At 37.8% G+C, this 72089-nt stretch overlaps 1 protein-coding gene across 1 annotated transcript; it reads right to left on the reverse strand.

Moving 5' to 3' along the window:
• Window positions 1–15198: 15198 nt before the first annotated feature.
• On the reverse strand, window positions 15199–41300 carry mc5r.L (melanocortin 5 receptor L homeolog). The gene is made up of 2 exons (XM_018267856.2): window positions 40922–41300; window positions 15199–16264 (listed from the first exon to the last, which is right to left on the reverse strand). The coding sequence occupies exon 2, from the start codon at window positions 16191–16193 to the stop codon at window positions 15216–15218; it is 978 nt and encodes a 325-aa protein (XP_018123345.1). The 5' UTR covers window positions 16194–16264; window positions 40922–41300; the 3' UTR covers window positions 15199–15215.
• Between the last annotated feature and the right edge of the window lie 30789 nt (window positions 41301–72089).

Consider the following 72089-nt stretch of genomic DNA (forward strand, 5'->3'; position numbering starts at 1 on the left):
AGTGATATTAAATATGCATGAGAGCTGATTTTTCTGTGACACTCTAACATGAGGTATATGTGAACATTATAAAGGTTACAATGGGAGATACTCTCCCCAATGCTAACTGATATTGCATGTACCTTGACCAAGGGGCATGACTATATTTAAGCAATGGTATACACAATTATCACAGATTAAAATATGGAAAATGGATATGTGACCATCTGTTAGCATTGAGAGTTGTTCAAAGTGGAATCGTTAAAATGGTCACATATACCTCTGCCATATTTACATATGCACTTATGATTGGGCATCTAATTGGACATGCAAAAAAATATGCACAGGCACAGCCAATCGAATTAAGCTGATGCAGATAGTTCACCATAAGTACATTAAACCTAAGTTTTTCTAAAATTAGAGTGAAGATGGAGACTCAGCTATTCCTTCTGAAGAAGCATGGCAGTCCATGTGAAAAACATTAAGGTTTTAATTTTCCAACGTTCTCAATTTTCTATTATTTTGTGAGTATACCCAGTTGTGGGGCAAATTATTTATAAATAAATACGTTTGCACTATTATATGCTTTTTACTTTCATGAATATTGCGTGAATACTAGAAGACACCATGAACTCAGCATGAGGAATTGTTCAGTATAAAAATAAAAACTGTGCAAAATAAAAAAATGTTTCCATTGTAGTTAGTTAGCCAAAAATGTAATGTATAAATGGTGAAGTTACTGGATGTCTCACATAATGATAAAGGGGCGTGACCCCGAAATTTTGCACTCCGCATTAAAACATGCAAGGCAGTTTTGCTTGCATCAATCCTGTGTGCTATTGGATTTTTTTCTATGGAACTGTTCTTGTGAGGCAGCCGAACCTCTACCTTTTGACACCAGGTACCTTTACCATTCATATCGTTAGGGTGTGCAAGAGCCGAATCTGTTTGCAGCTTTCTGGGTTTCCACTGATTGGATACTGCCTGGTAAACAATCAGTGACTTAAGGGGATGCAACAATGGGTCATAACTGTTTGCTTTTGAATCTGAGCTGATCAATTGTTAGAGAGCTGCAAAGCAGGAAGTAGTGTTCTGTTCTGTAATGTTAGACATCTGCTCACTCCAGCTTTATAAATGACATTTTTGGCTAACTATATTAGAAACATTTTTTATTTTGCACAACCTATCTATTATTTTTACACTGAACTGTTCCTTTAAAGTTTGGTGAGTAGCCAATTTTACTATAAGGTGGCAGACTAATCCTTGGCATAACCTACCTGAAGGTTCTACAGTACTTTTCTAAACAAGTTTTACAAAATTAACATAGCACATTGGGTTGCTCTTGGCACTGTATTATAATTAAGCAAGTGTACTGCACCATAGTATCCATTTTGCGTTTCCCTACAGAGATTTATTTTGGCAAACATGGGACTTCTCAGTATAGGGTAGGGCAGTGATCCCCAACCAGTGGCTCTTGAGCAGCGTGTTGCTCACACATACCTTTGGCAGTGGTCTCAAATCAGATGCTTACTTTTGAATTCCTGACTTAAAGGTAAGCTTCAGTTGCATAAAAAAACAAGTGTACTGCCAAACAGAGTCTCCTGTAGGTTGCCAGTCAACATAGGGGCTACGAACAGTTAATTGCAGCCCATACTTTGCCCATACATTTGAATGTAGCTAAAGGGTAAAAATGTTTTGGATCCCAGGGCTAGGATATTAGTATAGCTTAGTGCCTCTATCTGTTTTGTACACCCAGTCTACAAAAATTGTAGAAATAGCCCAGGCTGAAATCAGGTTTGATACTATGGGGCACATTTACTTAGGGTCGAATATCGAGGGTTAATTAACCCTCGATATTCAACCGTCGAAGTAATTTACCGCTATTCGTTCGTTCAAACGATCGTAGGAAAAATCATTTGATCGAAGGATTTTAATCTGTCGATCGAACGATCAGAAATTTGTTAGAAAGCCTATGGGGACCTTCCCCATAGGCTAACATTGATGCTTGGTAGGTTTTAGGTGGCGAAGTAGTTGGTCGAAGTTTTTTTTAAAGAGTCGTAGTCAAAGGTCGAAGTAGCCAATTCGATGGTCGAAGTAGCCAAAAAAAACATTCGAAATTCGAAGTATTTTTTATTCTATTCCTCCACTCAAACTAAGTAAATGTGCCCCTACATGTAATAAAAGAATGGACTTGCTCTATTAGATTTAATGGCACCTTGAGTGGGCCCAAGGAAGCTGTTTTCAGTAAAGGAAGTATCAGAATTGAGAGGCAGAAATGGGCATCATTTTAACAGCCCCAAAAGGGGCAGTAAGTGAGAGGAGACAACTTCGAGTAGAATGGGGTACTAACTGTAGGAGTCAGTATTATGGCACATTACCATGCATGGATGTGGGCATAAGGTAGGATTCACAGACAAAAGCTCTTTATTATGGATCTACTGTATTGTTGCAAGTTTCCCAAAGTTTCTAAGGTATTTGTAATTCAAGGGTTAAACACTGCTACTGCTGGTCAATGGAATATATGGGTACAGCTATGATGGTTACAGCTCGCCAGTCTCTCTGATCTTCCATTTGTATCATAAGACTAACAATATAGGATTCTTAACAGCCAACTTTGTAAGCCAGAAAGGGAACAGCCCCTGTCATAAATGCAGAACAGGGTGCGATTCTTTCTGCCAACCACAAAGGCAGCTTCCAGAAGGGACCAATCACATGACATACCAGGTGGGCCATAAAAGGAACCAATTCAACACTGAATCATGATAGTGCCAATCACAGCTAATACTGCTGGACCAATTGGTTTGACCAATTAGTCTTGAATTAGTCCTGAATTTGTTTGCCCTAACAATGGGGGTCAATCAACTTGGAATGGCTATACTTAACATTAAACAGTATTGGGAGACATATAAACAATAACATAATAGTTGACACTTTTCCCTGCATATTAAAAGTTGTTTTATGACAGTCAGATTGAATAAAGCAATAACTTTTGAAGTATGCATATATCAGATACAGAAAAAATCCACATTTTAAGCAACAATTCATGAAATATTTTGTGTTCATTTAGTAACTGGACATACATAAATTAATGGGATGATAGCTGTTTGTGGGTAGTACATTGCTGTTAAGCACTTTGATTAATTAATATCCAGCGTTTGCTTTATAATTACCTAATTTAAGGCTGACAAAATCAGGACTGAAAAATGAACTGTGTGTTCTTTCAGTTCTCTGGCATACTTATATAAAGATGAAACTAGCTAGCTGGTTATAACATAAAGGTTTATCTTTTTTTGTTCTGGGTTATTTACTTGTGTCCAGTTGGCTTTTTTTGTCTCTTTGTATCTCCTTCTCTTGGTGGTTGCGCTCATGTATCATTTATATGTCCTGTTCCAATATTTTGACTTTGAAAAATCCTTAGACACTTAAATATGGATTTGATACCAAAAGGCTGTTTGGAATAATAAAAAAAGTAACAGGAAATTTGTAAAAGATTAGAAAGCCTGGGATTAAGGTAGGGTGGCCTTCAGTCACTGTTTGCAGTTCAGGCTTTCAATGGTGAATAGGCACAGAGGAGCAATTAAATAGGATACAGATGAGCACAAAAGAATATAAATTACATATACTACATATCAGGCTCCCTATGGACTCTTGATAGGCTAATCAACACCAAAAATAGCATCCATATCATTAAAAAAGAACCTTATAAGAAAGCCCAGCTGGTTTCTCTCAGTATGCCTATGTGAAATAAAATGTTTTTCCTACTCCAACTAACATCCATCTCTTGTAAATAATCAGAACAGATAGTGAGAGAACCGGCAAACATATTGCCATATTCAGGTAACAGTTAAGTAGAACTAACAAAGCATACAATCCACACATTGATAAGAGAAATCCTAATCATAGCTTTGGCTGGAGAAAATAATGATCTCAGGCTGCTGTGTTGACAAGAAATGTTCTCTCGTCTTCTAGACAAGTTTCCTTGTAGGTCTTAAAGGAACAGTTCAGTGTAAAACTAAACACTGGGTAAATAGGCTGTGCAAAAATGTTTTTAATATAGTTTGTTAGCCAAAATTTTATCTTCAAAGCCTGGAGTGACTGAATGTCTAACATAATAGCCAGCACTTACTATTTGCTTTTCAGCTCTCTTATGTTGAGTTATGGTAACAAATTAGAGAGCTGCAAAGCAGGAAGTAGTGTTCTGGCTATTATGTTAGACATCCAGTTACTCCAGCCTTTATACATTACATTTTTGCCTAACTATATTTCTTTGCACAGCCTATCTATTTATCCTTTAAACACTCTCATAATTAACCAGCAATCAAACATTCAACAGAAATTACTCAGTACTATATGGTTTCAGCACATCATTACATCATGGCCTTAAATGGGATGTTCACCTTGAGACAATAGTCTAAATTTGAACAGCTCCTGTCAGAAAAAAGAAAGTTCACATTAAACTGGTTCATTGGTCCGATTGGCTGAATCTTGCCAGCCAATTGTATCAAATATATGCATAAGTAAACATCTCCATTAACACTTCCCTGACTTGCAATATACAGTACTATTCTGCCTGACTCACTAATGGAGCAACAGCAGTTCATTTTATCTGCTCTGACTGCTTTACACTGCTACAGTGTGCTGCATAGGTTACACCTGTCCCATCAAACACACTTACCTGGAGTTCCGGTTGTTGGGTGTCTTCATTTGAGATGGTCTTCCATTTCCAGATACTGTAATTCTTAGCTTTCTTTCTCTCTTTCTCTCTGGTTAAACCTGGTAATTATAACCTGCAATTATTATTTTTTTTTTAAATCTGTTGGGAAACACCTATGATATATATGCCATATTGTGTTTTGGTTCAAACAAGGAAGGAAATAATAAATAATAATAATAATACATCTTTCTGTAATATGTTTATGTGATATATCTCATTTTGTAACTGAAACCTGATGTGTGTGCATTTTATTGTTTATTTTTCTCTGGAGCAAATAAAATCAGTAATTTATTTGCAGTGCAAATAACTACTTGCCTGGAGCTCTGGCTGTTGAGTTTCTTCATTTAAGCTGGTCTCCATTGTGGTTCATCCATTTCAAGAGAATTCTTAGCTCCCTTGCTCTCTCTCTGGTTGAACCTGGTAATTACAACCTGCAATCTACTCTTTTTACCTAGTAGTAAAACTAAACTTTACCCCCAAAATAACTGGGCCTGGAATCCTAAGTAGAGGAAAGGCATAGTTAAGGCCAATAGTATAGGATAAATGCGTAGTTGCTCTTGAAATTCAACCTGAAGGCCAAACACGTTGGTTATACTGGATTTTTTTTTGTATGTCAATATTTTAGTGACATTTAGGGGTCTATTTATGAAGCCTCAATTTTTTCTGCTACAGAGCTGCTAAAAATCTAAATCCGAAAATACTCCAGCTAGAACCTGTCGAAGTCAGTATAAGTCAATGGCAGATGTCCCTTTTTACAATTTTAAGATGTTTCTTGCCTTCATGATATCTGAGGGTTTCAGGATGGTTTTCAAGTTTTTCGGACGTGAAATCGAAAAAGTTCTACAATTTGAAAAAGTCACATGATTTGATTTGATGCATGAAGTTAGGTTGACTTTATTTTAATAAAAAATGGAAAAATGTGAGTCTTCGGAAACTATGGTAGAATGTATGTAAAAGAAAAGGTAATAAAAGTACCCTTAGTGTATCTTATATATTAGAGTTCCCTAATAAGATTACAGTATGTCAGTTTACAGTATCTACAGTAAGGTGTTTTCTTTCTGTGAAAATGGCTCTATAGCCCCATACAGTTTTCAGCACATGTTATGACCAAAATTGTACCCTAGGAGATTCAGAGTTTTGGAGTAGGCAGTCTCTTCAGTTCTAGTCTATGAAATTCCTAATTAGAGTAGGTTATGTTATTGGCTGCTCTAGGAGCATCATTTTTTAGGTAGAATTGGATACCCTTTTTCCCAAAATGATTTACAGTTTATAAGTTGAGCTGTATAATACACTGATAGTATATACAGTACACTATGGGGCAGATTTATCAAGGGTCGAAGTGAAAATTCGAAGAAAATGCGAAGTAAAAAAAATTATCGAATAGGCCAAAATTCAATTCAAATTTGAAAAAAATTTGACTATTCAAATATCAAATTTATCATGTACGGTCTCTTTAAAACTTCGACTTCGACCATTCGCCATCAAAAACCTGCTGAATTGCTGTTATAGCCTATGGGGGATCTCCTAGAACCTATCTAGAGTCATTTGGTGGACTTTGAAAAACCACAGTTTTTTGGGGCAAATAATTAGATCGAATGTGCTAAAACTTTGATTCGAATGATTCGAATACAGCCTATTCATCAGACGTTAAAAACGTAAATATTTTTAATAAATTGTGATTGGCCTTTTTTTATTTGAATGTTGAAGTTACGTGAGTCCAAAAAACTCCCATTACACAAAATTCGACCCTTGATTAATCTGCTCCTCACATAAGCAGTGAGTCCAGTATCAGTGATCACAAGGATCAGACTCCATTGCCCTAAACGCTGGAGAGCTCTTGTGAGCAAACAAAATAGATCAAATCCATTCTAAATGAAGGTTATTTTTTTTAATCTGGTAGGAAACACCTGTAATTTCCATATTGTGCTTATTTTGATTCAAAAGGGAAGGAAATAAATCACTAAATAATAATAAAAACCTTGCTGTAATATGTTTATGCTATCTATCTCATTTTGTAACCGAAACATGATGTGTGTGCATTTTATTTTTCTCTGGAGAAAATAAGACCAGTAATAAAAGAATCCTAAATGTGCCGGAGTAGCAAAGCACTGAACAAGGTTTGTCATAGCCATCAATTCAGTGTTGATACAGATAAAATAATATTATAAGCACATTGTTATGTAAACTCTCTAAATCATTTCATATAATTATAAAAGGCCAGCGAAGCAACCTAGTGGAGAATCAGGTATCATGGCTATAGTGAATGTAATGAAATTTTCCAAGCAAACAGTTATTGTTATCAATATAAAGGCCCAGGTTTAGTTTTGATGAGAAAATGTATCTCATGGTTTATCTAATGAAAACTCAAAAATAATCTATAGGGAAATTTGAAATTGAGTTACAAGAGATTTGCGGCAAATTGAATCTTGCCTTATACTATACTGTATATTCTTGCATCTACTGTACATGTATAAACATCCAAGCATACAATATTATAACCTATGCACTGTGATTGAAAAATAATGTGATCGTAATTTTGAGAAAATAACACACTAGCTAGGAAACCATTCTTAAGTAGATGTATATCCTGCTTTGTTAATTGCTAAAAGAGCAGAAGTTGGGCTTAATGCAGTTTGGGTACCTTCTAAAACCACTACATCACAAGATCAGGACTGTAAACAGATGATCAGTGTTAAATCGTGGATTATGTAATTACATCACCTAGCATAACATTTTTAAATACCTTATAGAAGCCACACACATTCAGTTGCTATGTGTGAATTAAAATTTGTAGTATCAACAAGTTGCAATGTCTGTTTTTCTGAGGATGTTTCAATGTATTGCTTGTATTCAATGCATTGTTTCAAGGAATTGCAAAATTGGGCCAAATTCTTGATAACGCACACTAGGTTAGGCTCATGAGCGGTCTCTGTGTTACCATTCCCTGGATGTTCTGTTGATTACATCCTTTAAATATATCCTGACATAAAAAAGCTTTATAATAAAAGAACTTTTCAAATTAAGTATGAAACCCAAATTCTTTTTTTTATTAAAAAATCCATACCCATTTTAAACTCATTGAAAAATCTCAGCTGTTAATCATTTATTGCCTGACCCTCCTCTATTGCAGAGGCATAGAGGTGGAGCAGGCAATTACTTTCACTTTCCATTCTGCATTTCCTTGATATCACTGCACTCCTCACATTCTTCACCATCTAATTGGTTAGCCAGTGCAAGGACATGGACATGAGGGGGCAAATTTATCAAAGGTCGAGGTGAATTTTCAAATTAAAAATTTGAATTTCGAGCTATTTTTTGTGAACTTCGACTAGGGAATAGTCCAAATTCGATTTGAATTCTAAAACAAATTTGAATATCAAATTTATCATGTAGACTTTGACCATACGCCATCTAAAACCTGCCGAATTGCTGTTTTAGCATATGGGGGACCTCCTAGAATGTATATGTGCATTTGTCCATTTTCTATATAGGTCCAAAAAAAATCAATTTTTTCGGAACTATAGTTTAGTGAAAATTCCAAATTAAAATCATTTAAATTTAATTTACAAATTTCAATAGCTCTGTTCCCCCTTTATCCTAAATTATAAGGACATCATCAATGTACCGTTTCCATAGCAACAGGGCCTGTTGCTATGGAAATTTGTAAATAAACTAAATTTAAATGATTTTAATTTGGAATTTTCACTAAACTATAGTTCTGAAAAAATAGATTTTTTGGACCTACAAATCTATGTAGAATATGGACAAATGCACACATGCACTTATTTTAAAACTGTTGATACCAATAATAACCACAACCCCCAGTGGATAAAAAACATACCACAAGGAAGATTAGGAAAAATTGTAGCAAAAAAGAGAAGTATGATGCACAGTCTGATCTTGTAAAAACAGATTTTTAGAAAGAGGCTATAAAGAGATGGATATACAAAGAATAAGAAATACAGTGAGAGGGGAAAATAGAGAAAAAATTCTAGAATATAAAAAAGAAATTTCACAAAATGAAAAAGAAGCGGAAAATTTGAATATTTGTTTTGTTACTCAGTACAATTCTAAAGCAGGAGCTATTAGAAAAATAGTTGAAAAACATTGGAACGTGCTTAGCTCAGATAGGGAATTAGAGTCTATCCTTCCAGCCAAAACAAAAAACAACTTCCAGAAAGCACCCAATCTAAAACAAAAATTGGTTCATACACATAGAAACAAAACACCAAATAAAGATATTTTTCAAGACCATTTCCCCTGTAGTCTATGTAAAGCTTGTAGATTTGGGGTTAAATTTAAGACATTTAACAGTTATGTAACTGGAGAAGAGTTCCAAATCCAAGACCTAATTAGATGTGACATGGCAAATGTTATCTATGTTTTGGAGTGCCCGTGTGGCCTCCAATATGTTGGTAAAACGAGCAGAAAGCTAAAAAAACGAATTGGCGAACATATGTAAATAACATAACGAAGGGAAACTTAAAACAATCGGTTTCAAGACACTTTTGTGAAAAACATAATAAATGCCCAGTGAGTTTAAGATGGTTTGGGATTAAGAGGGTTAAGGCACATTGGAGGGGAGGAGATTTAGTAACCAGCCCATTACAAAGGGAGAGTTGGTGGATCCATAAATTAAAATCATTATCTCCCTCTGGTTTAAATGTAGATTTTAACTCGAGGGCTTTTCAACCTGATCTTTTTTAACTGTTACAAATTGTTGCAAAAGTGTTTTTAAGATAGTATTTTGTATCATATTGGGCGATAAGCTGATTAAGTAGGCTGTACAGACACTTTGTTTCAAAGGACTTACATGAATAAAGTTACAATGCTTCAAACGGATGGGCAACTTAAGGAGGCACTTTAGAGGAAACGTCACTGCTCTTGGAAGAAGCCTGAACAGCGAAACGCGTCAGTGGTGACGTAACAGGTGTAGAAGCACACGGACTGTGAAGCTGGGGCAAGCGCAGTAGATCCAGGCGAACGCTGAACAGACACACTGGATGCGCAGGAGAGACTGTGAAGCTGCCAGCAGCAGGACTTGATTTTATGCGAATGAATATACCATGCTTGTGAGTGCAAACTTTTACTTATTATTAAAGTTATAATTATGTTTCTACACATGTTGCCTTCTTATTGCCCATAAAGGAGAAAGGGGAAGAGGAAGATTTAACTTGGGAACGGAATTCATGCTGTGATAAGTTTTACTGGCTTTCTTGTGAGTATGATAAACCACCAGAAACACTAGGATTTTAGGTGGACAGGTTCCACCCCATCTTTCTACGTACCCACTGTTTACTATAACAAGTTTATGGGACACATATAATGATTATTTGAACACTTATATGGTGGTTTTTATATATTATAAAATACTACACTATATTACTTTTCTGTTTTTTCCCTCCTCAAATCACTTTGAGGTATACAGCAATTTTTTGGAAATTTATAATTTTTTGGAGGTGGAAGAGAGCCTGTTGATCGCTGGATTGGGAACACACTGCGTTTGGGAGTCGTTTTGTATTTATTAAGAGAATGACCGATATAGAGAGGGGATAGTAAGGACTAACTAGATTATTTTAGTAACAACATAATGATTTAAATTGTGTTTTCTTATTTCAACATTGTAACAGTTATATTACATTTTACATTCTCTAGGACCGTAATGATTATTATCAAGTTAATTACAAGCTAACCCGATATGAAGAGAAAAAGAGTAATACCTCATTAAATTAATTATTCAATTTACATAATTAAAAAAAACTTTATTACCTTTTGTTCTGCCTTACACAAACACAGCACTGTATGTTCAAGAATGAAAGTATTATTTTCAGTCACCACAACTGTGCAGCAACATATACAATAGGTACACTTTAATCCCTTTTAATCACTTATGGTCTGTTTTTTATTTTTCTTTAGTTTTCTGCTTATTAAACAACCTGTAGGAAACAAGTGGGCTACTTTCACAGGAGGAACCTTCTTTTAACTGTTTAATAGGAATTATGAATGCACTAATAGTTTCCAGAAAACACTTTAATGGAATTCACAGTGTGACACTTCAAACAAAATGTATAACAATGTATTTAATCAAGACACATTCATCATGTTCATATGTGCAAATGAACAGTAAAATAGAATTTATGACAGTCTAGTCATATAAGTGTATGATTACTTTCAAACATTTTGCTACATGTGGAGGGATATCTCAAGACACTGTTCATGGCTCACACGTTAAGCAGATAAGTGACTATTGTAGAGCACTGTTGTCTATGAAAGCAATTAAAATTAGGAGCAGTGGTAATGAATTCTTTGATACCATAAAATAAAAGGAGACAAATTACCATGGATTATACATCTGTTTCTAGGGCGACAACAATTAAAAGGTTATTTCAACTCAATTATTGATATTTCAATTAAATTGAAGAAGTCTGCAAATTAATAAAGCAAAATATAAAATGTACTGACCTATATTAAAATAGAAGGCATTCGTATCTCCCTGGGCAAATCTGCCTGATATAGATATATATATACTGTATATATTATTTTACATATATTATCTTTGTTATGTTCATTAATTCTATATTTTTTTAAGTAAGAGTTATAAGAAAATACTGAACAACTAAAGTATATAATGAATTGCGATATAAAAATGATAACATTTTTATGGGCGTTTTTTTATCCAATTAAATAAATGCATGCTTGCTCGCTTATATTCTAACAACCTCTCTCAACAATTTGTTTATTTCAAAAAAATAATGGAAATCACTCTAACCCATGTAAAAAATGACAACAACCTTTTTGTAAGAGGATAGGTTATGAAGGACCTAAAAATAAATAAAATAGTAATATATATGATTCAAAGATTGTGTTAAATCTTTGCGCTTTATAATATGTAAGCATACAAGTGTTGTCTGTCCATAGCAGCAGCAATGGTAAACTAAATATTTAATCACTGTTTATGTATTAAAGAAAATCGGGTACCTTTACAATGTATAATTCAACCACAATAACATTGTGTTATCAGGCTTTTTTGTCTTCTGCCAATCTTGTCCCATCAGGTTTGTTTCATCATGTTCACCCAAGCTCTCGTGTAGAAAATACACACACACATATTTAAGGAAGTACATTTTAAAGCATCAACAGTGAACCGTAATAGGACAAACACTGAATTCATTGGACTTTGAAAGCAGTCAGTACAAAGTAATTCCCTCAGACCACAATACTTAGGGGCAGATTTATCAAGGGTCGAATTTTGAATTTGAAAAGCTTCGAAATTCAAATTCAAAAAGACCAACCGAAAGTAAATCAAAGGGTTTTTTTTGGCCGAATAGGTCCATTTTAGATTGAATAGGTCAGTTTTCAATCGCATTCTAATCATATGATTCGAAGATTTTCCCCAAAAAAAACTTTGATTTTTCAAAGTCCACCAATTGACTCCAATAGGTTCTAAATAGGTTTTAGATGGCAAATGATCGAAGTCGAATTTTTAAAGAGACAGTACATGATACATTTCGAAATTCGAATTTTTTAATTTTTTTTCAAATTCAAATCGAATTAGGACTATTCCCTAGTCAAAGTACACCAAAATTAGCTCAAAATTAAAAAATTTTAACTCGAATATTTTCACTTTGACCTTTGATAAATCAGCCCCATAGTGTTATGTGAAGATATATTTCCCCTTATTTACTGAATGGCACTTTGGAAAATATTGGTGCTTTATAAATACATGTTAATAAGCATAATAATAATACAGATCAGCAAGCTCGTACTGAAAATATAATAAACAGTAAGACAAATGGAACCTAAGCACGTACATAGCAGTAAATGCTTACTGTATTTATTTAAAGGACAAGGAAAGATGGCTGTGGTGAACTTCGATGCCTGAAACTGCACTGAAGGTTAGGTAAAGAGTTAGGGGCATTTCCCCGAGAGGGGGGGCAGCTAGGCTGTGGGGGAGGAGGAAGGGGGATCTACGTGCGGGGTATGGGTTTTTTTTGGTAATCCCCTTCCCCCCACCCCACATAGACCCCCCTCCCTCCCCCCCAAACTAGCTGCCCCCCATGGAAATGCCCCTAACTTTTTAAGGCCAATCTATTGAAAATAAAATGTGGCAGTAACTTTCTTTGTTTTTTAAGGAACAGAGTTATTAGCAACATTACCCATGTGAAAAATACTGTCCTTTACTCATTCACATAATTGACCAAATTTAATTCTTAATTAGATCCAGTTCTATGAACACAGTCAGGCTTTATCACAGCAAGCCCTGCTGAATATAAATTCACTGTCTAATGAACTTGACCGTGAGATAGAAACAGCTCGCTCAAAGTGTTGTCAAGAACTCTGCATTCTAGAATGTAGCTTCTAGAATCAAAATGTTGTTGAAATATGAGTCTGTAAATATTTGCACAACCATTTCTAAATGTGGTCATACAATGGTCAACAGCATACATCACCTGACCAGTCGGCCTGCATGCAGAAACGATGGATAGTGGATGAGGGGCCATAAAGGTTATGGTCTTATTTCTATTACTAATCAATTGGGCAGACATTCTGTATAATCTCAAGATGTGACTGCTCTCCTCTTTCTCATCATCTGATACATCAACCAACTGACAGGTCTGGTGTGTGAGCAGATGATATTTTCAAACCTTCCCAATCCCACCAATATCCATAGAATATAGGCCAACATACAATCAGTAAAAATGTATTACAGTTTTGCCTATACTATAACTCAACAAAGATTCTGTGGAAGGACCTGAAACAAGTATGTTTGAGTGTGTCTGAATTAAAGCAGTTCTGCAAAGAAGAGAATTTTAAGGCACAATTACTTTTTCACATGATTGATATGGATTGTTCATTTAATATATGTAAACTCTTTTATGTGTTTACTCAGGTTCCCTTTGTCTAATATATCAATAAAGTTTGGAAACCATTCAGCACGACAAATGTGGAGTAATAGGGAAAAATCGGGATAGAGGAAAATGCTTTTCCATTGTATGTAATAAATTTGAGTGTGTAAAGAGTTTACCCTCAGCACTTTAATAACTGAAATAAGAAAGTACAATATAAATACAAAAAGCCATTGAAATGCATATTTCATTTGACGTTTTAATATTATGATGGAATAAATTAAAAAAAAAAAGTGATGAAATTTCTTTTGCTTGTTAGTGACAAATATTTTCAAACAAAGCTCAGCTTGCTCATTAAGAAGACTGTGTAACAGAATTTAAATTGTGACCTTTCTATTTGAATTTGACACGCCTTCAAATTTCTTTCACTTGCTCATTAAAACAGTGTTGCCTTAATGAAAGCATCTTTCCATCTTATAAAAATAACAACACGCCCTTGACTTACAACAAACGAATGAAGTAGTGTGATGTCATTTACAAAGATTAATAACTGGACAGACCATTATTTTAGCTGTGATTTGTGCCGCAGACAAAGTTCTCTTAATACATTGAGACATTTTTTAGTTGTTACCAACGCTTACTGTTTTTTTGAGAGAGAGAACAATAAAGCAAATTTAATAAGAAAGCATTGCTTGCAGTACATTATGATGCTGGGTCAAAGTGGCACCTTTCATTTCATTTCTCAAAAACTTCAACATAGCTACATTTTTGTGAGATGTTATAATTATTTCATTCCTTAATAGCCAATTTCCTGAATATAATTCTAACGGTTATGTCACTAGCAAACTGTGCCATCAAAGCATATTCTTCTTAATATGAATTTAGTGATTTTGATGAATAAATATCTGGTTTATCAATAATCTCCAGAATTTTAACATTCTGATTTATTCTTCCTCATCTAGAGGCTCTTTTTTAACAGCAATTTTGGTATAAACGCAATATTGCAAAATTCTTGCATCGGTTGTATATTTAAGCTCCATTTCATTTCCATTTTTTGGATATTTTAAACTGTAAGGGGCAGATTTATCAAGGGCCGAATTTCGAAGTGTAAAATACTTCAAAATTCGACCACCAAATTAAAATATTTTGAAAATCAAAGTCAAAGTATTTTTCACCGAATTTAAATCGTTCGAATCAAATAATTCAAACGATTTTAGTGTATGATCGAACCATTTTACTTTGATGTGTAAAGACTTAGAAAATAGTTGTAGAAGGTCCCCATAGGCTAACATAGCACTTCGGCAGGTTTAATTTGGCGAAGTATTGAAGTCGAAGTTTTTTTAAAGAGACATTACTTCAATTATCGAATGGTCGAATATTCGAACGATTTTTGCTTCGAAACAAAGTCGAAGTAAATTCGAAGTCGTAGTATCCTATTCGGTGGTCGAAGTATCCAAAAAATTACTTCGAATTTCGAATTGTATAACTTCGAAAATTCCCTCAAATTCACTACGACCCTTGATAAATCTGCCCCTAACTGCTCCGCTTACAGGATGTTTCTTTTTTTTCCAGCTCACTTCAAGATTGATGAAGCAATAATATGACTTCAATAATAAAATTGACAGCATTTTCAATAAAAGCACAGTAAGACGATACATACATTTTTCAGGGTGTTATTAATATTTGCTAGGCAAGTCACAAAACATTCGCAGGCTATAACAGCAAATAATTTCTTTAAAAGTTTTCCGCATTTCTTGACTACGAAAGGCATAAATCATCGGATCAATTACAGAATTGCACATTATTAGTATGAGGTACATATTGAAATGGGACATAAAACACACACAGTAAAGATTTTGCGGACAGGAAATCATCAAAATAAGGTGGAGAAAGAAAGGAGCCCAGCAAACAATAAAAATGCCAAGCAGTATGGTTAAGGTAATAGCTCCCTTCATGCTTGTTCTCTGATGAACTGAATTATAGCCCGGTAAGGCTGCTATTTTCTTAACATGTGTACGGGCCAACAAGAACATGTGTATATATAAGGATACCATGAGAAAAAGCATAGTGAAAAACATTGTAATAAGGCATATTATAACATATGTTGATTCATAATAAAGTATGAAGATGATGCCACATCCAGTGCAGAAGGTCCATATGCATGCGATGATGATTCCAGCTCTCCTCATAGTCATAATGTTATGGTAACGTAGCGCATAAAATATGGTGACATATCTATCGACTGCTATAGCGAGCAAGCTGCACATGGAAGCCACCACAGATATACAAATCATTGAATCAAAAACATTGTCAATATGGCGTACAAAGGTCTCTTCCATAATTAGATGCCTGTTGTTTATCAGATTTATTGTAATGGTCTCCCATGCATTGGAAACACTAACCAACATGTCAGCTACTGCTAAGCTGCATACGAAAAAGTACATAGGTGAATGCAAATTCTTGTTCTTTATAATCGCAAAGATGACTAGAATGTTCTCTAGGAGACTCACAATGCCAAGTGTGAGAAAAACTACAGCAGCTATTACCACTTGCTCACATGCTGAGGACTTAGTCTTTCCAGTTGGCACTGTATTATTGCCTGCCAAACTACTTAGGTTAAGTTCCAGAGTAGATTGCTGCAGCGATAAATTCATCACTGATGGAATGTAAAGGCTTCTTCTGTAGACTGATCTTCTGCAAGACTCCAGTTCAGCATATTTTTGTCCTGTAAAAAACACATAAAATATCTCAATAACATCCGGTTTTAATTTCAAATCAAAAGGATTACAGGGGGCTATTATTTACCAAGTTTGACAGAACAGTCTCTTCTGTCCAAGACTTCCACCTTTACAGTATTCATTTTCCTCATCATAAGATTACATTGAATGCAATGTTTTCATGATTAAATGGTACTAGCTTTAAAATGCTTCAGAATGTATATGAACTATGCCACAAGTCATATTTTTAAGGTTTTTCTGTAAATAATTTTTTCAATGTGAATGGAACTTCAAAATCATTTCAAAATAAATATTGCTTGTGCTAGGTATTTTTTTTTTACCTGTTACCTTTTTTGTATTATAAAGTAGTTATTGAGCACTCACACTTACTACTTCTACTAAAATTAGCTGAGTTGCAATGTAGTTTAAATAGATATTTAAAGGAGAAGGAAAGGTTACAACTAAGTAAGCCTGAAGGCAGACTTCCTGCCTTTAGCTTAAACCTCCCTGCCCTGGGCGTGAGCATGCTCAGTTTGCTCCTCTCCTCCCACCCCCTTCTCTGCTGTAATATGAGCCCAGAATAAGTGAGCAGGGAGAGATTTAGGCAGGAAGTGATGTCACACCAAGCTAATACTGCAGCTGCTATCCTAAACAAACAGAGAACCTCTAGAGCTTTTTACTTAAGTATGGTAAAACATTCTACAGAATAAATATAGCATTCTAGCTTGCACTATTGCAGCTAATCTATTGGCAATAGATGCCTCTGTAGCTTTTATTCTTCTATAAGCTCTACATATACAACCCCTTTCCTTTATCATTGTTTTGTGACTTGTTTATAGATATTCAGAGGTCCCTTATGCAGGGGGGGGTGTTAGCTGTATACAGAGTTACTGCCTCAAAAGAACCACAAGTTTGGAAACATGAAGTTGTTTCAGTTTCTCTGTTTAGCCTGTTTAGGTCAAAAATAAAGAAAAACATTTTACTTCATTAAAACAAATTCTTAATTCTGGGAACACACAAGAGCTCATTCTAATACTATTATAGAGTTTAAATTGAAATAAAAAAGCAGTTGTCAATACTAAGCAATTCATTTGGTCTACTGCAAATCAAATGGATACAAAGACCTTAGAAACCTTAGTTGGTTTGGGTAATTGCACCTATGGTAGTAAATTAGACTCTTCAAATAGAAATGTAGCAGTATGACACAGTGGTTCACTCTCTACTTTATGCTGATTAATTTAGAGCACTGTGGGTGAATTAGAGTGGTTATGGCAGGTTATAAATAGTATTTGACAGTTAATTTGTTGAGACTCTGATCTGTTTGCTAGAACATTGGGATGTATAAAGATTAACCTGTCAACAAACTCCTGTCTGTGCTGTTTAGTACCATTCTATCAGAAGTATATAGTATTGGACATGCAGAGTTTAAGATAGTATATTTAAGCTTGTAAAAATAAAAACCCCTGAAACTCTCATCATATGACAGCATCCACATGTTTCGAGTCAAACATTCACATTAAAAGGAAAACCTTTTCCTGACAGTAAAGGTAGGATTCTTACAATTTTCTGCATGACACCATGTTACTTTAATCTGGTGGCCTATTGTTATGTGGTATTAAAGATGATCAGCCCCCTGTAAAGAACAGTTGACCACTATTGTTGTAAATTATTCTTTGCTTGATAGAAAGTCTAGCAATGGTATTTAATGTTCTATGTTGAATTTGATTTATAATATGAGATCAAACATAAGCCTGTGTAATTGTTGCTTAAAGGGATGCTGTCATGATTTTTATGGTGTAGTTGTATTCCTAAATTACACTGCTTACACTGCAATGTAACTGAATGTGGTTGCAGTGGGACATGGGTTTCTACTATTGAGTGCTGTTCTTATATGTAACCGGGAGCAGTTATCCATTTACCTTCCCCTTGCCTCCAACTCCACTCCAACTTGCAGTGCAGCAGTAAAGAGTGACTGAAGTCACAGAGCACAGTCACATGACTGGGGGCACCTGGAAAACTGACACTAATGTATGTCTAGCCCAGTGTCAGATTTGAAAATTAAATGTAAAAAAAAAATTGGTTTGAAAAACGGATTTCAGTGCAGAAGTCTGCTGGAGCAGCATTATTAACTGAAGCATTTTGAAAAAGCATGTTTTCCCATGACAGTATCCCTTTAATAAAAGAAGTATGGAACTATTAAATACTGCAAAGAAATATTAACATGTTTTGAATATTGGCATAAGTGAAATATTTAATATCCTTAACTCAGGGTATGCACAGGAACACAACTATCTTGAGCCTAAAACATTGAATTTGACAATGACTCAATCCTTCCTCTAAGAGTTTAGCATCTGTGTAAGGAACTGTGTGTTCCTTGAATATCTACAAGCCTTATAAAAGATGCCTGTTTACTAGTTACAAAATGAAGATGCAATTCTTAAACTGAGGCTACAGATAAGGGATATGAGAACATCCAGGTAATCCAGGGCAGTAGAAAGGGAGTACACCAATGTCAGCTTAGAAGCAGAGCCACAACCAGACCAGAGCACAAACTGGACAGGTTAGAGTGAAGGGCAAATCTAGGAACAAGGATTTGAACTGGACCAACTAGAAGGGGGAATATCGACCAACACAGGACCAAATGTTAAAGGGTACAGAAATACTGAGAAAAATACAGGCCAAGTGTAAGGAATAACATAGGGGGCGCTGTGGAGGCAGCAGGAGGAAAGCGGGTGTTTTAGGCAACAGCTGGCTGAACTCACAGGACACAAACAGGAAAAAGAGCAGGAACAGGGTGACGAGGGCGATGAGTCAGACTGGAACAGATGCAGAGGGGAATAGGACGGAGAGGGCAAAGATCAGGACTGGACTAAACAGGATGAAGAGGGCGAAGGTCAGGACAGGAACAGACTGGATGGGACAGGGCGGTGCAGGCATGAATTGGATCAAGAGACAGCAGCAGACTAGAAATCGGGTGGACTGGATAGAGGAGGACTGGATAGCGGGAGGACTGGGTAGTGGAAGGACTGGATAGCGGGAGGACTGGGTAGCGGGAGGACTGGGTAGCGGGAGGACTGGGTAGCGGGAGGACTGGATAGCGGGAGGACTGGGTAGCGGGAGGACTGGGTAGCAAGAGGACTGGATCAGAAGTAGAGTGGAGCAGAGAGCAGGAAAGGATGGGATAGCTGAGAGGGAGGAAAAGGCAGAGCGAGACAAGGGAAGATTTAGACAGGAAGCTGATTTTTTTTTTTTTTTACCCAAACATTTAAAAGATACATATCCAGAAAGAAACTTTGACATATACAGGTACTGTATGTGACCTGATATCCAGAATGTTCAGGACCTGGGGTTTTCCAAATAATGGATCGTCGAACCTAAAGCTTACCAGAAAATTGTTTAAACATTAAATAAACCCAATAGGCTGGTTTTGACTCAGAAAAGGATTAATTATATCTTAGTTGGATGAAGTACAAGGTACGGTTTTATTATTACAGAGAAAAGGGAAATGTTTTAAAAAAAATAGGATTATTTGGATAAACTGGAGTCTATGGGAGACAGCCTTTCTTTAATCCGGGTTTCCAGATAATGGATCCTATATCTGTTCTTATGACACATACACTGAGCAAATTAACCTGGACAGCTGAAGTAATATCATTCAAAATAAAATACCCACTGATCAAATGTCATGTAATGTAAGAGTAATGGCTCATTTGTAAGCAAATGTGAAATGAAAGAGGATTTGACAACTACAGTAAACTATGCTGCAGAGGAAAAATTTTAAAATTAACTATTTTTTTTTCTTTTCCCTCCACACCTTCCCTTCTTTTTGTTTCTCCCTTTCTTTTATAATGTTGTGTTATACTGAGAGGTATTGAGAACATTCCTGTTATGTATTCTCACTGTATATTAAAACATGTCATTTCTGGAAACTTTTAATGAAGGCAAACGCTGGAACTGATTAGATGATGTTTATTTGTGAAATGATTAACAGTGTTATATACATGGAAATGTAAAACATCTTGTTTTCAATAAAAGTTGAATATGAAAATTAACTAGAAGCACAAACATCCTAAGCAGATAATATAGTATATCTCATGGTAAATATTATTAAAACCCAACACCTAGGGGCAGATTTGTCAAAGGTTGAAGTGAATTTTCGAATTAAAAAACTTCGAATTTCTAAGTAATTTTTGGGTACTTCAACATCAAATAGGGCAAATTCGACTTCGATTAGAATTGAAAATACTTTGAATATTCTACCCATCAAAAATCGAAGTATTGTCTCTTAAAAAAACTTCGAATTTGACACTTTGCCACTTTAAACCTGATGAATTGCTATGTTAGCCTATGGGGACCTCTTAGAACCTAAGTTTTTAGAAGCCAAAGTTTTTTTTTTGAAAATGATTAGATCGATCAATTAAATTGTTCGAATCGCTCAATTAGAACGATTTCTATGATCGATCGAACGATTTTAAATTTTGTCTGCTGAATATCCATTTGGTGGTCTCTGTGCGCCACATAGTGTGCTAAATCTATGCATATTGGGTATCAAACTGTTCAGCAGACCCCTGGCATTCATATGTTTGGATGTTTTATGCTGATACATTACAATGTGGGGCATATAATGGGGTAAAATGCAAGCTTTATAATGATTTTCAGAAACTTCATAAAAACTGCAACGTTCAGCATCGCTTTTCAATTTGATAGTTTGTAATAGAAAAACGTATTTACCTATTTTAGGTTTTTCAGAATGTGCACTTTTAGAAAATATATTGTGTTCTAGGGTCCCCATACTGTTAAGGGGTCTTACGGCACATAATACACACTGGGTGCTCATATTGCAGCAGCCAGAGTGTCAGCTGTGAAAATTCATGTGCACTATTTTCATTTGGGGGCCTCTGTATGCTACATAGTTTGGTAAATCTATGCATATTGGAAATCAAAGTGTTCAGTAGACCCCTGGAATTCATGTTTAGGATGTTTTAGGCTGATATGTTATGAAATGTGGGATATATAATGGGATAAAATACAATTTGTGACGATTTTCAGAAATTTCCTAAAAACCTCTACTACATTCAGCATAGCTTTGCAGTTTGGTAGTTTGCAGAATAAACAAGAATTTACCCATTTTGGAATCGTCAGAATGTGTACTTTCTGAAAATATATGATTGTCTAGGATTTCCATACTGTTAGAGGGTCTTATGGAACATAATTCACATACTGGGTGCTTATATTGCAGCAGTCAGAGTGTCAGCCTTGAAAATGTATATGCACTATTTGCATTTGGGGGTCTCTCTATGCCACATAGTTTGGTAAATCTATGCATATTGGGCATCAAACTGTTCAGTATACCTCTGGCATTCAGATTTAGGTTGTGGGGGTCAACTTATTTTTATTTGTTTTAATCCCCTCAAAAATACAATAAATTTGATGATTATTCAGTAGCTGAAGTGACTTCAGGGACACATTGTATACACTAACTTCATTTTGGGGTCTCTAAACGCCAGATAGTTTAGTAACCCTATGCACAATGGGCATTAAACTGTTCAGTGGACCCCTAGCATTAATATTTAGGTTGTTTTTTCTTGGTACCTAATGCTATGTGAGAGTTACGAACTTGCAAAATTTTAAGGTGATTTTTCTGAATTTTTTCTGAATTTTTATACAATTCACAAAGTTCAGAAAAGCTTTAATGGTTGGTAACTAGGGAGACTAGTATGGTTTCCTGGAGTAAACCTACTGTTCCAGGATTTATTGCCTTAGGAATCCAAAGTGTGCCATATTCTACTGCAGTGCTTTGAAATTCGGTAATTTACTGCTGGGAGTTTTTGATCTATAGAAGTCAGAAATCTTCATTAAACTAAACATATATGGTATTGGCATGTTGGAGACACTTGAGGCTTTCCAGATCAGTTGAATTTTTGTGCATAAAATAAAATATTTTTCTGGTATATTGTGAAAAAGGTTTTTTTTTCTATTTTATTTGGTATTTAGAGCGCTACATGTTCCAGAAGTATAAATACACAAAAGTTCAGGCAGAGCTAGAAAGCTCAGGTTCTCCCCAAAAAAATTTAAAATTTTCCTAGGTAAACTAAAAATCCCCCCAGGAAAGGCCCCTAAAAAGAGAGAGCACAAAATGTTAAAAAAAAAAAAAGTCTGGCACGGAGTGCAAATGAAATGTGGAGTTCTATGATTAATTAAATATAAAGTATTAACAAACTCTGCATTAGTTAAACATAAAAGTAGGAAATATATTTATTACTGCAGCCTAACCTCAGGTGCACAGCTTGTTCGGTAAAAGATATGTATCATTTCCATTTGGATGGGTTTATAATTATTTCAAGAGTTTTACAGTTGGACCCAAGAATCTTACACAAGCATAAGTATTCCTGCCCAGGAATATACTGAGTGGGTTCTACTACATAAGCTTACAAGACTTGGTCCACAGTATCTGAGAAAAGATGACTAGAAAATTCTTGGACCCACTATGAGTAATCTACCTTTCTATCCTTTTGATAACCAGATTCCCCTAACTTCATAAATACTGGCAGAAAAAGAGAATCATGTCATTGAAGGAAATTGCACATAATAATACTGTTATTATCACTAAAGCACCATTAAAAGGATTCTATATTTATCCAAGATTACTTAATTGCAATAATGACATTGAAGTTCTGCCTTTCAGATTGGATTGTCATTTAGTCTGCTTGTGGAATTGTCTGGTTAACATCAAACTCATCAATAATAATGCTATTGGTGTACTGATTGTTGGAAGCTACAGTATTAAATTCAATCAGATGGCAGAATTTAGTATATCTACATAGTCTACGTCTACATCACTAGTCAAAATTTGGCCAAAATGACTAAACTATTTCTGGCTTTTTTATGACATGCAAGTATTTCACTGGTATATGGAAGTGACTTTGGCTTTGATTTTTAAGTTAAATTCGCAACATTGTTAACCAGCTGTGGACTAGTAATCACACAGTTTATAAGGACATATTCTATATTACAGATAAAGTTGGCATTGCACCTCATGCATGATATGTTCAGGATATATTTAATATAACTGTATATACATTTGTAGTGCACCCTTAGGTGTTGGCAATGGTAGAAGTCTGTTATCTCTAACCCAGTGACACCCGAGTCCCCAGTAACCAGGCACACAAGATGGCAGTGCAACAGGCACAACCTGACTTTTTATTAAACAGCTGTAAGAAAGGATTGGTTATGAAAATTGGTTAACAATAACCAGACAATTGTGTACTTAACCTCTTGGGCTGAAACTGCAATAATTATAACAATTCAGCAATAATGGCCCCCAACAAGAACCCCTCAAACCCCAGTATCCACCCCTAAGTCCTTCAATACATTGCCAGCTGGAAATATTGTGTCCCCCTGGGGGCCCTCTTACTGAGATGAAAAGCCTGGATGGGCTGCAAATTGCACAGCAACCTAAATGAAGGCAAAAGTAAATGCCGCTGTATGGTTATGCTGAACTGTGAAACTGCATTCTGTCTCTGGGTGTAAAGGCAACACAAGATGGCGATGTGTCCCCTGGTAAAGGTATAAATGGTGCTCCCTCTGGTGCAGTTTGATGTGGGAAGCAATGGTGTCAGCTCTCCGTGCACTGTATGTATCTCCCTCCAATGGACTAGCAGGATAGTGTCTGGTTATATGACTTCCAACGTCCCTTAAACTGGCAACACTTTAGTTTCTCCATATCAAAATGGTGGACAGGCTGCACTTCTGGATCACACTCCTCCAGGGAACAGCTGGAAACAACTCCCAGCAGGCTGCACACTGCAATGTTTTCCCCTTACATATTAACAGCAGTCTCTCTCTCACTGGTCACTTAACAGGCTGGAAACAAAACTGCCAGTCTCTAAAAAAAAAAAAATCTCTCAGCACATCTCTCCTCTCCTGGCTGGTTCCTCTTCCTCCTCCTCCTCCTGGCTGAGTCCACTTTCTGTTCCTGGCTGTGGGAGCAGGACCCATGCCGTCCCCATGATGATTGACTGGAGAATCCCTTCCTTTCTGCAAGTTGAAACATAAACTAGTTCCTCTGTACTGTATTGGAAGGCACAGCGTAACTACATTACCCAGCAGTCTTACAGATACAGGAGTGTGCAACACAATCATCTGACATTCTGAAAAACATCTATATCTAGTTTTTATTTAAAAAATCGATTTACAGATTACTTCGTTGATATCTAGTTACTGATGTAGAGTCTGATTAACTTTGTGATGTATGAAAGGGTGGTATAGTTCTGACTTGCGATGCCATTATCTGACTGAATGGTAATAAGCAATAAGCATAGTTGAGTTTAAAGACTCGCAGGTTGTAGGTAATGGAATAGCACCACCCCTTTGAGAGAGTATCAAAAATGTAAATACCTGCACCAATCGACCACATATATCCAGACAGCCACCTAATATGCAGATAATAGGGTGACTATCCAAAAACAAGTTGTAACTTTATACCACTAAAGAATACAGAGAACAACTAGTAGATGTAATGCTGTTGTTAACAAAGAAAATGACACATGGCACCCTCCTTATACAACTAGGGGAATCTCATTGCCCCTGCCGTCAGACATCTCTTTCACTCCATCCACTCCTGCAAGTGATTATTTCATTCTAACCCCAGATTACAAAGAACAAGTATGGGATGCATTATCCGGAAACCCGTTATCCAGAAAGCTCCAAATTAGGGGAAGGCCATTTCCCATAGACTCAATTAAATTATCAAATAATTATTTTTCATTTTTTCTCTGTAACAATAAAACAGTACCTTGTATTTGATCCCACATAAGATAGAGTTAATCGTTATTGGAGTCAAAACAATCCTATTGGGTTTAATTAAAATTGAAATGATTCTTAGTAGTCTTAAGGTACTGTATGGAGATCCAAATTATACAAAGATCGCTTATCCAGAAAACTCCAGGTCCCTACCATTTTGGATAACAGGTCCCATACCTGTATATGGACATTGTACCCAACCTAAAAAATGGTGTGTTTTGCGCATTGCTGAGACTAATTCAATAATTAGATGTGCAGTAACTAGAAAGACAGGAATTGCCCTTGAGAAAAGATTGTAATTGTTCTGACACCACATGGTGGTCTGTACAATGTGGTGGTATTGTGTACAAAAGATTATCAATATTTGCACTAGCCCCTTTAAATTTCCTTAGTATGTAGGTTTGTTCAGAACATAATCAAAGGATTAACCTGATGTTAAGGAGTTTTTACCAGCCCTTGTGGGCCCCGTCGGCCCAGACCCCCTCCGCTCCGGCCCACTCCACCCTCTTTCCCCACCCACTCCTCCTACTTGCCCTGCCCACTCCACCCACTTGCCCCGCCTGCTCACTCTCTCACATTAAGTATGGTATGTTCCGAGGGGGAAGGGAGAGGGTGATTTGATGGGGAGGAAGGACTGCAACTGGGGCCCTTGGGGGGTGCGGGACCCTGATGTGGCAGCCCTGGTGGGCCCTGACCCCCCCCCCCCATCCAATGCTGGTTTTCACTATCACTATTCAATGAGAAAGCATGTTTTTAGCTTTTAACTAGCTGAATATAGAATTTAATACAGTTCTGGTTCAGGGCAATAAAATAAGTGTCAGAACAAAGCACACATCTACTCATATACCCTTAAATTCAAATATGGCTACTCCCCCGTATCACTTATGCAGGAAAAGTTTTGACTGTAGTGGCCTTTTAAACCTATCAAAGAAGCAGGAAACCTCCAAGATTATTCCCCGCAGTCAGTGTAATGTTTAAATAAACAAATTTTCATTCTTGCCCAAATCACTGATCAACTCTAATTATAAGACAATACAGCATACAGTACTTGAAGTTAACCAAGCCATTACCAATGTTAATAACAAAACAATTATATTTTCATGGATTGGCTTGCTGCTCCAAGTTATGGAAAAGACACTTTCTAGAAATCCTCAGGTCCCATGCATTCTAAATAAAAGATGCTATACCTCCAACTGGCTCTCCTTCTTGAAACTAGATGTGGCCCTCCACGAGAATATATTGCCTATCCAAGGGTACCATTTATTCATTTATATGATATCAATACAATACAGATCATAAAACGTGGTTTATTGTATATTCAGCCTGCTACAATTCTCAAATAATGGGTGGTGCAAGCTGCATCATTGGTTTTTAGTGGATTTTGCTTTTGGTAAATATAGGTTACACTACCAGAAGATCTTTCTGCATTGTGGGTGTTGTAAATAATGTAGTGGATGTTTCTCTAGATCAGTAACCTATACAAATACACTCAGGAGCCCATTTACTAACAATTGAACTGATCCTATTGGACTTTTTTAAATCAATTCGGACATTTAGAGGCTTTTGGATTTTTTTTCGCTAGAAATTGTCCAAAAAAGCTCAAATTTTAGAGGTTTTAGAGGTATTTGGATTTTTTAGCGCATCGTTCAGCATTATTTTCTGTTCATTTGTTTTTATTCGCCTCCTTTCATAAATGTCATGACATTCGTAGTTTTAGGAGAAAGCGAGTTTAGTCATGGTTACCAAAACCTCTAAAATCTGACCTTATAGAAAAATAAAATAGGCCTCTCAGATTCCATTATTCAAAGTCCTCAAGAACAATAATAACTAATGCTGACACATGTCTACATAACCTGTTGATAAGAATTTGTTAATTTTTAAAAACATTCTTCTATCATTCTGAAAAATACTTATCTGAAATACCTAAATTTATGGCTTTTTCTTATTAATTATGAAGGGAAGAGAATGAATTAAGATGCACCGGAGTCCTATCTATGTTTACAAAAGTCATCATATGTATCAGTCCGCGGAGGCAAATGAATTATCTACAGTTATTTATATAGTTCTTTTATGATCTACAATCCCTGGTGACCTACTATTCCAAAAGGTTTCAGTATACATTAATGCTTAAGAGTTATGGGAACATTTAAAATGAACTTACATACTATATATTTTACTAAGGAGACAAGCATTAGTGGAATGCGAGTGCTAGCTGTGTTTGATTTGCTAATCAGCCTGATGCTGCAGTGGTCTTGGTATTCAGATTGCCATGACAAATGCAATCAATCAAAAACTCTTTATGCCAATGTATTCCAAGTTACTTCATGTCCTTTACAGAGATCTACCATTAATAAAAGATATTGAAATAGTCTTAACATTTTAACTTGTATTTCTGTGAAATTGTGGTACATGTATGGGACCCATTATCCAAAATGCTCAGGACCTGGGGTTTAAAAATTATTTAAATATTAAGGGGGTTATTAACTAAACCTCAAAATGTATCTGGTCAGGCTTTTCGGGGCAAAAAATGAAAATAAAAACCTTTTTTCGAGATTCATTATACACTGATGCTGCAAAAAGCCCCAATTTGTTGCATGTTTTTTCACAATCTTAATAAATAGAGTTTTTAATTAATAAATAGGCTAAATTTGGTTGTGGTATTTTTTTAATAAAATATGAGATAAATTCAGATTTTAGTAAATAACCCCCTAAATAAACTCAATAGGCTGGGTTGGTTTCCAATGAGGATTAATTATATATTAGTTTGGATTAAGTACAAGGTACTATTTTACTATTACAAAGAAAGGAAATCATTTTTAAAAATTTGTATCATTTGGATAAAATTGTGTCTATGGGAGTTTCCTGATAAGGGTTTACGAATAACTGATCCCATACCTGTAGTAAATTGCAGCATATTAATGTGAGTGAAAATTATAGTTGTTCAATTATTTCAATGATTTGTTTCTTAGAGAGGATAAAGCATGTTCCATACAAAAAGGACCATTAATGGGCTGTTCTCTTTAAACAAGATCAAGCTGACATTACTTGTGGAGGATACAGAATGGTAAGCTTAATTATATCAGCAGTGTCAAGAAATCAGGAGCAGACAGTAAAAAGGGGGTGGACATATTGCTGGAGAGATATAATAAGAGATAAAATATATATTTGTTTGCTTCTACTTACATTAGCAATAATTTACTTATATAGCCCAAATACCATATACAGCCCATTGTATAAATTGAAATAAGTTTGCCCCCTTGCTCAAATATCTTGCAACCCATATATTTGAGAAAGACATGCAGTGATGAATGGGGTGATTTAGCATGTGCATTCTGCCATTAGATTTGAATTCATTATATGGATAAGACATGTTAACAATTCTAGTGCTAGTTGCACTAAAAGGTAGGTTTCATCTTGGATGTAAAGAGAGATTCTTACAGATTTCCATCTAAACATAAATGGAACTACTGGAAAGACTATAGAAAACATTGGTGTGGCCGAAACATGGTTGAATGAGTCGCATAAGTAGTCAGTTAATATCAGCAGCTATACTTTGTTTTGGAGGGACAGAGGCAATAGAAAAGGAGGAGGGGTATGTCTGTTTGTTAGGCAGGATTTAAAAGCTCATATAAAGGAGGAGGTTATGTTAGAAAATGAGGGGCCAGAAGTCTTCTGGGTGGAGTTCTTCACCAATTGTAAAGAGTCCAGTAAATTAATTGTAGGTGTATGCTATAGACCCCCTAATGTAAGTGACGAGGAGGAGGCTAAGCTCCTGATGCAAATAGAAAAGGCTGCTATTTTGGATTTATAAACTTTTTGCATGACAATTTTATGTCACAAGTTGTTGAGGAGCCAACCAGAAAAAATGCTATTCTGGAGCTAGTGATCTCCAATGAACCAGAACTTATAGGAAATGTGCAAGACATTGAACCCCTGGGTAATAGTGACCATAATGATATATCATGTAATGACAGGTGCAAAAAACAAATATACACTGGGGCAACAAAAAACATGAATTTCAGAAAAGCTCATTTTAGTGCCCTGAGGGCTGCCCTTCTGAGCATTGATTGGGGCATTATGTTTTCAGTTAAAAACACAGAACAGAAATGGTTGTCATTTAAAATGATATTAAATTGTTACTGTTCTCAATTTATTCCCTTAAGGAGTAAATGAAGAAGCTCTAAGAATCACACTATGTGGCTTAATATAGAAGTAAAGAGTTTAATAGGAAAGAATAGAAAGGCATTTAAAAACTATAGGGACAGAAGCTACATTTAATGAATATAAACACTATAATAAATGTTGTAAACAGCAATCTGGAAGTCAAAGAAAGGAAATGAAAAATGCATAGCGGCGGAGGCTAAAGGTGGCCATAAACGGCCCAAAAAAGGTGCAGACAGACCGAGTTGCCAGCTTATTGGCCCGTGTATGGGGCCCCCTGACGGGCTTCCCCGATCGAGATTGGAAGGGACTAAAAATCCCGTTGGATCGCGGCCGCATCTGTTCGTTGATGCGGTCCCGCAATCCGACCGCCTGTTTAGGCATGTCAGGATCCGATCGTTGGGCCCTAGGGCCCACAATCGGATAAGCCCGATATTGCCCACCTCAAGGTGGGCATATGGGGGAGAGATCCGCTCGTTTGGTGACATCGCCAAACGAGCGGATCTCTCCGTGTATGGCCAGCTTAAGACTAACCCGAAAAGTTTTTTAAGTATATTAATAGTAAAAAGATGCGGGTTGAGAGTGTTGCACCTTTAAATAATGGTACTAGTATGGTTGTAACGGATACAGAAAAGGCAAATGTGCTAATTCAGTTCTTTTCTTCAGTGTATACAATAGAGGAGTCTGGGTTTCCATGCTCACTTCATAGCTGCACTGATGGCTCAGCTCAGTTTAGTCAGTGGCTGACTCAGGATATGATTCATAAAGCTTTAATAAAAATTAATGTAAACAAGGCTCCAGGGCCTGATGGCATACACCCCTGGGTTCTAAGAGAGCTTAGTTAATTTTTAGACCAGCCGCTATTTCTGATTTTTCAGATTCGCTTTCATCTGGTATGGTACCTATGGATTGGAGAAAAGCTGATGTCATTCCAATATTTAAAAAGGGATTACGATCTCAGCCTGGCAATTATAGGCCAGTAAATTTGACATCTGTGGTGGGCAAATTATTTGAAGGCTTGTTAAGGGATCACATTCAAAATTTTGTCCTAGTGAATGACATTATGAGCAGCAATCAGCATAGGTTTATGAAGGATAGGTCATGTCAGACAAATTTGATTGCTTTTTATGATGAGGTGAGTAAGATGCTGGACAGTGGCAGTAGATATGATCCATTTGATTTTTGCGTTTGATACCGTGCCCCACAAATGACTGCTTTCTAAACAAAGGTCTGTTGGGCCCAATGAATTTGTTTGCACATGGATAGGAAACTGGCTACAGGATCGGGTACAGAGGGTGGTTGTTAATGGGACATTCTCTACTTGGAGTAAGGTTCTCAGTGGGGTCCCTCAGGGCTCGGTATTGTGTCCACTTTTATTTAACTTGATCATTAATAACTTAGGGGGGGTATTGTAAGTAATGTATCAGTGTTTGCAGATGACACAAAACTATCCAGCCAAATTAATTCCATCCAGGATGCAGCAGCTAAGTGGCAAATGAGATTCAATGTTGATAAATGTAAAGTCATGCACCTGGGATGTAAAAATATCCAAGCCACTTATACCCTCAATGGGACTGCACTAGGCAAATCCATTATGGAAAAGGACCTTGGAGTCCTTGTAGATAATAAACTTGGCTCTTGCAAGCAATGCCAGTCAGCAGCATCAAGGGTAAATAAGGTCTTGAGCTGTATTAAAAGGGGCATTGATTCATGGGAGGAGGGGGTCAATCTTCCACTTTATAGAGCACTGGTAAGGCCCCATCTAGAATATGCCGTACAGTTTTGGTCTCCAGTGCTCAAACAGGACATTATTGAATTAGAGAAGGTCCAGAGAAGGGCAACTAAGCTGGTAAAATGTATGGAACATCTTAGCTATGAGGAAAGACCAAATTGGGGATGTTCACGCTGGAGAAGAGGCGCTTAAAGGGTGATATGATAACTATGTATAAATATATAAGGGGATCATATAATAATCTCTCTAATGCTTTATTTACCACTAGGTCTTTACAGCTGACACAAGGTCACTCATTCCGATTAGAAGAAAAGAGGTTCCGCCTAAATATTCGGAAGGTGTTTTTTACAGTGAGAGCTGTGAAGATGTGGAATTCTCTCCCTGAATCAGTTGTACAGGCTGATACATTAGATAGCTTTAAGAAGGGGTTGGATTGCTTTTTAGCAAGTGAGGGAATACAGGGTTATGGAAGATAGCTCATAGTACAAGTTGATCCAGGGACTAGTCCGATTGCCACTTTGTCAGGAAGGATTTTTCCCCCTCTGAGGTAAATTACAAATGCTTCATATGGGTATTTTTTGCCTTCCTCTGGATCAACTGGCAGTTAGGCAGGTTAAAAAAGAGTTCAAAGGTTGAACTTGATGGATGTGTGTCTTTTTTCAACCTAGCTTACCATGTTTCTATGTAACATACACTACTGAGATGTAAAAAAAGATGCAGATGTGTTTTTTATGCTTCATATAATGGAAAGGGTTATTAAGTGAAATATTTCTGGGGAAGGAAATCAATGGAAAAATGTAAAGACGGCGGAATGCAATATGCAATGAGAACAATCACTATGAGGAATATATATGTACAATAGTGAACGCAATATTTTGCTAAAATTTTAACGTTACCGTAAAAAACAGGAAGAACATTGTTTTTCTCCCACAGATGTCGATTTTTACATATTTATCAATTTTTCTTGCTTGAGACAGCTTAGACTTGATACAGTTATTTTTAATGGACTAGGAAAGGGTTATACTAGGGGTTCCAATTTCTTGATAATGGGGGTGATAATCTCTAAACTCAGATTCCTGAGAGCTATTCTTTTGAGCACCATGCTGCCATCTTTTTCTTGGGATCCTTGTTGCTGCTGTCACTGATGTGACATTCTGCATAGCAACTGCAATGGATCTGGATCCCTGAAATGGGTGGCAAACATACCACTCACCAGCAGTGATGAGTGAAATTTTTTGCAGAGTTTAGCCGTAAAAATTACGCCCATAGACTTCAATGGGTGAAAAAAAATTGTTGTGCAACAAGAAGATTTTTTTTTTGCATTTTGCTGAATTATCGCAAATTATTGGTGAAGTGAAACGGGTTAGATTCGCCCATCGCTACTCACCAGAATAGTACTTGTCTGCTATATTTTTCAGAGAAGAAAAGCACTTTCTGCAGTCTGATGCTCTTTATTTTAACTGATGGGGATGCCTAAAAAAATGGAAAAATCTATATCAGACTTAAGCCAGAAGTCTTCTGCCTGCCGAAACCGTGGGTGGTCACAAGGAACGGTGTTTTTTTTTTTTTAATGAGCTTGTGCCAGAGGCTGGTTATTGAAAAACAAAGCATGCATGCAGCAACATCATTGTGCATTTTTTTTCTTTTACATAAAACTCCTTGCACAGAGAAGGGAATAAAGAATAAATACATATTTAAAGAGCTTTGTTATAAATGTCCATAAAACCAAGAATCTTTATGATAATAGGTAAATGTATCAAATGCAGCACATGGATCAAGTAGGATGAAGAACAAAATGAGGGTTCTATAAATGTAACACTTCTACTTTGATAGCTCTGAACATAACAGGATAGTAAAATGGTTCTAAACGGATATGTAATAATTACGATTGGAAAAAGCAATTTGTTGAAACACGGGGAGGCACCTTTATCAAAAGGTCGAATTTCAAGTTCATGTGACTATTTAAAAACTCCCATGAACTCGAAATTTCGACTAAAATGAAATGTATTTAAAAACTCCAATGTCAGGAAGGCTGCCAACAACTCCAAATTGATCCCAGGACTTCTTCCATTAACTAAAACAGCAATTCGGCTGGTTTTAGGTGGCGAATAGTCAAATCCGAGTTCTTAAAGGGCCAGTGTATGATAAATCTCGAAAAGCTAATTAGAATTTTTAAAGAATTCACCCGTCAAATTTGACAAGTTTTGGCCACAAAAAAACTCGAAAATTCAAATTCTAAATTCGAATTTTCACTTCAACCCTTGATAAGTCTGCCTCACACAGTATAAAAGATGACATTAAGCAAAACTGTTTCAAGATGTTCTAAAATCCTATGCATGTTACTGGGCTATCATATGCAATACAATTTGGAAGCATAGAGCTAAGCAGTTTGAGATTTGGAGAACAGTCCAAAACAACTTAAAACAATCTACTTATAGGGGGCTTCCATTAAATGAGCCTAGATTTTAATAAATTAATTTCCCTCTATGTCATTTAACAATCTACTTGTGGTTATTCTTCTTGAATCATGTAAACAGGTAAGACATAGAGACAGGGGTATGAGAAAGGGACATATGTGTATTCTGTGCCCATTTTAATTTCTATATGAGCCCTTTTCAAAATGCCATCCCATGACATACTTGGGTTTATATACATGTGTCTATATGTGACTTGCTGGTTGTTACTGCTTTGATGTAAAAGGATGTAATGGCAAGGTGCAAGAGAGTTCTATACTATATAAGTATACTGACCTCTGCTGTATGCTGGCAAATGGGCAAAGCTTGTTAGGTAAATTAGGAGAACTGTATGCTTTTTGAATGTGTTGAAAAATTATGATATAACTAGTATCACTGATATCTGGTGGGATGGAACATGTGACTGGGCTGTAAAGTTATATGTCCACACCCTCTTTAGGAGCTACAGAGGAATTAAATAAGGGTGGAGAAGTTTTTCTATATGTAAAGCCAGAATTAAAGCTATTTACTAAATGAATTACTAGGAATAGCACTGGGAAGGTTGTGGAATCTTTTCAAGCCACCCCATAGAATGAGAATGAAGTCCAGCTACTATTACAAACGGAGGAGGTTCCACAACTAGGTCAGGTGGTTATTATGGGTGACTTCAATTATCCAGACATTGAGTTGAGTATAGGGTTCCAAGTCAGAAAAAGCTAGCAGGTTTGTAAATATGCTAAATGACAACTTATTATTTTAGCTTGTTTAAAAACCTACTAGGAATGATTCTCTTTTAGACCTGGCAATACTAAGAATACCAAACTCATCTCTAGCATTTGCATGGTTGAATGGTAGTGATAATAACATGGTCTCCTTCGAGATTATGTGACTATAAGTTAGTAACTAAAACACTACATTTACAGATTTGCGAATGTTATAAATATAGAATAAATATGTAAATAGTAAAAAAAAATTAAGCCAAGAAGAGGTGTGACCCTAATTATCTGAGAGGTCAGTTGGCTGATCATTGCAGGGAAAGAGCAGAAATTTAGAACTGTTATTTTTCATTTGTCAGTCAAAAAGAGACTTGAGCATGTAAAGTAAAAAAAAGGTCCAGGACAGGATGGTATGCATCCCAGGGTGCTAAACAATCTTAGCTCTGTGATTGCCAAACTGTTTCCTTTTTTTCAAGATTCATTAAGGTTTGACATTATGCAGAGAGACTGATGAATTGCTAACATTGTGCTGCTATTTAAAAAGGGATTCCATTCTCTGCCTGAAAACTATACAGTAGGTCTGTTAGTCTCACATCAGTGGAAAGCATAATAAGGGAGTTTAATTGAGGGTTTAAGCAGGAACCTCGACTCTGGCATGGCAGTGGATGTAATCTACTTTGCCAAATAATTTGATACAGAATGTTAATGGTTAAAGAATATTGGCCTGCAACATAATATTTGTATTTGGATAGAGAACTGGCTGAAGGATAGATTACAAAGAGAGGTGATAAATGAAACATTTTCTACTTGGACCGGCATTGCTATTGGAGTTCCGAAGGGTTCTGTCCTTGGTCCTTTGCTTTTTAACTTGACCTGGAGGAGCGCACTGAAGGTACTGTTTCTATTTTTGCTGATGATACTAAATTGTGCAAAGCTATGCAGGATGCTGCCAAAAATAGCAAGGGACCTTTTTACCCATAAAGTGGATCACCGTACCAGAGGCCATCCCTTTAGACTAGAGGTGAAGAACTTTCATTTGAAGCAACGTAGGGGGTTCTTCACAGTCAGGACAGTGAGGTTGTGGAATGCACTGCCGGGTGATGTTGTGATGGCTGATTCAGTTAATGCCTTTATAAGTGGCTTGGATGATTTCTTGCCACATATAGTAATTGACGGCACCAGTCAGTGATTTATTATCTTAAAATGCCTTTATTGGGACCTAGGCTCTGACCCCAAACACCCGGCAACGTTTCAGACCACTCTCGGTCTTTTCTCGGGCTTGAGAAAAGACAGAGAGTGGTCTGAAACGTTGCCGGGTGTTTGGGGTCAGAGCCTATGTCCCAATAAAGGCATTTTAAGATAATAAATCACTGACTGGTGCCGTCAATTACTATATGTGTTCTGATTGAACGGATTGAAGTTGGAAACCGTTGGATGTGCATCGAATTAATGCAATTTGGAGGTGAGGGTGCTGACTGTGAAATTTGTGAAATTGGATGATTTCTTGGACAGACATAATATAATAAATTGTGATAATAAACTCTACAGTTAGTATAGATATGGGTATATATAATTTATGTGAAGGTATGGAGGGGTGTGTGTATGGATGATGGGTTTAATTTGGAGGGGTTGAACTTGATGGACTTTGTCTTTTTTCAAACCAATTTAACTATGTAACTTTGAAGAGCCATTTGACTAATTTAGAAAACAGGGCAGCAAACTGGAAAATAAGGTTTAATGTCAATAAGTGCAAGGTTATGCACTTTGGTAGAAATAACAAATGCACATTATACACTATATAGCAGTGTATTGTGGGTATCCTTAACGGAGAAGGATCTGGGGATCTTTGTAGATAATGTCTAGCAATCCTTTCTGTGGCTACTACAGCAAATAAAGTACTGCTCTGCATAATTTAGAGTATTAACGGAAGGGATGAAAACATAACTTTGCCTCTTTTTTTATGGGAAATTTTTTTTCCCATAAAAATTATCGAAAGGACAAACCTTTAGATTTGTGAACAGAACTTTTATTTAAAAGATGGTTTTTCACTGTAAGAGCAGTGAGGGTGTGGAATGCCCTACTGGGTGATGTTATTTCAGATTTTATCAATATCTTTAAGAGAGGCTTCTTGAACAAGAGTAGTACAATTAGAGTAGATATTGATATATATATATTGAGTATATATGTGAGTGTATAGATAGGTCAGTATGAGTGTGTGTGTGTGTATATATATATATATATATATATATATATATATATATATATATATATACATATATATATGCAGAGAGGTTTGTTTGGAGGGGTTGGCACTTGATGGACTTGAACAGGTGGCAAGCATAGAGTTCCATCCATAGGCTTAGCCTATACAGTTATCAAGTTTGCCAGCTGTATTGCAAACATTTCCAGAACACCCACATTCGCACAGTTGCCTCATTTCCAAAACAGGCAGAGTTAGCCATGGATGCCTCCCCAAATTATGCTGGAAGGATAGGTAAGAACAGAGGATTGGGATTTAAAAAAAACATGGTAAACTTCAGCCATTAGTTTGCTCTTTGCCCAAGGTTAGTAAATGGAAAGGAAATCTAAATGCTCATGTAGGGACCCATATGGTTAATGTGCCCCTAGTTGCTGGGCCAATGCCCATGTAGTTAGTTGTAATTTACATATCCCAGTTATTGGCCAAGAGGTGTTGTGATCCCTTCCTGTTACACTTTGGTATAGTGAGTGAGAAGGGGTGGATCGTCCTCTTTGGCTTCTGGTTGCTGATGCAGCTGGATGTTTCCAGGGAGCCTGGGTACAACAAGGCCCAGTAAAGCCAGTTTGCCCTAGAGGGACGTGAACCTCTAGTGTGGAAGTTGGGGAGCAGGGACCCCATGAAAGAGGCTAGTGAGTGGCAGGAATATAATTGTCATAGACTCTCTAGGAGAGTAAGACACTGAGGAAAGATAGAAAGAGCAGCTTTGTGCTCCCTCAAGGTGTAGCAGGGAGTAGCTTCCCAGTCTGTAAGAGTTGCCTATAGTGAAGGGACACAGTGGATAGGGTGTCAGGCTTTAGGTTCTCCTCCCTGACCACTCCACTGGGTGAGATCCAGACCATGTGTGAGGTATTTCTGCCTAGAGGGAAGTTGTACTGCCTTGATTACAGCCTCTGGGAATGAACATGCACCTACCTCTGATATACTGTCTGAGATGTAAGTAACCTGTGAATCATTTGTCTTTGACAAATAAAGTTATTTTGTTCTGTTTTATTTGCAAGAACCTCCTGGCACCCATTTCTATATTGGTTGAAGCACAACTGTGGGAGTTGTAGTTGCACTACATTGCACCTTCTTCCACTTTGCGAAAGCCCTGCCTTAAGTGTTAGAGTCCAGTGTAAGGCATGCTCTAGTATACTAGCTGGTTGCTAACACTGTTGGCCTGGATAGTCCAAAAACGAGTTACACTCATTAACCATGACCAGGGGACATATGTTCATATGAGAACATTCAAAACATAAAAGCAGTCCACTGAGAAGCCATCTGTATAATTACCGGCTCCTCATCTCACAGCCTAACAAGCTGCAGTAAGGGGAAGGGGTGGAGGTTGTTGAAACAGAGGGCTTCTCGGTGGCCTGCTTATTTGTTTTGGTTTTATTTGTACTAGACAAATGTAGAATGTGGTTTTACTTAAATTTTCAGTTTTTGCCTTGTGTAGTTCAAAAAAATCTACTGTATATATTTTCTAGTTAAAGCAATAGGCTTTATGAGATCTATATTTAGCACATCCTTATTCACTGAATTCATGTTAAAAATGGTATAATGCCCCTTCAACTAAATTCAAATTGAAAAAGAAGAATCCCATGATGGGTTTTACTCAATAGCAATTGATTTAAAAAGGTAATTTACATATCTAACATTAGACAAACATGATATGAATGGGGTTGTTACTAAAAATGAAACAACTTGGGACGGCTATTGAGCAATTCACATAATGAATTTGTTTGTTTTCAGAAATGTATTACAAGGATGTTTTATGTCCATTCCTTGGGTAAGATTATCAATTAAAACTCTGAATCAAATGGAAGTACAGGTATAGGATCTGTTATCCGGAATCCCGTTATCCAAAAAGCTCCGAATTACGGGAAGACCGTCTCTCATAGACTCCATTTTATCCAAATAATTAAACTTTTTCTCTGTAATAATAAAACAGTAGTTTGTACTTGATCCAAACTAAGATATAATGAATCCTTATTGGAAGCAAATCCAGCCTACTGGGTTTATTTAATGTTGACATGATTTTCTAGTAGGCTTAAGTTGTGAAGATCCAAAATTACCGAAAGATCCATTATCCGGAAAGCCCCAGGTCCCAAGCATTCTGGATAACAATATACAATATACAATATATATATATATATATATACACTTCACTTTGTACTCTTCTGATCTCTTTTCAGCATCCTGCATAAATTTAATGCCATCCAACATCCTCTCTCTCATTACTGTCCTAGAGGTGAGTGACGGGTTGCTTTTTTTCTTTCCTTTTGCTTTAATTTTCTTTGACCCTCCTTCCTTGCTGCCTGGTGTACCCTGTCTTTTGTACCCACTCTGAACTGTCTGTCATTTAGGTTCTACAGCAGTGATCCCCCAACCAGTAGCTCGTGAGCAACATGTTGCTCTCCAACCCCCTTGGATGTTGTTCCCAGTGACCTCAAAGCAGGAGCTTATTTTTTTTAATTCCAGGCATGTTTTGGTTTTATAAAAACCAGGTGTACTGCTAAATAGAGCCTCAATGTAGGCTGACGAGCCACATAGGTGCTATCAAACAGCCAATCACAGTACTTATTTGGCACCTCAAGAATATTTTTTCATGCTTTTGTTGCTCCCCAGCTCCCTTTTCTTCTGAATGTTCCTCACAGGTTCAAAAGGTTGGGGATCCCTTTTCTACAGCATTGCTTTCGTAGTACTGCTACTGACATCCTGCACAGTGGAGGAAATTCTGCACAAATCAACTGTTTCACAGATTCCCTGATATCCTTAGCTTTTTCTAAAATATATTATGTTACAGTATTCATCCACTGGTGGAACCCCTAAGACTCATTTGAACCCAATACAAGGAAATAATATGCTCACCCCCTTATAAAACAACTTATGATGGAATGTTAACATTCTGGCACACCCCACAGTCTTGAGGTCTTGAAAACAGCCAATGCTTATTAGGGAAAAATTACCAGTATTTAAAAGAATGTAGGACCCGGAATAGAGTTTTTGCAGAAGCATATGTACAAACATTGTACTAACATGGGATCAAACTTAGAAATGACAACAAAATTCTCTTTTAGAAAACAGTCTACAACTGAATTTATTTCATGACTAGTGCATGACATTTTGTCGAAAGGAGACATGAGTGTCAGCAGTGCACAATTATCAACCAGCAGCTTTTGCTGGTAGTTTAACTTTTAATATTGCACATAGACACTTAGTACTAGCTGAGGTTATGACATTAAACAGCTTCTGTGCAGAGTTAACAAACAAAAAACATACCATGCTATAAAGAAAATAGCTAATTAATAACTGCTAATTACTGGCTTTGTTGTTTTCCCATGAGGGCATAATTGGCTACTTGCCACCACTAATAATTCACCACTATTCAGATACGAGCAGCAGCTAAAAGCCTTACAGTTTCTGCAAACAGATTAATTCCTTACACTATGTTTTATTTGTGTCCACAGTAGTAAGGGATCCAATATCCGGAAACCCATTATCCAGAGAGTTCCAAACTACAGGAAGGCAGTCTCCCGTAGACTCCACTTTATCCAAATAATGCAAATATTTAAAAATGATTTCCTTTTTCTCCAAACTAAGATATAATTAATCCCAATTGAAGGCAAAGTCCGCCTATTGGGTTTATTTAATGTTTAAATAAAATGTAGATTTCTAGTAGACTGAAGGTATGTAGATCCAAATTACAGAATGACTCCATATCCGGTCCAGAGCATTCTAGATAACAGGTTCCATACTTATATTTCATTTTATTTGCAGCCTACCGTTAATAAAGTTTTAATAAACAGTTTGCCTGCTATTTATATAGAATATTCTTTGAGAAAAGGACTTCCTGTGACAACACCAGAGTATTTTCATTCTCAGAGCTGTGATTCTCCAGATAAGCCGGTTTCTGCAACTGATAAGTATATTTGATGAATCCAGTGTTTGTCTTGGCAAAGAAGAATTCCTTTATTTATATGTTACTGACTCATGCTACTAAACAAAATGAGCTTATAAGGAAAGCATAGGACAATCGTACATATATATTAGTATTTTATAAAGCGCCAGTAGTTAAAATGAATATGTGTTTTTTTTTCTGTGGTCCAGATGCCTTATGCCTTATGTCCACACATAGCAACAAGGATGTGTATTGTGTCATCAGTTACCTGTGTTTTGCACAACCTGAGCCAAGACAAGAGATGTACTAACATTGCACTAAAATCTTTCATTAAACAAAGGGCAATGTCCTTTAATGGAATGCAAATCTAACACACAAGCTTTGCTTGTTTTACTTAAAGCATATAAATGTTCCAAAATATCATCTAGAAAAGGCATTCATACAGTTTACTGTTATGATAAACATAGCAAGAGTATGGAGAAAAGTACCTCTAACCATGCCATTCCAGATATCTGTTCAAAGCACTTGTGCCGGCAGTTTACTAACTGCCCCTTCTTAAGAACTTGATATAAATCATCTCCTTCATTTAATTTCATTTCATTACTCCCCAGGCTAAACATGCATCTGCTAAATAATCCCATTTCTGTAGCGCTTTCCTTACCTGCTGTAGATTAGGCATCTTTAGGAATTGCATTTGTGCTAGTCGCAGGTTCGTGCTTCTGTCTGGCAGCATGAAGTTGTCTCTTCTCCATTGTGCTGAGGAGGCTGAGCAGTTTGTGCTGTGTGAGAGAGATACAGGCTGCTGCTATGTAATCCACAGATCATTCACTTTCTTTAGTTCACGCATGGTGCAGTTGTTTGATTTAAACCCTCATTTATAAAGACTGGTATGTGGCATCTAACTCCTCCTCTCCTGCCTGTCACAATCACAGTCATCCTCTGTTAAAAGGAAACATTTTGATTTCACAGCACCCCCATATGGTGCTAAGCATAAGAAAAGCATCTGTATGAGTCCAGAAGGGAATTTCTACTTAACACATTAAAGCAGTGAAGCATTTTGGTGCTCAGACAGATTTTACAGGGTATCCTTCCTTGGAACACTATGACGTCGGCTCTGAAAATACACTGAAACGATTCATGAAGTGATTGCACATAAGCGACACTACAAAAATGTCAGGAAATTATCGGCAAATTGCTGTAAGGACGTTTAATTGACATGTTGTGCTCTGAAGGCAGCCAGCAGCTTATTACAATGTATTTGCAGGTGCCGGCAATTATCTCAAATCACATTTTCCCGGTATGATCAGCAGCGTACATAGGAAAGGAGAAAAACAAGTTCTAATTAAGAAACGCTTTGGTGAAGTTTGATTATGCCAATGAGTTTAGTAACAAATCACTACTGGGAAAATAATTGATTGTCCATAATACTGATTGTCCGCATCATTCTCATTTATTTAAACTGATACATACAGTGGAATTTTTCAATTCACACCAATACCTTTAGACTGATGCCATTACATATACCTGTAGGTTCATGCCATTACATATATGTGTAGGCTCATTATATTACATATACCTGTAGGTTCATGCCATTACATATGTGTGTAGGCTCATTATATTACATATACCTGTAGGCTCATGCCAATACATATACCTGCATGCCATTACATGTACTTGTAGGCTCATGCCATTACATATACCTGTAGGCTCATGCAATTACATATACAGTCATATGAACTCTTTTTGAGTTTTGTTTACATTGGCTGAGCTTTCAAAGTAGCAACTTTCTTTTCATATATAACATGACTTATGGAAACAGTAGTATTTCAGTAGTGACATAAAGTTTATTGGATTAACAAATAAATATGCATCAATCATAACAAGATTACACAGGTGCATAAATGTGGGCACCCCAACAGGGATATTACATCAATACTTAGTTGAACCTCCTTTTGCAAATTTAACCGCCTCTAGATGCCTCCTATAACTTTTGATGAGTGTCTGGATTCAGGATGGCGGTATATTTGACCATTGTCCAAAATCTCTCCAGTTCAGTTAAGTTTGATGGCTGCTCAGCATGGACAGCCTGCTTCAAATCATTCCATAGATTTTCGATGATATTCAAGTCAGGGGGCTGCAACGGCCATTCCAGAATATTGTACTTCTCAGTCTTCATAAATGCCTTTGTAGATTTTGAAGTGTGTTTTGCACACAACAAACGACTGTTTGTGGCGTGAGTGCAGAAAGGGCTTCTTTCTCATCACTTTGCCATACAGATGGTCTTTGTGCAAATTGTGCTGAATTGAAGAACGATGTACAGATACATCATCTGCAGCAAGATGTTCTTTGCAGGTCTTTGGAGATGATCTTTGGGTTGTCTGCAACTATACTCACAATTCTCCACATACTGTATGCCGCTCCTGTATTTTTCTTGACCTGCCAGACCTGGGTTTTACACCAACTGTGCCTGTGGCCTTCCATTTTCCCTATTTTGTACATTGTATTGTTGCCGGAAGCTGTGGCTGAGCTTCATGTGGTTTTTAATAGCACCCCATACCCCCCCCCTTAAACTAATGGGGCCCTATACTTTTAAAAATGGGCGTTGGTTGGACAATTCCTCTCCCTTAAAAGCCGCATACTGGCGGGGGAGGATAGATCCTTTTCACTGAAACCAAGGTTCAACAGACACTGATTACACTGAATGCTACTATGCAGTAAGACTTTTTATACTATGGCAGAAAGGCAAACAAGTTAGGGACCGCCATGTGGGATTTACCTTGACGTGGTATGGTGGCTTTTCAATTTTATGATCATAACTTTGTAACTAAAAACCCCTGTTTTGTAAACTTACTTTTGAGACAGGGGACCAGGGAATGTGCATTAAAACTAGCACTTCCATTATACTTAAATATACTATTACTTAGCCTTTAGAGTGCTTCCACACCCCAATTTTGTACCTTCCATTTCCTGATTCCATTCCTTACAGGTGAAACTGACAATTTAAACCTCTGAGATAGCTTTTTGTAGCCTTCCTCTAAACCATGATACTGAACAATGTTTGTTTTCAGATCTTTTGAGAGTTGATTTGAGGATCCCATGCTGTCACTCTTCAGAGGAGAGTCAAACAAACACACAACTGAAGTTCGAGGCTTAACAAGCTAATCACACCAATTAGGTGTTGCCGGTAATCAGTATTGAGCAGTTACATGCATTCAAATTAGCAAAATTACAAGGGTACCCACATTTTTGCACAGCCAGTATTTCCAATTGGAACAACTGAATACTGCTCCACTAAAAATCTTTGTTCAGAAAACACCCCAGTACTCAGATGTTCCTGGGAAATAAAAGACATACCACTGTTATCTTTTTTGTTGAAAGTGGAGTAAATTATTATGCAGGCGGAGAGGGGTTTCCAAACTTTCATATGACTGTACCTGTGGGTTCATGTCATTTCATATACCTGCAGACTCATGCCATTACATATACCTGTAGACTCATGCCATTACATATACTGTACCATTGGGTTCATGCCATTACATATACCTGTAGGCTCATGCCATTACACATTTGTGTAGGCCTATGCCTGCGGGTACAGACATGTAGGTCAATGCCATTATATATACCTGCATACCATTACATATACTTGTAGGCTCATGCAATTATATATGCCTTAGGCTCATGCCATTACATGTACAATACCTATGAGTTCATGCCATTACATTTACCTGTGGACACATGTAATTTCATATAACTGTGGGTTCATGCCATTACATATACCTGTGGGTTCATAACATTACATATACCTGTAGGCTAATGTCATTTCATATACCTATAAGCTCATGCCATTACATATACCTGTAGGCTCATGCCATTGTATATACCTGTAGGCTCATGTGGTTACATTTATCTGTAGGCTCATGCTATACCATATACAGTTAGGTCCATAAATATTTGGACAGCCAACTTTTTTATCTAATCTTAGTTCTGTACATTACCACACTGAATTTTAAATGAAACAACTCAGCTTTAATTCAGTGGGTTGAACAAAAATATTGCATAAAAATGTGAGGAACTAAAGCTTTTTTTTAACACAATCACTTCATTTCAGGAGCTCAAAAGTAATTGGACAAATCAAAAAAACTGAAAATGTTCATTTCTAATACTTGGTTGAAAACCCTTTGCTGCCAATGACAGCCTGAAGTCTTGAACTCATGGACATCACCAGATTCTGGGTTTGCTCCTTTTTAATGCTCTGCCAGACCTTTACTGCAGCGGCTTTCAGTTGCTGCTTGTATGTGGGCCTTTCTGTCCGAAGTTTAGACTTCAACAAGTGAAATGCATGCTCAATTGGGTTTAGATCAGGTGACTGACTTGGCCATTCAAGAATATTCCACTTCTTTGCTTTAATAAACTCTTGGGTTGCTTTGGCTGTATTTTGACTGGATTTAGTTGGATTTGAGCAGACAGTGTCCCTGAACACCTCAGAATTCATTTGGCTGCTTCTGTCCTGTGTCACATCATGGATAAACACTAGTCTCCCAGTGCCACTGGCAGCCATGCACGCCCAAGCCATCACACTCCCTCCGCCATTTTACAGATGATGTGGTATGCTTTGGATCAGTGATCCCCAACCAGTAGCTCGTGAGCAACATGTTGCTCTCCAACCCCTTGGATGTTGCTCCCAGTGGCCTCAACGCAGCTACTTATTTTTGAATTCCAGGCTTGGAGGCAAGTTTTGGTTGGATAAAAAACAGGTGCACTGCGAAACGGAGCCTCAATGTAGGTTGACAATCCACATAGGGGCTACCAAGTGGGCAATCACAGCACTTATTTGGCACCCCAAGAACATTATTTATGCTAGTGTTGCTCCCCAACTCTTTTTACTTCTGAATGTTGCTCACAGGTTCAAAAGGTTGGGGATCCCTGCTTTGGATCATGAGCTGTTCCACACCTTCACCATACTTTTTATTTGCCATCATTCTGGTAGAGGTTGATCTTGGTTTCATCTGATGCTTATGAGTGGCTTGCACCTTGTGATACACCCTTTGTATTTACTTTCATGCAGTCTTCTCTTTATGGTAGACTCGGATATGGATACACCTACCTCCTGGAGAGTGTTGTTCACTTGTATGGATATTGTGAAGGTGTTTCTCTTCACCATGGAAATGATTCTGTGATCATCCACCACAGTTGTCTTCCATGGACGTCCAGGTCTTCTTGCGTTGCTGAGTTCACCAGTGCTTTCTTTCTTTCTCAGGATGTACCAAACTGTAGATTTTGCCACTCCTAATATTTTATCTTCTATCTGCTTCATTGATAATGACATTATGAAGGAATTGCCCACACCTGCCCATGAAATAGCCTTTCAGTCATTGTCCAATTACTTTTGAGCCTCTGGTCCAATTACTTTTGAACCCCTGGAATTAACTTTAGTTAAAAAAAGGCTTTAGTTCCTCACATTTTTGTGCAATCTTTTTGTTCATCCCACTGAATTAAAGCTGAAAGTCTGCAGTTCAACTGCATCTGAGTTGTTTCATTTAAAATTAATTGTGGTAATGTACAGAACCAAAATTAGGAAAAAAAATTTGTCTGTCCAAATATTTATGGCCTAACTGTATATAAAGCAAAGCAGCTTGCAGCAGAATTGTGCAGTGATATCAATGAAATCCATGTTGTTAGAGAGATAATAGTCCGGTCCTAGATTATTAAAATTTACTTTCTCTTTACTTTAAAGTACAATAAAATATGGTCTGTGTTTCATCGGCATCCTCTGCCATACTAATCCACACATTTATTTAAATGGTTTTCTTAGCTCTGATGTAATTTCTCAGCCTCTCAGATGTACGCTAACCACAAAATATATCTTTTTATTTTATTCCTATTATTCTTATTAATATATTTATTCTCCAGGTGCTTGTAAAGTATGTTTTTGCATTATATCCATTATGAAGCATTAATCTGTTTAACATTTAAATAGCTGCTACAAAGCAATTCCCTGGCAATATTTATCTATGCTGGCATGTAGACAGCTGGCTTTTGTAAACAACACATAATAAGAGAGTGCAGGTTTTTCCCTTCTATATGCTTTAAATATATATGTGTATGTATGGTGATCCACCACACATACATGTTTATGACCGGTCATATTCTTCATAGGCTGGCTCTTCCCTGTATGGTTGCATTTCCTCGGAGAATTGTCTACTGACCTGCGATTATGAGAGATCACCCACACCAACATCCATTTAACAGGCATAAGACCACCATTAAAGGAGAACTAAATCTTAACTAATGAAGTAGGCTAGAAATATTGCACATTTTGTTTTGGGCTTCTGTACCAGCCCAAAGCAACAACAGCCCTTTAGCAGAGAAGATCTGTGTCTCCAAAGAAGCCCCGGTAGCTCCCCATCTTCTTTTCTGCTGATTTACTGCACATCTGCTCAGTGCTACTGTCACTTACTGAGCTTAGGGACCCACTCACAATATACTCAATATAAAGCATAACAATGTCATATTATAAAGCTGATTAATAATTTATACAGATAATTAACACATGGTAGCTCAGAAACCAATGCAACTAGCATCGGAAATTTAATAATCAGCCCTGTAGCATCAGCTTATAATGTAGTCCAATCTCATTTTCTGCTTGATACTTTGTGACAACCCCTAAGCTCAGCTTCTCAAAACAGCTCAGAGCCCACTGAGCATTTGAGGGTCGCAGACACTTTCCAAGATAATGACTCCCTGTGACAAGTTTGAAGTCCTGGATCATTGCTGCTATGGAGAAGCTGAAACTTTAGGCTGGTGCAATAAGTCCAGTATATAAAATATGGCATTTTTAGCCATATTCATTTTTAGAGTTTTGTTCTACTTTAAGGGACAACAGCCACATGGAAGTTTAAACATTCTTCCTGCTAAAGTACAGAAATACACAAAACAGAAGTAAGTTATGTAAACCTGCAAGGCTATGTACAATTTTATTTAGCCTTGGAGTGTTCACACAACTTTTATTGTTCAGCAGTTCACGCCACTCATTAATAGTGATGAATGAATTCTTTCACCAGCCATGGTTTGCAGCGAAATTCCGCATTTCAGCATCTGTGAAATTTTTAGCAAAATGACTGCAAAAATTCACCATGGTAAAATTAGTTGCAAAAGAAAAAGTCACATGGACAAAAATGTTGCAGAGACAAAAAAGTTGCCATAAGAAAAAACTCCCATTGACTTTGAGAAAAAATTTGTTGTGCGTGTAAAAAAATTGACGCCTATTGACTTCAATGCGCTTCGCAAATTTTTCACAGTTTTTCACCGCAAATTTTTTTGTATTTTTGCAAATTATTCAGCAAATCGAAATGGGACAGATTCGCTCATCACTACTCATTAAGTCATTATTGCTAAGGGATTTTGACCTGTGTTGTTATGTACACAACGTACATTAAGAATCTTGAGTGTGAATTGTCGCATTCAATGTAGAGAGTGATTCAGTTATCTCACTTAGGGGCAAATTCACTAACCAGCGGAAATTCGCCAGCGACGGCTTCGCCAGGCAAAAATTCAGCAGGACCACGCTAATTCACTAAAATACAAAGTTGCATACAGGGCGACGAACGTTTGCGAAGTTTCGCTAGTGTTAATTTGGCAAGCAAGGTGAAGTTGCGCTAGCGTTGGCTAATTTGCATACGGTGGGAAGTTACATTTTAATGGACGTATATGTTGCAGCAAATACATTACACTACACAAGCCTGGGAAACCTTAATAAGATAAAATAAAGTTGTTATATTGTCCTACACATGAGCCCACTGTATAGTTTATGTGCCATATGTTAGGAAATTTAGGGGGGAAGCCGGGTACCCTAAAAAAAATTTACGATCTTTTCCAGGCTATCACCCTGAAAAAGAAAAAGACGCCAGAGTTTTTTCAAATTTTTTTTGAGGAACTTCTATCTACTCTATTGCACTTCACCTGGTCTGAGGTGGTGAAGGCAAGTCTGGCACAAGAGGTAACGTTCAGTAAAATCCGCATCTTAGTGAATATGCGTAGTTACGTCCATTCGCAAGAGTGAAAATTCACTTGGCGTTAGAGTGCGAAGTAGCACTAGAGTCTATCTCCTTCGCTAGCGAATTTACTCCAGCACCCGAAGATCTGAAATTACATCACACTGGCGAATTTTCATCAGCATTAGTCACTTCGCCCTTTAGTAAATTTGTCCCTCAGACTGCTGCTTAGGACACACATGCAGGTCCACAGTAGGCTGATTTCTGTCTATGGTAATAAAAGGACAGCACTGTAAAGAACAAAATTGTCCTGTTTATAAAGGGAGGGGGGAGAATGTCATTTTCTCCAGGAAAACAATCCAAGCCATGATAATATTTCCACCATCACCATCTTCAGTTCATTAATATCCTTTTTATTGGAGCCCAAACCTGCACTGCATACTAAAGGCATTGCCTTACCAGGAATATATAAAAAGGCAAAATTATGTTTTCATTCCCTGAGAGTTAATGCCATTCTTATGCAATAAAGTACTCTATTTGCTTTAGTAGCCACTGAGTGACACTGCCTAGAGTTAAACAGTTTGACATCCACAAAAATCTTAAAGTAACACTAAAAAATTATAGCGTTTTAAAGTAATAAAAATATCATGTAGTGTTGCCCTGCACTGGTAAAACTGATGTATTTGCTTCAGAAACACTACTATAGTTCATATAAACAAGCTGCTGTGTAGCAATGGCAGAAATTGGCAATATGGCACAGGTTAAATAGTGGATAACCGATAACACCATTATGTTCTACAGAGCTTATCTGCTGTGTAACATGAGACTTTTCTCCTTTGAATGGCTGCCCCCATTGCTACACAGCAGCTTATTTATATAAAGAATATGTGCTTTCTGAAGCAAACACAGCAGTGCAGGGCAATACTGTATTATATTTTTATTAATTTAAACAGTGGTGTAACTAGATGTTACTGGGCCACAGAGGACCTCCAACATCCAGAGGTTTTTCTGTTTTACCAATATATTGAAATTTCTCATTAAAGGGATAATGTCATGGGAAAAAAACCAGTAACATGGTCATGTGACTTTTGCCTGCACTTTAGAAGTGAACTGCTTTCTGGCAGGCTGCTGTTTTTCCTTCTCAATGTAACTGAATGTGTCTCAGTGGGACATGAGTTTTTACTATTGAGTGTTGTTCTTAGATCTACCAGGCAGCTGTTATCTTGTTATCTGGTAACCTTCCCATTGTTCTTTTGTTTGGCTGCTGGGGGGGGGGAGAAAGGGAGGGGGATGATATCACTCCAACTTGCAGTACAGCAGTAAAGAGTGATTGAAGTTTATCAGAGCACAAGTCACATGACTTGGGGCAGCTGGGAAATTGACAAAATGTCTAGCCCCATGTCAGATTTCAAAATTGAATATAAAAAAATCTGTTTGCTCTTTCGAGAAATGGATTTCAGTGCAGAATTCTGCTGGAGCAACACTATTAACTGATTCATTTTGAAACATTTTCCCATGACAGTATCCCTCTAATTAGGGCCTCATGGGGCCCCTATACCTGCTGGGCCCCCCTGAAGCCAGAGGGTCTGCTTCCTCTGTAGTTACGCTGCTGACTTTAAAATACTTTAATTTTTTGATGTTACTGTTCCTTTAAGCAGCCCCAACACACTACCAATAATTATGTAACTAGCAGGTTATTTCTACCAAAGTCTTGATAACCTTGAACCTAATATGGCAATTTGCTGCCTATTTATTCTATTTGCATAGTGACAACATCCTTCTTAGAACTTATAGTTCTGCACACTTTAATATCATCAACAAACTAAAAATGGCACTTAATGAATTGAGGTCTCTACTGGTTCTTAATTTAGCTGCAGAGCGCATGTGCATGCCTCAGGCACTAGGGAACAGGCTGGCCAAGAAAAGGATAATAAGGGCACAGGACACAACTTTAGAAGCATAAATCATTACAGGTTATAGTACCTTTGAGCTGGTAAATTTGAGTTCATAAATACAATAATTCTAGCTTAATCTCCTTGTGGACCCTAATTAATCTAACATTTTGATGGGAAATTTCTAGGCTTCTGCCTAATTGCTAATGTCCTCCCACAGGAAGAATTGTAGCCATTTGATTGAACTTATTGGATGGCTACTTTGAAAATGACACAAGCTCTGCAATGGCAAAGGTTTTTCTAATTATTTTTTTCCTTTATTTTGTTTCTTGGAAAGCAATTTGCTGTTGTGTGCTTTTTTTCTACCTAAGGTGATATTCTCCTAATTGCCTCTGCTAATCTGTGATGCTGTCGCACAGAATTAACTGTGCGCAAGTTGCTTTCACTGTTGAAGTATAACGCTGTATCATTAAAGACCGAGTTCTTTAATATTTTGTAAAACCGTCAAAAACAAACGATTTTTAAGAGACAGAATCGAATCAACAGGGTAACTTGCATTTCCCTCACAAATGCATGAATACCTTGCACACAATATAGAACTATCACAATTATTTCATGTAATTGAAGGCTCATCTAAATGATTTGAGAGGTAAACAAGCTCAGATGAACCAACCCAAATGAGAAGGCAAACACAGTGATTTCTGGGAAAGCATTGGGACCTTGTACCTAACAGCTGCCATAGGTAGGTGGTAAGCAGGGCAGCCATCAGAGGGGGACAGGGGGAGAGTTGTAGGGGGCCCGAGGGTAAGGGGGGCCCCGGCAATGCCCCACTTACATGATTAGCCGGGCCCCCCATCTTTTTGTGAGCTGCTGACTTTGGGAAGGCATGAATGTTTAAGGGGCCCTGGCCACCAATTTTCTTATAATGTGGGGGGGGGGCCTGGCCACCAATTTTGGCCACCAATTTTTTTTTCTCATGTGGGATCCTAGCCACCAATATTTTTTATGGTGGGGCCCTGGCCACAAATGTTTTTTTTATGGAGGGCCCTGACCAATATATTTTTATTTTTTATAAACATGTGGGAACCATAGTCACCAATATTTATTCTGTTTTTTTACTGTATGGTGGGAAAGGCGGACCTGTAGGTGGGGCTTGTGGTGGGTGCAGCCCAGGGGGCCCAGAAAATTTTGTCGTATGGGGCCCTGCGATTTCTGATGGCGGTCCTGGTGGTAAGTACAGGATTCTGTTTCTCCTTGCACCCCTAAGCTATCGTGCCACCCCCAACTTGGCTCTTTATGTATTAATGTGATAGGTTGGCTGCAAACTGTGAAAATACATGCACTTTTTTGCATTTGCACCCTGGCACGAGAAATGTAAATAAAGTGTCTCTTACCTTTCTGGCAATTGCTGAACTACTGAACTCCCATGCAAATACTATTAGGGGCACAGACTACAGCATAACACAGCATTCATGTACTTTTGTCTACCTTGGTGCCCATCACCAATCAGGAGGAATTACATACATGACCCGGATTCCATCTTGCAGTAAAAAGGGCTTGAACTGAGGAATGAGTTATATATCAATCCTGGCAGGAGGTGTTCAAGCTGCAGGGAACCTCTGTTTGAAGTTGTCAGCAGATATGGCCATATCCTTTTAAAGAGAAAAATGACCAATAATGCTATATTTTTTTTTCTTCCATCAAACATTACACTGAAAGCTATAAAGGTTTTAGTTTTATTATTAAAAAAATGTATTATTTTGATATCTATTTTTATACAGTAATGTGGGTTTTTTTTTGTAGTAACACAGTAAATGCACATCTGGTTCTTACATGATAGGAGCATTCCTTGACTGCAGTGTGGATCAGCAGAAATCATTCTGATTTAGGTTAAGGATAATATATTTGCATTGATGTTCTGGAGAAAATTCAGTAGTGTTTAGCCACACAGGCATGTAATAAGATTATCTGCCTCAGGGATATGATCAGTGGTATGCTGTGTTTTCCAAGAACCATCAGTGGAAACTCCCTCTGCAGCAAGATATGGTTGCTGTCATCTCCTATGACATTTTCTTATTTACTATGGATTTTCAGCACCTTTTTTAATGTTGTTTGATCTCTTCTGTCATATAGGATAGAATACATTAGCGGCAGTAAGTTGCAATGCTCTCTGATGTTTCTCAGTTAATGCTTTATGCACATTTATATCAAGATTTTAAAGAACAAGTGAACCTTGCATGAAATGTTAATATAGTTATACTTGCCAATACGTTTTGCATGCATACTTATCTCTCTATGCATTAAACTATTTAAACGTTATCTTTTATAACACTGACCTACTTCCTGTCGGTTCCAGTTGGGAATAGAGTTGCCTCTTAACTCCTGTAAAAAACATAAAATCCTCATAGGGATCTGCTAAGTAGCAGTGAATTTATGTGCCGGTTGCAAGCAAGCTTGACAAAGGGGCGTGTCTCCGAAACGTTGCACAGCTCATAATAAAATTGCAAGGGCTTGCCCTGCTACCGCAACTCCTATGTGCCAGTGAAATTCTTCTTACCTGTATTGTGAGGTGGCCGATTCCTCTATCGCTGGGCACCAGGATAAGAATCTTTGGGTTTGTGTGGTGTGCGGCTTCTCCAAAGCTTTTCCAGATTTATCAAGGGTCGAATTTTGAAGTGGAAAATACTTTGAAATTCGACATTCGAATTGAATACTACGAAATTCAAAGTCAAATTCGTAGGATTTTTTGCATCGTACGATCGTATTCCGATCGTACCATCGTACTCCGATCGTACCATCGTACTCCGATCGTACTTCGAATCGTACGTTTCAAACGATTTTATCGTACGATCGTACGATTTTCCTTCGAATACAAAAAAATTGGCGAAGTATTGAAGTCGAAGTTTTTTTAAAGAGACAGTACTTCTATTATCGAATGGTCAAATAGTCAAACGATTTTACTTCGAATTGAAGGTCGAAGTCGTAGTAGCCTATTCGATGGTCGAAGCATCCAAAAAGTACTTTGAATTTCGAATTTTTTACCTTCGAAAATTCCCTCAATTTCACTTGACCCTTGATAAATCTGCCCCTTACTGTTCCTTGATAGAACTAAAGCAGCATTGTCTGTACGGCAGGTGGTCTGGTTTTTATATTAATCCCTTTAAAGTGAGCTGGTTCGTTATAATAATAAAAAAAAACAGTTTACCCATAAATAAGTCCTGTCCATTGTGCTTCAGCATCAACTTATTTCTAAGCAGGCATCTAGTGTGCAATTCATCTGATTAGATGCATTAAATGTTATATGCAATGTATTTCCATTACTTCATGTTTGTCTGGTTTTAAAGAAGGGCCAGCGAAACAGGTGAAAAATTTGTACAACGCAGATTTCGACACTGGCGTCAAAGTTTCTTGGACGCTGGCGTCAAATTCGAGGCGAAGCAGAACAGGACAAATTCGCCCATCACTAGTGATGGGCAAATTTATTCGCCAGGCGCGAATTCGCGGCGAATTTGCGCGATTCGCGTCCAGCGAATAAATTCGCGAAACGCCCGCGAAAATTCGCCGAAAAAATTCGCCGGCGTCAAAAACGGGCGCCGGCGTCGAAAACGGGCGCCGGCGTCGGAAAAACGGGCGCCGGCGTCAAAAACGAGACGCCGGCGCCGTTTCGCGAATTTTTCGCCGTTTCGCGAATTTCGCGCGAAATTCGCGAATTTTTCGGCGAAGCGAAACGCCGCAAATTCGCCCATCACTACCCATCACTAATTAAGGGAGGAACTCCACGGTGCGTCTTGACAAAGTTGCTGGATACCATTTGGCTTAGAAGCAGCCAGGGAAGTGAATGCACCCTAGAGAATCAAGTAAGAGGTATGTGGAAGAGTTTGTTTCTGGCTATATACTCTGTGTCATTACATCAGTGCTTCATTTTTGGTACCACATTTGAACATAAAAATCCTTCCTCTGCCCTTTTCATTTCCCAAGCTTGCTCTGTTACAGTTCCTGCCTAAAGCTTTGTTCTTGGATTTTGATCTCCTGGTTATTTACTCCTGCCTATTGCTGACTCTGGCTGCCCTGACTCCTTGCCTGCCTTGACATGACTTTGTTTTACAGTTGTCTGTTTCGTGCTCTGGATCAAACTCCATAGTGTTCAGCTTCTCTTTGTCATTCCACAGCAAAAAGTTCCAGGGCCCCAGAAAGATTCATTATCTGAAAAACCCCAGGTCCCGAGCATTCTGGATAATAGGTCCCATACCTATACCATGTTTTCCATTATCCACCAACGTGAGGGTTCCCAGGTTGGTCTAACTGCAAGCTAGGGAGTTACTCAAAACTCTAAGGGACAGATTTACTAAAGGGTGACTGCTTGGCATGCATCGCACCATCTCACCAGGTGCAAAGTTGCTACCACTACGCTAATTCACAAATATGTGAAGTTGCGCCCTGTGCGCCGAACGCTTGCAACTTTTTGATAGCGTTAGCATTTCATAGCAAAAATTTGCTAGCGTTCGTTTGTGCCTAGCGAAAATTTGCTAGTGATCCTGCGCTTAAGTCAATTTGCATACGGCAAAATGTTTGTTCAAATGCTTGAAGTTTTGCTTGTTTTAAGCACTTCGCCAGGCCTGAGGTGGCGAAGTCAACTCTGGCGAAAGAAGTAACGTTCAGTAAAATCCGCACTTTAGTGAATTTGCGGAGTAGCGCCGGAGCAAATACACGCCTGGCGATAGAGTCTGAAATTGCAATAGTGATGGTCTGGGTCGCTAGCAAATTGGCGCTTGTGCCTGTTAGTGAATTGGCAATGTCCCTGTGGGTGGCAACGCTAGTTTTAGCCACTTCGCTCTTTAGTAAATCTGCCCCTAAGATGGGGAGAGATGTGGGTGCTCGAGACATTATTCTTTCCATACTGTCTGACCTGCACTTTTTGCGCTATTTGGAGAAGCAGCACTCTTCCTTCAACCCATGATTATGGAGGGGTTTCATCTTCTAACCTTGTGTTTCAAGTTCCTTTCTAAGTTTGGTTTCTGTTGGTTTGTCTGGAAATGTATCTTGTGTCCATGTGAGTGTGTCATACTGCTCTATGCGTTTCCTTCCCAGGCTGCTCCCACACACGTTAATGTCAGAGCATCATCAGTAAGATACTTGGTCAGAAGACATCTATTGCTTTACTTTTAATTATTTATTTATTACTTTGATGCTTGAGAAAGGGGCGTGGCCCCGAAACATTGCACATCTGCACTTCAAATTAAAGCAAGGGTGTACCTGCAAATAAGCCTTGTGTGCTGGTATCTTTGTTCTTTGGCTCAATTGGAGGTTGCCGTATCCTCTACTACTGAGCACCAGGCTGTTATCTCCAGGAGGTTGCCGTGGGTGTGCGCTTGCTCTACCTTGTTCTAGTATTAGTTTGAGGAGTCCCATGCACTTTTTTGGGTGGGGGATGGGTTTAGGGAGGGGGTGTGGTTTGGTGATAAACCAAGCGAACATTTATGGACTTGAACTTGCATGGTTTGCTATGGGAGGGGATGGATTGGAGGCCATTATGGACAGAGGAATGGACTTTGAGAAATGATTCTCCTATGATGGGAGGATGTGGGTGGGTTTGGTGAAGGTTGTATCACGACCTCATGAATCTGGGAGATAAGTCCCAATAATTTGTTTTCTGTTTTGTTAGTTATCTGTCATTCTGATGACTGAACTATATCTCACAAGATGTCAGCAGCAGCTGGAAAGTTGAAGGCTGGTCTGACTAATATGTAGCATCTTATTTAGTATTTATTTCTGTTGGGGCTCTGGACGTCCTCTGTTTCCTTTGGACAACCTTTCTGGACTTCCTCTATTTCTTTGGACACCACTTTTACTTGGATTTATTCCCCGATATGAAGAACTGGCAATTCATCAATGATTCATATTGTTGCACGTTGTAAAATTTCAAGTGTTGGTTGCCAACATTTGAATGTACGGCCAATGGCTGGACAAGAGCCATAGTTTTATATGTATCAATACCTGTCCACAGTGCACAGTGTACTTATCATAGCCATTTTTCTCTGTACCTAATTTGCCTGGTATAAAGCAAAAGAATATAAATACAGCAACCAATCTGGCAGTCACACACAGTGCTATCATTTGGTCAGTGTAATTATGCGCATTAGAGACTTGGCTGTGGATCCATCAATCCCCTGATACTATTCAGTGTATGCTCATCAGCTGGGAAAAATAAGGGCCTTGCAGATGCTGTCCATCCGCATGGAGGAAATTTGCAACTTTCTACTCCTGTGAGCTCATTTGACACACTCTGACAATTTACATTCTGCCATAAAAACTGTAAGTTTTCTCCGTTTGGTAGATTATTATTATTTTGTAATCTGAAAACAAGCTTCTAGGCTTCCTTTTCTAAGGACACAGCTGTGCTCAATATGGCTTATTCCAGGTCCAGAGTGAAACCTGCCAGTTTGTAATTAAAAGCATACTGTCATGGGGAACCATGCTGTGTACCAAATGCAACTGTGGACAGGCAACAAGATATCAGAACTTCATGATACCTCTCCTGAAGGAATCAGCTTCCTAAGATGATAGAGCTGTGTTTCTATGCTGCTACCATTACTGTGGGTGAGAGACCATCTTGTGTTTTTGTGGAGAAACATCCAAATCTCTCCACTCTGTCCCCATTTATGTAAGGTCTATAGCACACACTGTGTTTGCATTCTCTGACTCCTGTGTGCAGTCACTACAGACTAAGGGCTACAGATCATGGGTCTTTGGAATGCCGCTGTTGTCCAGAGGAAACCAGCTTTAGTCAAAACACTCCTGTCTGCTTGGAACTGCTGGGAATTCAAAGGACCCTCCTTGTCACAAAATGTTTAACCAAATTCATTTTTATTTTCATTATAGTTTCCATGTTATATTTTATGTTGCTCAACAGGTACATTGTGGCTACAGGGTTTCCAGTCATTTTAAGAGGCCTTTCTAGCTCTAAACTTCTGTAATTCATTCCTAAATTAGTCCTATATAAGCTTTAATAAATCTCGAAAAATGTGAGTTTTTAAAAAAAAAAAACAGAAAAATTTATTATATTTATTTTAATTTAGTAACCCCCTATGTAAGCACCTTGCAGCTTTAATATTAACATCAATGCTTACACATGCAAAATCGCATTGGTGATCCATGGATTAGTCCGATTGCCATTTTGGAGTCAGGAAGGAATTTGTTCCCTTTTTTCTTTTTTCTTTTTTTTGCCTTCCTCTGGATCAACTGGCAGTTAGGCAGGTTAAAAAAAAAAAAAAAAGTTAAAAGGTTGAATTTGATGGACGTGTGCTTTTTTTTCTTACTATATTACTATGTTTAATTATGCTATAAATCATGGCATTTGAGTATAAAGAATCCCCTTCATCAATGTAGCATTTCCTCCTATAGTAGAAATGAGCAACTCAACATTGTACATCACTAATTATAAATTAGTGTCTCATTGGGTCCTGTGAGAAAACCCTGGCACGGCACTTTGATGCTTTTCATAAAAATAATGTTAATCAGATATCAAAAATTCAAGAATGAAAGAAAAATGGTTAAAGGCAATGGAAGCTGGACATCAGTGTGATTTGATAATCCACGAAAAGAGCATCTTGGAATCTTTTGGGATTCCCCAGTTTGATTACTGTTAAATCAGCCCTTGGGTGTTTTATGCCAAAGTACTGACATTTTTACCCTTTTACACATACAGTCTCTCATGTATTATAATTTCAAGATATTAGGATCTGTTTTGTTTTTTTAAAGAGAAGCTGTAAAGTAGTTCGGATGATTTAGTTTGTGATGATGTTTTTGGTACCTTAATATTTTTATATTTCCTTTTATTTAGAATGTTTTTAGTTCTAAATAAATGTACAGCACTTTAGGGAAGGCTTTGTGTACTACCTACAATCTGTCCATCTCATGTACTGCTGAGCATGAAATATAGTTATGGACTATACACTGTAACGTTATCTTACATCATTAAATCACATTATAGCTATGTGAAAAATAATAAAGATGCTTTCCATGACAGTTGCGGGTTGAATCATGCGTCAGTAAAGAAGTCAGTAGAGGCGATTTAGTAACACATGATTTATGCAATTATCCTAGATGGGGGCTCCTATAAATGCAGTTTATACAATTCATACACAGTATTTTCTTTAATATGACGAGTTGCTTATAAGGCAATATATTGTCATACTTAGAAATTGTATTTGCATTTTTATTTCATAAATCATACATCATATGACATCTGTAATATTGACATTAGTATATCCAATTAACTCTTCATATGGAAATACAAATGTATTAACTACATATTCATCTTATAGTAAAAAAAAAAACCCTTGGACATCAAACTCTTAAAAAGCGTCAGCCTATAATGAAAATGAGTGACTTCAGCATGTAATAAAAAAAAGAGAACTTTGCCTATTTGCCTATAAAACATTACTGTGTGTATCTGTAAATCAAAATAAATGGAACTGCATTTTAATGAGATAGAAATCTCTCGTTGGAATCTGATTTCCACAGAAGAATAACTTAGTGATAAGATCTACATTGCTTTAAATAGAAAGCCAAGTAACCTGCAATAAGTATATATACACAAGATATCAAGTAAAGCTTAGGAACTTCAACTCAAAACTTTTTCTATTTTAAAGTTGCTTTATAATGAGAAGAATTATTTTACCCTGTGAAGTACAATTAGAATTAAAGCACTGTCACATGCAAAACAAGCTCAAGTGTAAGGTGCTGACATGGCCACAAACTGAGCATTTTTTATGCTGATCACAAGTGTACTTTCAAATATACTAAAAAATGCATCAAACCTACAATTGTAGGATTCACCCACATACCACATCCACCAGTAAAGATTCAGCTAAATGCTGAACCAAAGATTCAGTTAAATGCTGAACCAAATGCAAAATAAGCAAAATAAAACTAACTGCAACATTAAAAATAATTGTTGCCTTTAGTGTCCAGTGTCATGTCATATTTAGGGTTTGGTTCAGCAAGGCACTCAGGATTTGTCTAAACCCAGCATTAAAAGGTGAGAGTTGGTGAAAATTAACCAAGCCAATTCCAAGATGCGGTACATCCCTAAAATAAACAGAAAAGAAGGGGCGTGCTCCCATCGTGTAAAATTGTAACAGCACCTTTAATCAAAGAAAAATATATTGCACTTAAAATTTAAGCAGAAAATTATTGTTCATCAATAAAGTCTGTTAAATCTTTTTCCCCAATGCGTTTCATTGTGTCCCGACTTTGTCAACGGTGATGGTATGCCAGTAATTCCAGGGTTCCTTTTGCAAGTTGCAACTATAGATGGTCAAGTGAATTGACACAGTGAAGTGAAAATATAATTATGAAAAATGGTGCTGCAACTTGTGTGCTATTTACAAAGCAGATGCATGTTTGATTCCGTATCACACATGGGATCAGTAGGAATCAGTGTTATGTGCTCCTTTCTAAAACTCATCTATTTATGGATCTGTATATATAGATCTTTATTTATAAATGAGCCCAAATATGTGTGGTGCATTTTGCAGCTTGCAGAATATAAAGTGGGACCACTGCAGCATAATTTTAAGTATAATAAAAAGATGACCACAACTACAACTCTGACTCTTACCAAGCAGTCCAAAAAAGCCAGTGCATTGTCTTGCACATCTTCACGTGCAAACTTGATGTTGTGGTCCACTGTGTTGTTGTGTTCAATAAAAGCCTGTACCTCCTGTGTGTGTATCTTAACCCAGGTGTCATCCTGGGTTAAGATACAGACAGTATTTGTGTGTATATTGTGTGCAACGGTGTCTGCACATGCGCACGGTGGGGGAGGGAGTTTAGAAGTCGGTAGGGGGACCCCAGTCACTGCCAGGAGGGCCCTTTATGTTGCAGCCCTGGTGGGCCCCCCAGTATTCCACTCTAGTTATTAACCAAACAACTGTTACACAAACATATGGTGCAACACAGGAGAACCTGCTCCTCTGGTCAGGACTGTGTACCTACATCATAAGGTAAAAGAGCACACATTGAAGACTGCCAAGTTCACACTTTGGATAGTAGGCCCGCTCGCACACCCTGGCCTTCAATTCTGGATGAGGACACTTGAGGAAGGGCAGTTGTTTGTTCCGAAACGTCTGAACATGACTCACGTGTCTGGAGCACTACAATAAATTTGGGAACACCCCACATTTGATCAAGGTATTGGCTTTTCATTTTTTTTGCTTCAATTCTGGATGCCTGGTGCTTGGTGTTGGAGGGATCGGCAACCTCCCAATTAATCTCAGAGAAAAGTACACTGGCACTCGCGGTAATTCAAGCAGGGAGGACCCCTTGCGTATTTATTCACAGAAATGCAACATTTCAGGGCTATACCCCTTTGTCAAGCATCACGCCAAGTTCACACTTTGGACAGGGAGGAGGATTGGGTCAAAAGAGCGGTCAAAGAGGCCATTAATGTAAAAACAGAAAAACCAAGTTTGAACGGAGGAGGGGGGATGCACCACCTATAGTCTGACACATACAATGCCGTTTTAGCACCTCTCCCTGGACTGTTTAATAACACCTTATACTGTAGCTCCTATCATGCTAATACAATCAACATCTTGCCTCCATTAAGTCTCTGACCCCATGCTGGTTTTGCTAAACAGACTATGTGATTGGACTTAGATTCCTGGGTATATAACCATAAATATTTTTGTACAGGACATTCTGAATTGAATAAGCCAGTCGGATAACTAGAGAAACATCTTCAAAGAAAAAGAAAATACATCAAGTCCAGTTGATCTGACTTATTACAACAGATACAAGTGTGGTATTCTTTAATGGAAAATAAAACTGTGTACACTGATACCCTAAAAAAATTATACGATGCAGAAAAAGTCATTCCTGTATAAGATACTGAATTTAACATGGTAATGCCTCTTGTCAAGTGTATATATACTGTATATATACACCCAGACGTCATATAATTCTTATTTTCAATATGCAAAATAAAACCTGATTGTAATTGTCCAACAGATGCATGCACCCATAATGATAGGTTTACACAGAGGTGTGCAAGTGAATGCTAGCCTAATTGGTTTTTAAGAGTTGAATATTATCCTGATCATACAGGATAGTAAGTATGTACCAAGGACTGCTATTTGCCATAAGTAATCACAACGTCACCATTTTAGTCACATTGCAATGTGGCAAAGATATCAGTTTACATGTGTATAATGTTACCTTTGTATAATAAAGATGGAGTAGCTTGGTTCTTAGAAACCCTGGTTCAGAACACTTTAATTAATCACCAAGTAAATACTGGTGGTGAAAGATTACCACAGGTAGATTTTATATTGAACCCAGATTTCAATATACAGCCTGGATGAGACGAAAAAAAAACATGGTCAAGTTTTCCAAAAATACATTAAGCCACCACCATACCAATCCTATAGCCGTAGAGATTGACTCTTTGAGGAAAACATTATCTGAATTAATTGATGTTCTCTTACAACCGTTGGTGTTCTGGCTTCCAAGCTTTATTAAAGATATTGCTCATGCCTTTCATGTTATGAAATCTATTGTTTGGAAAGATACCTATTGCTAGGCTACAGCATATTTTACAGTTTTAGACTTTAGACTGCTGTATTCCAAAAACAGTCCATATTGTAATTCCAACAGAGATTTTCTGTCATTTTTTCTAAGCACTATTACAAAAATGTGACATGGCATATTCACACCCCTGCAAGCCTCTATATAGGGTGTTGGATATATACTTAAATATATCAATGAGGGAAGCCATACTGTGGTTCAATTTTTTTAAACAGCAGGTAGAGGATTTTTTGCCTATTTCCTGATGGCTTTCATATGATGGAAGATATGGTTCCCTGCGAGCCTTTATTTGAGATCTCTTGCTTAATATACTGTCACTTTCATTATATGATATATCCTGATTCATCTGTTCAGTATTTACTGAGTGAAGCCCATGCTCTATTGCCTCTATAGCCTGCTTTAAATTAAATGAAGGTGCCCAATGTTAGCAATTGTGTTAGTATTGCAGGAGTGTCAGAAGGATTCCAGTGCAATGTATTTTACTGACAGCTATTATAATCCTACTGATTGTGAACCAAATCCCTCATTGGCTGACACTAGTGATGGGCGAATTTATTCGCCAGGCGCGAATTGGCGGCGAATTTGCGCGTTTCGCCGCCAGCGAATAAATTCGCAAAACGCCCGCGAAAATTTGCGTCAAAAATTCAGCGCCAAAAACGGGCGCCGGCGTCGAAAAAACGGGCGCCGGCGTCAAAAACGAGACGCCGGCGCCGTTTCGCGAATTTTTCGCCGTTTCGCGAATTTCGCGCGAAATTCGCGAATTTTTCAGCGAAGCGAAACGGCGCAAATTCGCCCATCACTAGCTGACACTGAATAAAACTGATACTAAAAGGTTTACTGCTTAAGCAGGGGTGCAAGACACAGGGGCAATGGGATAATGGTGAGCTTGGGGGTGCAATTACACTTTAATACTGACGTAAGCAATATATAGATTTGAAAAATCACTATCTGGCTGAAGATGTAATTCATGCTTGTTGAATAATACAGTGTTTCTTTTTTTATAACACCAATATTACATTTCTCCTTGATGCTGTGGCTCACATATTAAAGGGACCTGTCACCCTAAGAAATAATTTGAAGCTCTTTTCTATTGTGTTTGTCAAGCAGAAAAATGTTACTTACACTTTATAATTTATTTGAATCTTGTTTCCTTCAGCCTTGGAATTCACAATCACTGCATTCAGGCAGGAGCCATTTTGTGAAAATTTTTAGTAAAGACAGCTTTGCATTATGCCAAAATCTTGTTCATGCATTAAAATAGGGGCCTGATGCTCATTGTTCCGCAGAGGCTACACAGTTATAGACTGTGAGAATAGAGGGGGAATGTAAGAAGGGCAGTGACATCTAGTAAGTGCAGAATAAAAAGTAATTGCTTGCCCCGCTTCTGTGCTTGAGGCATTGAGATGGGCCAGACAATATATGATTGAGAGCTGAGAATTTTAAATGCCTTTACAACAGGTATGGATGTTTTAATTAAAAAAAAATAGGGTTTTGTGTTTAATTTGAAACAGACTTTGATAATCACGGGGGAGGGGTGCCCCCCAGTGATTATAATTGCTTACTTGAGTATGCAGTTGGTGCTCAGCTTGGGCTGGTGCAGTTAGCTGAAAACTGAAGCCCAATGTACTTCTATAGGAGTGCTGCTTCTTTTTCTCTCTGAGAACCAGGGTCAGATGTGCATTTGTAGTACAGTGAAAGCTTGCCTTTTGATTCCAGGTTCTGTTTTATAAGTACAGAGAAAAAGGAAATCATTTTCAAAATTGTTTAGTTAAAATTAAATAGAGTCTATGGGAGATGGCCTTCCCATAATTCGGAACTTTCTGGACAATGGCTTTCTGGATAATGTATCTTACACCTGAATCAGCATATAAGGGGGCACCCTGAGGATTCAGCTAGAAAAACAAGATATTTTTAACAGACATTCTGGTTTGAAGTAAACCAGTTTGAGATACAAATTTACCTTGTTTTTTTTAGAATTCCAACACCATTCTACTATGCCCCTGCTATGTACTGTAGCATTTACCTTTTCACTATAGGTACAAATTAACACCTGCTTTTCCTGAGCTTCTCAATTGTTGCAGCACACTGTTCCTGAGCTGGAATAGCATCACTTTCAGCACTCCAATGGACTTGATAATGGAATGAATAACGGCATTCGATCTGATTCACTTGGGACAAACTAGCGCAGTTCACCAAAAAAAGGAACTAATTCTCAACAGTAAATAGAAGCATAATATGCTGCAATATATAAATATATGATAATATATTACATGGACTTTTTTCCTCACAATGAACAGGCCCAGATTTGTTGCGAGGCCACAAAGGCCTGGGCCTAGGGCAGCAAAATGTGAGAGATGGCATGCTGCCCAACCGCTTTCTGTGAAATACTGGGGACGCCCAGCTCCCCGGTTCTCCTGCACTTGTGAGGAGGGGGCAGTGCGGGCACTAGGACCACACGTCCCAGGGGTGCAATAAGGGTGTGGCATAGGGGCGGCCGAGAAGGAAATCCGGCCCTGACAATGACACACTGAGTTGCACTAAAATCATTCAGCATTTAAACCTGATATAGTGAAACATGGCTTCACAGCTTATCCAGAGCTGTGGAGTCAGTAAATAAATCCTTCAACTCCAATTCTGACTCTTCAATTTATGGTACCTCTGATTCTGACTCCAACTCCAAATCCGAATCTATTTCTAAAAGAACAGTAACACTAAAAGCTGAAAGTGTATTAAAGTACAGTAATTAAAATATAATGTACTGTTGTATTGGACAGAGATTATCTGTTATCTGCTATATAACCCGTGCCCTTTCTCTCCCCATGGCTACACAACAGCTTGTTTATATAAACTATAGTAGTCTTTCTGAAGCAAACACACAACTTTTACCAGTGCATGCTAACAGTGCTAACAGTATATTATATGTTAATTACTTTAAAATGCTTTCATTTTTTGGTGTTCCTATTCCTTTAATATACTATGTAATTTCCATGTTGACTGAAAGAAGTTAGGTATACAACATACAGTACAAGGCATTTCAGTTAAAAAATATAAACCATATCCTTTGGTAATTCTAAAACAAAATCAATGTTAAATTACAGAAACCAAACAAAATTGGAAAACCTAAAACCACTTACAGTATATATTAATTGAACCTGACATATACAGTAGCTGTAGAATAGCTATTAAATACGCAAAATTAACTAAAGTATTGTTCTTAGAAACAGAATTGCTTCTGCCATATTCTCCTTCAAAATCTGATTTGATTATTTTCAGTTCTTGTATTTAAAATTATTAGGAGTCAGAGTCAGTGCTAGTGATGGGCAAGTTTGCGCCGTTTCGCTTCATTGAAAAATTAGCGAATTTCCCACAAAATTCGTGAAACGGCAAAAAATTTGCGAAGCTGCACCGTCGTCTCGTTTTTGACACCGGCGTCCATTTTTGAAGCCGTCGTCTGTTTTTTTGGACGCTGAAGCACATTTGCCGGCAGCGGCGAATCGCGCAAATTCGCCCATCACTAGTCAGTACATTTTTTGGCGACTCCATCTCCAGATACCCAAAAATTGTTTCCCACTCCATCTCCAAGACCCCGACTTCACAGCTCTTTTGCAAGATTAAAGCAAGATCATCAAATCAAGATACAATTATAGATCAGTGCCACAGGCTATTGAAAAAACAAATAACAGAACCTAGTGCAATATTGTTAAAATTCAGTACAGTCACCAGGGTGCTGCAACACTAATCTGTGTCTTGAACCATAGAAAGTCTACGTTTTATTACTCATCTTTCAACTCAGGCCCTCCCCTATTCAAATTCCAGGCTCTTATTCAAATCAATGCATGGTTGCTAGAATATTTTGGACCCTAGCAACAGTATTGCTGAAAATGCAAAATGGAGAGCTCCAGAATAAACAGCTAAATAACTTAAAAACCTCAAATAAGAAAAAAAAGAAAAGAAAACCAACAGCAAATTCTGAGGATCATAACATTTACCTGCAGGTCGAGTGGGTTCGGCCGTCCTCAGCACTTCCTTTGTGACCTTACACTGCTGGCTTCCTGCTTCTGGCTTCTGTTTTTATAGGCGCACACGCCCCACCCCTATTGTGACATCATTGATGGGGCGAGGCGGTGCAGGCATATAAATAGAGGGGAGGAGGCGGTGCAGGCAGGCTCTGGTTAAGTGTGGCTCCGGTTGTGGCTCCGGTTGTGTGCGGGTCAAGAGAAACCCGACCTCGCACATCACTACTGGCCAGTCCATCAAAGACAGTGCTTTGTTTCCTCTCCAAATAGGTTTTACACAACCAAGATGCTTGTACTGCTATATGATGAAATTTGCACCAATGAATACAGAGAATAGCACACACTTCTCTGTGATTCCAATCTTTGGAATATGATGTACATGTATGCTATTATTCTAAACTGAATCTATAGAGTTGCAGCAAAATTACACCTAGTATTATATGAAAAGTTGCAGAGACTTTCCTGTAACTAAGATGCACTTATGGGATGCAAGTGTGAACAGACTAATTGGTAAAATACAGGATCTTTCTGTACTTTGGATCTCCATATGTTAAGTCTACTAAAAAATCATTTAAACATGAATTAAAACCAATAGGATTGTTTTGCCTCCAAAAAGGATTACTTATAACTTACTAGGTTTCAAGTACAAGATAGTGTTTTAGTATTACAGAGAAAAAAAAATACATTATTTTTTTAAAATTTTAATAAAATGGAGTCTATAGGAGATGGTCTTCACATAATTCAAAGCTTTCTGGACAACGGGTTTCCAAATAACAGATCCCATAACTGTACTGCACACAGAATATCCTTTAAAATATTGATTTCTTTCTATCATTCGTCCATTAGTATAATTACAGAAGCCATTTTTTTCTGCACAAGCACTTCTTTTTCTGAATTCTAGTTTTCAAAATTATTGCTGATTCCTTTTATATCTGAGATCTAACTCACTGACCCAAATATAAAACCATCAGAAACATTGGCAATTTGTAGATGTTAACTCATTTACTGAGGATAGCTTGCGGATCTGAAATACTTCAGCATCTGGAGACTTTCTTGGAAGTCCAATCTATCCATCTGCAATGAGGCATAAGATTTTATTAAGCAGAAGTCAGACTGACAATTCTGCTTCCCAAGAGGTTCTACAGTAGCTTTGGGCTGTTTTGCACAGTGCTATAATGTAAAATTAAAATGCTAAAAGCAGTAATGCCTGAGGAAGACAGCTTTATCATAAATAATTTTCATTCTATATTGTCCTTTAAAGGAATAAAGTATAGCCCTAATCTACTGATTAGCTCAGCTGACAGAACAGAATATGATATAAGTAGGGAAGAACTTGTGCTTCCATGCTGAATCCACACTAACCCATAATATTAGATATTGTTAGCCAGCAGTCCGTTGAGAACAAATATCAGAAATGGGAAATCCTGCATTAATTGATCAAGTGTAGAACAATTTCAAAGGTATTGTTTAAAACATTTCTTATTCAGTCTGCATGCCCAGGCACAGGGCTACCAGTTCAAACATTTATTTAGTGACCTATGTGAACTATACCTAATCAGGGGTTGAATTAATTTAACACAATCTTGCCCATTACATTTTCATGGGTTGAGATGGGAACCCTGCCAATGCCTTGTTTACTACTGAGCAACACAACTGCTCCTCTGATTCCCAGTTTCCAAAAGTACTTATTGATAGCAAGACCCAAAGCAATAATACTTGATGTGGACATGGTACAACTGGTGATCAATGACCATCTGCAAGCATCTTCAAAGAGAACAATATCTTTTTGCAGTCTTCCTAATACACCAGACTTTTCTAGGGTTGAAGAGCAACAGTATATTAAATTAGGTCACATATTCTGAGATCCAATCATTTGGCAACCTCAACAAACCAGTGGATCTTTGTCTGATTTGGCCCCTGTGTTGTGGGTCAAATTGAGCCCAGATCATACCCTAAGCTTACAGAAACCCATGAGGCAAGGACCACATCAATGTGAGGAGGTCTGTTTTTGGCCTACGGGATTTTGAAACCTGCCGGATAGATATCCATTTTCTGCCAGGCCATGCCAAGTGGCCCAGACACAGGCTAATAAACTGCTAACACACCCTGGAAGAGCAAACTCAGTAGCTTTTAGGGGCCTATGTATGACCACCTTTAGAGTAAGGTTATATACGGATCAGTAAAATGATTTACTAATCTGCAATCTGGGATACAGGCACAACTTCATACCTTTTGTCAGTCCAGTCCCCAGATGTATTCCACTTCTGTTCAGCATGGGCATGCATGTCCCTACAGTCACACCACGTTCTTCCTCCGTGGTGGGTTCTCCTTGTGTGTACTTCTTAGAAGTGGATAATCTGGCTCAGCATTGGCCCAGATCCACTCCCTGTTGCATCTCCCTGTCGCGACCTCCCTTTATCGGGCAAGTTGTGGCAAATACAAAGTGCGTGCATGTGCGGCGGGTGGCCCAACTCGGCAGGGGCCCCCTAGTCCGACCCTGATTCTGGCTTCTTTATTGCTGGTATGTCATTTTCTGGGTACAAAAGTATAAGGTATCCAGCCTGCATAACATTCACCCAGCGTAGTTACCTGTAAAAAGCAATCATATATTAACTATAATTTGTAGTGGTCTATATAAAACATATTGCTGTTGGTAACCACACTGGTGCAATCTAGAGCCTAACTTAGTATATTGCCCTCATGGTTTATGCTATTTCTGAGCTGTTGCCCATATCAGTCAATAATAAGCATACAGCTAGAAACTGTACATCTTATTTCGTGTAAAACAGTTCCAGTTGCTTATGCTGCTGCCACAAAGGTTTACAAACAGAATCCCAGAATCACAAGCCTCAGTAAGCAACAGATGCAGTTAATTTACATGACACCTTTTTGAATTATTGCGCAGCTCTACTACAGATGTACTGACAGGCAGGGCCAGAACTAAGGGTAGGCAGAGTAGGCATGTGCCTAGGGTGCAAAGCTTGAGGGGGTCTGCAGTCTGGACTGGGTTTGAACTTACTAGGGACAGCAAACATTGTCAGCAGAAAACATTACAAACAATGCAGGAAAGGCCCATGAGTGTGAAAATATTTTCAGATACACACATTGCTATTAATGCAGGTTTGCTACTCCTAGCTACTACTCAGTTGTAAAATGAATTATTAGGATTAATAATTATTAGGTTTACGATAAACAGCATGGAAAATGTGTTCTAATTGCAATCTGTTGCAGAATATTGTTTGTGCATCTTGGGAGCTGACTGCTGAAACAATATATTTGAAAAGAGGCTGAAGTATAGAAATTTGGAAACAATAATCCAAGGTAGAGTTAAATGGTCACAGTGCCAGGCAGGCATCATATTTCATGAAAACAAAAAAAAAAGGTCTTTGAAAAGAAGACTTATCACCAATATAAGCAGTGTGGTTTGAGGTTTCAGAACGGCTTCAGTGTCTTGGCAGCTTTCAGTTAATAAGAAAGCCATAAATTCCACAATGCACAGAGGTTATGTGCACAAAGCAGGGCCCCATCTGTCAAAAGCTGGAGATGAAATATTAATTGATCTTAAAAGAAATTATCCAAAATGCTTCAGAAGATTTACAAAACAAAGAAATAGCTTTGGAATATTCATGTAAAAGCGAAGATACTGGATATATAAAAGCCCTTAGAACTTATTGCATTCAAGCAGTTCTCTGTGGAGACGTATCCCCAAAGGAACAAAGATTTTTTCCTTTTCACCCTGTGATAGTATTATTCTATATAATTTTGTAGACAAATGAATCATGCATTGTCTGTTGGTGTTATTTTCTAAAGATTATCACATACACATATTTAAATATAAATGTGTGTGTATGTGTTTTCCCTCATTATAATAAAATAAAGATATATGTAGGAATCCAAAGGGTTGATTCCCCTCTGGTCCTTAATAAAAAGTACCAAATGCTGGGAAATCCCCTGCCTTGCCAGCTACAGGTTGGACCTAGAGTGAGGGGAGGGGGAAGGAGCCCTTGTCCCTGTACAGTGTGTTCTGGCAGATACCGGAGGGTGTCAGAAGGTGTTACTGCTGTACAACTGTTTGATATAGGTAGAGCCATGTGCTCACAGCCATTGCTGCTTTCACTTTCAAAGAGAATGGAGCTGTGATTTGGTTCCTTACCAGGGCACTATGCACCAGTCCCTGGGACTATGGAGAGACACCACATGGTTGGCAATGCTCTGTGTGGGCTCGGGGATAACGGGACCCCAATAATCGAGATATTTGTGGGAGATGCTGTCCAGGATAAAAGAGAGATTCCTGGAGATGGATGCCAGTCAGATCGGCTTTGCTGTGCTCACACTGTGGTTGGTGTTGGGAGCATGCCCTAAGGATTCAAGCTTTGTGTGCTTGGCTGAGGATGTCATAACTGTGAATGCCTGTTCAAGCTCTATGTGAGCCCCCGGGTGAGTTTGCCTGTGGGAGGGTAGTGAAAGGATCCAGCATGTGTCCCTGTTAAAGATACAAGTGTTGTTTATGTGCCTGCCATGTGGGAGCAACTACCTCTATCCAGCCGTATAGGTATTTGGGCAGGTAGCGCTATCTGGGAAAGTTAAGTGCTCTTTGTGGAAAAGGGACTGAGACATTCTTTGTCCGCCAGGAGTGGAGTGTGGAGGCAAGGAGGTGCCAGGATTGGATTGCAGATATCCCCATAGTAGTGGGTCAGAAATGTGTGAAATGCATATTTACTTTGTGCTTGTTCTACTTTTATATAAAGTTATGTGTTATACAGCACTTGGTGTGTTTTAATATTGTTTTCCTAATGGAGCCACCCGCAGGTGTATTCCTGGATCCCATTAGGTGGAGGCACTGCCATGAGAGGTAATTCCCAGTACCCTTTCACTTAGCAATGGGAATTCAGGACCTGAAAGTGGTAAGAAGGTAATGGTGTATAACCTATGGCACATGGGTGGCCAAAAGGGGTTACATATATATCAATATATTGTTCACTTTGAAGCAGTAGAAATGTAGGTATACAGCATATTCTTCCTCTGGCCCCTGTATCAGACTTTTTTTTGCAACTAGGTGAATCATGTCCCATAAGCCCACTGACAGTTTTTTTCACTGCTGGTTTTTGTCTGGTGTGAGGTTGTTTAATCTTTCAGTTGTGAGAACAGAGATATCTTAGGATCGAGCCTTCATGTACCTATTTTTCTACTCTTCTAAAGCTCACAGCCTATCTGCTGCCTTTTTTACTTTCTCTCTTCTCTCAGTCCACATTTTCTCTCTTCAACTTCCCCTCCATTTTCCTTTCTCGCCATGTTTTTGCTCCCCCCTTGACTTTTATCACTCTATTTTTTTCCTACTTCTTTTTTTAACCTTTCTTCATCTCTCTTCTTGTTATCGTCATTCTTATACATTTACACTTCCTCCGTGATACACATGTATTTCTTATTTATTTCTCCTTTTCTTATGCTATGTTATCCCCATTATGCTCTCCCCTTCAGTTATTTTCTGCTCCTGCACAATTCCATCACAAAGTTGTTCTGCCTGAAGTCAAATATATGGGCATAAATTGCTCATATCAGGGGTATGAGCAATTTATGTCCAAAAGGTAATTGTGATGACATTGGTCAAGGCTGCCATGGGAAACTGAGGCCCCATAAGCCCACACGGATACACCACTGGTTGTGACAGATCAGCAATGCCCAGCAGTACATACATTCCGAGGGTACACTGTTATTGTCACTTTCTCACCTTTTTATTCAGGCTTATCCAGTCTGCCATTAAAACCACCAGCCTGCTCTCTGGTTGATTAGTACAATATCAAACAGATCAAAATGTAATTTCAAAACCGCAAAGATTTGCAATGAAGTCAAATTGCAACTTGTGAACTGACTCTTTAAGGGTCACTGCTATCATTATTTCATTACTACTTTGTGAATAGAAAATATTATTGCTAGTAAAGTAATGCAGAGGGTGTAAGTATTTTAAGCCACACAATCATTACACAACATAGTATGGATAAATGGTACAATTTCAGTGCATAATTAGCAGTTTTGCTAGAAATTTTTCATAAACCCACATTAAGAATTTATCCATATGTTCTGTTTGCCCAGAAAAAAGGTGGTCTGTTGTGCCAACTACCCCCCAAAAAAGCCATTATTTTATGCCCCTTGCCTTTGACATCAACCAATGGGATTAAAGCCACCCCCTGTCTATTTTTGAAGAGATTACTAACACACTTTCTATGAGTTGGAGCATAGTGTAATGGAGCCTCACTTCTTAAAAATTGCCTTCAGTCAATTTTTAATGACACACCTTCAATAAAATGCTTGCTATTACTATATGTCTAAAGAAAGAGTTTTTC

This window comes from Xenopus laevis, chromosome 6L (genome assembly GCF_017654675.1).
Source record: "Xenopus laevis strain J_2021 chromosome 6L, Xenopus_laevis_v10.1, whole genome shotgun sequence".
In the NCBI taxonomy this organism is placed as follows: Eukaryota; Metazoa; Chordata; class Amphibia; order Anura; family Pipidae; genus Xenopus; species Xenopus laevis.

Excerpts from the sequence above, each read along its gene's own strand:
- mc5r.L (XM_018267856.2), bottom strand. The coding sequence starts at position 16,193 with ATGAATTTATCGCTGCAGCAATCTACTCTGGAACTTAACCTAAGTAGT.